This window comes from Malus sylvestris, chromosome 6, assembly GCF_916048215.2.
Source record: "Malus sylvestris chromosome 6, drMalSylv7.2, whole genome shotgun sequence".
NCBI lineage: Eukaryota > Viridiplantae > Streptophyta > Magnoliopsida > Rosales > Rosaceae > Malus > Malus sylvestris.
This window is the reverse complement of record NC_062265.1, coordinates 7,497,749-7,558,696: the sequence shown is the minus strand read 5'-3', so window position 1 is coordinate 7,558,696 and position 60,948 is coordinate 7,497,749. Positions and strand designations below refer to the sequence as shown.

General features: G+C 39.2%; 3 protein-coding genes across 4 annotated transcripts; 1 reads left to right on the top strand and 2 right to left on the bottom strand.

Annotated features, from left to right (window-relative positions):
* Positions 1-20,536: 20,536 nt before the first annotated feature.
* Positions 20,537-21,913, bottom strand: LOC126625421 (uncharacterized). The gene is made up of 3 exons (XM_050294520.1): positions 21,898-21,913; positions 20,620-21,059; positions 20,537-20,557 (listed from the first exon to the last, which is right to left on the bottom strand). The coding sequence occupies exons 1-3, from the start codon at positions 21,911-21,913 to the stop codon at positions 20,537-20,539; spliced, it is 477 nt and encodes a 158-aa protein (XP_050150477.1).
* Positions 21,914-23,037: 1,124 nt separating this feature from the next.
* On the bottom strand, positions 23,038-30,801 carry LOC126627520 (deSI-like protein At4g17486). Of its 2 annotated transcripts, none has more exons than XM_050297108.1 (4): positions 30,456-30,801; positions 28,761-29,048; positions 28,445-28,531; positions 23,038-23,382 (listed from the first exon to the last, which is right to left on the bottom strand). In XM_050297108.1, exons 1-4 carry the CDS (start codon positions 30,625-30,627, stop codon positions 23,249-23,251), a joined length of 681 nt encoding a protein of 226 aa, XP_050153065.1. In that variant the 5' UTR covers positions 30,628-30,801; the 3' UTR covers positions 23,038-23,248. The 2 variants fall into 2 exon arrangements, with proteins under 2 accessions (XP_050153065.1, XP_050153066.1); XM_050297109.1 differs by having other exon boundaries at positions 28,445-28,525; positions 30,456-30,800.
* A 21,243-nt stretch (positions 30,802-52,044) lies between these two features.
* LOC126625420 (uncharacterized) lies at positions 52,045-52,623 on the top strand. The gene has a single exon (XM_050294519.1). The coding sequence runs from the start codon at positions 52,045-52,047 to the stop codon at positions 52,621-52,623; it is 579 nt and encodes a 192-aa protein (XP_050150476.1).
* The last annotated feature ends 8,325 nt before the right edge of the window (positions 52,624-60,948 follow it).

Sequence of the window (60,948 nt, the reverse complement as noted above, 5' to 3'; positions counted from 1 at the left end):
GGCGCAAGATTGGTTCTACACCCTGCCGCCACAATCCATTCGGAATTTCTACGAACTTTCTTTGGTTTTCACCAAAGAATATTCATCCTATCGCTCGATCAAAAAGAAGTCTGACCATTTGTTCGACGTCAAGAATAACCCAAAGGAGTCGCTTCGCGACTATGTGAGGAGGTTCAAAGTAGAGAAGGCAAAAATAGTCGGATGCAACGACTCGATAGCTAGAGCAGCCTTCCAAAAAGGACTTTCAGCAGACCACCCGCTATTCGGAAAATTGATCATGAAAGAAGATCTAACTCTGGCAGACTCTTTTGCTTTAGCAGAGAAGCATGCACTTTGGGATGAGGCTCGCCAATGCACATTCAAGGACTTGAAGAAGTACCCGACATCACCTCCCTAGAACAGCGGAGGACTTATTCGCATGTTTGACGGTATCTAAAGTAGCAATAAGCTCTACCATCATGCGAGAAGAGCTGGGGGCCCGACTACCTGTATTCTACAGTTACCTGCAGTCATCATTATGACGCACTATTCTGCCGAATCCAAACCGGCGACGATAAAGACGTAGACCCTGGCAGATGCAAAGTTTTCTGACGAACGCAACAACTCGGCCAAACGATGCCCTGAAGGCAGTCGAGCACACTTTAGCTGCACATATTCCCTTAATAGAGATTTCTGGCATTCGCATGTCAACGACGCATCCAACTACAAAGGCTTGCGAGCAGCCGTGGTTCGTGGCAACCGACTACTTCACCAAATAGGTGGAAGCAGAGCCTATGACGACCACGATTCAGACGGACATAGAGCGCTTCATATGGAGGAACATCATTTACCGATTTGGCATCCCTTAATCCATCGTCACCAACAACGGCCTGCAATTCGTGGGCAAAGATTTGGCGAAGTTCTTAAAAAAATATGGCATCAAGCAGCATATGTCCATGCTGAGATATCCTCAAGGCAATAGGCAGGCCGAAACATCCAAAAAGATGGATCTCATCTGGGAAGGTCCGTACAAGCTCAGCAGAATAGGCGGTAAGAGTAATTATACCCCCGCTACCATGAAACGATAAAAAGATCGAAAAGTAGTGGAGCGCCTACAATCTGAAGAAGTACCATGTGTGACCTCCCACTACATCAAAGCCCGAAGACTTAAGAAGCTCGACGGGCACCACCTCACAAGTCGAGGACTATCCAGTTGTTATGCAGTTCCTACCTTACATCTAAGTTCTCGTTCGTTTCACTCGTTTTTCAATGAGGAATTCAGAAGTAATCACAACTTGGCTCGGCTGCATGCTTACAACAAGTGATCACTCCAGCACTTCAAAAGAAGACTGTGCTCTTCTTAGGGACCCATCGCAGGAATTGCGCCCCCCCCGAGGGACCAACCATGCTCTTCAGTGCTAGAGGGTAAACTAATTGCTCTCCAGTGCGAGAGGGTAAACCAATTCCCCGACACCCATATGGGTCAGCTCTCCAAGACGGGAGGATAAACTTTACACTCCGAATATCCAAACGTGGATGAGCCTGGCTGCCCTAGTATAACTAGATGCACGATGGCTTGCACCGGGATTCCTAGAAGTAGCCACAATGGTCTTTTTCAAGGCTTAGCTAACTGAAGGATTTTGGGTCTCTTGGCCTAATCCGTGGGGAACCGGGCCCTAGAGACGGAGAGGGCACATTACGCAGTACATCCGATGGACGGCTGCCCTGGAATCCTAAAGCTGCTATCGAGTGCACTAAGGTAGCCTACGGATTCCGGAAGACTGCCTACGGCTTGCCCTTCGAGCAGTAAAGCCGCGCTAGACTTATACAACCGCACATTCTTGTGAAAGGTTAAACAATCTAGCGCGCATATACGAAGTTTTATCCACTGCCGACATGCTACGTAGTCGATAAGCTTCACCTCTGCCAAGCGTGGAACAACCTACACCAAGTCCTAAAGTGTTGTGATACTTGCTACGCAACCTACGGAATTGAAGAAAGTCAAAGTTAACAGCCTAGTGGTTACGCGGACTTGTCTTCTTCTGTAAGTAAGGCATCCGGCTGCCAACCCTATGGCTAACAACTTTGCAAAGTTCTACACCAACACCTACGGCTGCATAGGCTACGCGAGCTTGTCTGCTTATAAAAAAGTAGCATGCCTGCCACTGGTCTATCAAGTCTAAAGGTTAGGGCATGAACAAAAGAGGTGAAGATGAAGAAAAACGAAGGAAAACATGTTTATAAACAACTAGCAAAGGCCGAAGGAGTTCAAGCAAAACAAGAGCTACAAGGAAAAACAAAGAAAATCCTAAAGGCTACCTAAAATACTACACTACAGCAGCTTGGACATCCCACGACTACTCGGTCGCCACACCTTCAACAACCGTAACACTCTTAGCAACGGCATCATCCGGCGCTTCACCCCCGGCTGCCCCAGTCTGGGCACTAACTTCTCCAACTACTTCACCAATGGAAGCCTTAAAAGTAAAAGCAAGCAAGTCTTTCGGAGAAATAGAGAAGGTCTTAAAACCTCAAGCCCATCATTCTCACCCTTCAGCTGCTCATTCTTCTTAAGCAGACTAACACAGACGCGCTGCAGCTCATCCACTCACTTCTTAGCATAAGCAGCGAAACGAAGCTCAGAAATTGCAAGCTTAAGATCTTGAATCTGAGGCAAATCAATCTCAACAGCAAAGGGAGCAGGCTTTGGCGCCACTTTAGCAGCAGAGTCCACCTTACCACTCTTCATAATAGCAAGTCTCTACAAAGGTGAACCGGACTTGGCTCCCAAAGAACGTCCTAGTACAGATTTCGGCACTGAGGGCATGATAAAACCTTTACGCTGAGCAATCTTATCCACAATTGTACTAGCCATTCTCAACATGGAAGACGCCACATGCTCAGATCTAGCAGCCTTATTTTTCTTCCCATTAGAAGAAGTCATGTCAATCACATACCTCTCGGTAGCAAGCGGACCCTCATGAGCAGCACAAGAAGTCTTCAGTTTTTTCTTAACTAGGCATCTCATGAGCAGGCAGGGAAGATCTCTTCTTTCCATCTTCATTCATAGTAAGCTCCACGACAGCGATCAGACGAGCCAATGCATCTGCCTTGATCCTCTTTACCTCATCTTTCTGGAGCAGCCCACCTTTTTTTCAGCAAAGAAGACTAAGCAGCCAACGACATTCATGGTACTCAGCAGGGGAGCTCAACCCAGCATTCCAGCAGGCAGAAGGCTTGCATGCCCAACATTCCAGCAGCCCATGAGACCCGCAATCTCCTTATTTCTCTCAATCGCCAGCCTGGCCCGAGTCAGGTCCAAGAGCCCAAAGGACATGAGCCATGCGGCTCGCCTAACACTGTGCCCTAGCGCCACAATCCTCGACCCCAGCTGCACAAGCTGCCCTTGGCTCAAGCCAAGCCAAGCTGCCCAAGCAGTGGTCCCTGCCACGACATCTCCTCAGCTCATGCCGAGCCAGCTCCTGGCCCCTGCCAGCCGACGTGCCGCACCACCCCGACGGCTACCCTGCAATAGCACTATCCAAGAATAAGGCAAGAAAAATTAAATTTTTCTTACATTGGTGCGGCACGAAGAAGACGAAGAAAGCAACGAAAGACGGTCCTTTGCACGGGCAAGATGTAGAAGATTGCTAGAGGAGGGGGAACAAATATCCTCTAAGCTATCTCTATCTTGTAGGGTAGAATAAATCGTTCTCCAAACTTGATTTAATAACCCACTTAAGGTGGACTTAAATAAGCTTTGAGAGAAATTTATTTCCCTTTCCTAGAAGGATCTAATTTCTTATTAAAGAGAGAATCTACATCAAAATAGGAAGCAGTCCTAAGTTTCTTAAAGCAAGAAAATCTCTACACCTGCCGCCCTTTTCTGCGAGCAGCCCAACAGGTGTGGGGGCATTTGTGGAGCCAAAAATATTCACAAGGCGACACGTGGGTTTTTTGGACAAAAAGGAAAAAAATACCCTTGCAATACAACGAGGTTCCTACGCGCAAGCAGCGGGCAACCCTCTTTCAACCAAGACAGAAGTGCCCAAAATAGGTAACAATTCAAAGTCCATCTCATCAAATCCTTTCTACAAGGTAATTCCCAAACACATTCCTTTTAAATTATGTTAATTGGCTAATTAATGGGTTTATTGCCTAATTAACCCATTAATTCTCAATTAAACCATCCATTATATCCAAATAACCACAAAATACAACCAATTCAACCCTAAAACATCACATGGCCGGCCATCCCCTTAAGCTTTCTACCTTCCCTATCTTTTCCCACTTTACTACCCCAATTAAGCTAGCTAATTGATTCTATAACCGTCCATTTATTCCCTTTATGTTTAATTAGCAAATTTATCATAATAAATTGGCTAATTAAACCTAAATTAAACCTAAAAACCCTAGCCACCTCCTATCCCTATAAATATACTCTCATTCTCACCAAAAAGCTAATTCCAACACTTTGGCAAAAATCCCAAAATTCTCTAAACACTCTTTCTCTCTAAATTCTAACTTTGGCATCGGAGGTTCTTCGGCCAAAGCCCCCCCCATTCATCGTGGGCGCGTGAGGCTCTTGGCCTTAACATAAGGTGTTAATTAATTTGTAGGTGCAAAATCGTCCAAGATCGAGGAGGAAGAAATTTGCATCCATATTATGTTTTTTTACCAATTTGTCTTCATTTTTTGTAATTTACGTTTTAAATCTTAACTATTGCATTGACTACCTCTAAAGTTCAACACCAAGAAAATTTCTTGTTTCTGTTTTTTTATTTTTTTTTCTAACATTAAAATACTCAATACTGAATTCTTCTCTAAGACCAAGCTAACTTATTGGTTTCAATTTTTTTTCTTCTTTTCAGTATTTCTTATCCATGGCATCCTGCATAGCCAATGCATCTCACAAAAATGCAGGAAACCAAATAAAATATGAAAAGGAAAAAAAAAAACTTACAAAGAACGAATTTTTATAATACATCCATTCCATGAAACTTAAAAAAAAAAAATGTTAGAATATGTTTCGAAAACAGGTTTGTAGTTAGCAACATTAAAAATAAAATAAAACATTCATCTTGAGTAAAAGACGAACTATATCTACAAACTGAAGTTTTCATGCAACATCAACACTATGGTTGTCACCCATTTGTTTTCACTTGATGCTTCACATTTTCATTGTGCATCTACAAACAATATGAGAAAATTAGAAGTCTGACTATAAAAAAAAATATTATTATAAGTAGTGAGTAGTATAACATAATTACCTTTAAATTAGACAATTTGTCCATAGCAACACTTTTTCTCTAATTGCTTGAAGAAGACTGTAAAGTAAGTATTAGGTCAAGTTCGAGTTAACAAATTGTGATCACATTTATGAAATAAGTAATTGTGATATTGTATCTTAATCCTATGCTTCAACTTTTTCAGTTTGAGAGAGGTATGATGCTTGTAGAACTGTTACAAAATTAAGTTTGATAAGGCTTATGTGATTGATTTCAAACTAATGCAATAGAATGTACTGCATTCTTAACTATAAAAAAAATATTATTATACCTTATCTAGAAACATTGTATGGTTACGATTAATATTCTTCTTGCACCAACATAATTGTCCAGTTAGAATATTCATGTGTTTTGTATAATTATGAATAATTAATTGGCAAACATATTACGAAGAAAGAAAATTGTCAAAGATAGATAGGCATGGTGAGTAGGATTATACCTAATTCGTTGAACTTTTTTGTAGGTTCGTATGATGTGAGGAGTAGTTGCAGTTTTCATTTTTGCTAAAGCATTTTTCATGCGCCTTCTATATGAAATGTTCAATGTTTCCTCCCAAAATTTCAATTTATAGAAAATTAAGAAGAAAGCTAAGGAATACATACTACTCGTGCTTCTTCTTCTTAAACTCTTTGAGAATTAGTTTGCTGAGATCAATAGTTTTCACCCCAATAGAGATGCCCCAACCAGGAGAAAAAATAGAAACACGTATGCTAGGTGGCTCATCTTTAGGTGGTGCCATCTTCACTTTTTATTGCATTTCTTGTGGAGTTTCTGTAAATAAACAAAATTAATAAACTTTTAACACAACCAAGAGAAACGTACAATGGTCTTTAAACCTTCTTGCAATGCATCACCATCGTCTCATACTTTGTTTGCATGGTGAAATGTAAAAACAAAAGTAGCTAATAAACATGTGAGAAAATGTTAAAGGCAAAGAGACAAAAGCAGATGTCATCTCATCTACTTAACAATTAAGCTTTTCTTATTGCTTGAGCTCAATGGAAATAGAAAGGATCCAATTATTCAAAGTCCAAATAACCTATTAACAAAAGGCACTTTAAAGCTTGTCTAGCATACATGCAATAATAGAACAATGATATATCCCATAACATATTCTGCAAGCAAGGAAGTGGAGTCCAAAATTGTATACATTTAGGTCACACATGAGTGTCATCATAAAAAATGAGACATAAAGACGAACGGATGTCAACTTACAACCAGAAAGACTGATTAGTGTTTGATTAAACATATGAGCATTGAGATTTTAGATTATTAACAACAGTACCTCACCCAAATATGGAGATGTAGAAACACCAAAATTCCATTCATTGCTAATGCAATACAAACAATATTGGTGTAGTTTAAGTGTTTAAAACAACAAAAAGACATCCACTTTCAAAACTTTCACAGTCTTCCAATAGACAAAAACAATATAAAACGCTACTAGACGCAAATTATTTGCAGAAATATAGACACAAAATAAATTAAATTAACTTGCTCCAACTACTTTGAAACCTCAAATGAAGGCACACATTGCTCACTATGTGGGTGGGACCCAATAAATTCAAATAAAAGTTAAATTGAGAAAATGTTATCCTCATAAGACCAAAACAATCAAATTTCTTTGCTACCCACTTGCCCAATTTTCCCAACAACCAAACACTAATCAAAGAAAATCCAAACATTGCTCTTTAAAAAAGAAGAATAATACAAAATAACCCACGTTTTTTTCCCTTTACTTTTGCTTCTCTTTTCATCATCGACCTCCTCTGCTTCTTCGCCTTTAAGTTTCTGTCTTGCTGTCTCATTCTACAAAACCCAAAATTTACTACAGTAAAAAGAAAACCCACCAAGAAAACATAGAAAATCTGAGAGATTATCACATAAAAAGAAAATGCTTACCAGATCATCCTTGAGTGAGTGCGTGTTTTGCCACAAGTGCAATCTTGAGAGAGCAAGAATGATGGAAGCTACTTAGGACACAGAAGGAAAGATAGAAAAAAAAAAACAGTGTGTAGATGATGGGACCAAATAAACAAATTGAAATTGGAAAAAAGTGGGGAAATGCTCACCGATTTTTGTAAATTATCACGTTTTTTTTTTTCGGATTGCCGGCTTAAGATGAAGAAATCATAAATATATGGAAAAGGGGTGGAGGAGGGATCTGTATGATAGATGTACAAAAAGTAAAAAAAAAAAGCAAGAAAATTCATTTAAGAATTCAACGAAATATGCAAAGTTCTCCGAAATAATAAGAATGTAAGAAGAAGGCAAAAGGAACTCATAAAGTTATAAAATAAAGAAGAAGATATAGCACAGAGGAATTTAAATAAGTTCCAATAAACCAAATATTAGAACTTAAATGCAATCACTTAAAAATACAATTGTATTTTGCAATCCAGTAAATAAGAGTGTTTGACCTACAAAAATGTACGGTGCCTCCAAGTGTTCGACCTAGAAAAAAAAATTAATTTTGTTTTAGTATTGCTGTAATATTACATAGTACACTAATCAAAGTACCATAGAACAAATCATGAACTACATCATTTGCTTTGTTGGGATCCTCCAAATTGAAAAGACCCTTTGCACAATTACAATGCTCATCACAATTACAATTAGTTGTTTGACAATACTAATTTGTTTTTCACATGGAAATATCTTTGACAATCACAATTACAATTACAATGCTCATATGTTTCTTTTAAAATCCTCACCAAAAACATCTTAGACAGTACTATTGCATTGTTTTGGCAGTGGTGAATGTAGCAGAGACAAAATTAAAACCAATTGTAATCAAATCAAAACCCCATCTAAACACTCGTGGTATTCTGATGTCCTTTCGCAGCAAATGAATTAGAGATGGACCAAATTAGTGACATAAATTGGTGAATAATGGATGAAGAATAATTAAATTAAGGTTGAGAAACCCTAAAAGCATGCATTTTGTTGAATGAAAAGTTGAAATCGAAAGCTAAATAGTAAGGAAAGTTGGGGTTAAGGATTTGCACAAAATGGAAAACTTACTTAAATATCGCGATCGGGAAGAGAGAAGGGAAGATGAGCAACGGCCAAGAGACTGGGCTCCTGAAGGTGGGTGTCCGAGATCGAAGGTGTGAAGAAGGAAGGGTTCCAAAACGCGTCCCAAAGTCTGGTTCCAAAAATTGGGCTCTTTTCGATTATTCATTTGTATATAGCACTGGTATGTGGGTAGTAATTGTTGAACCTTCAACTGAACTCAGATAGTGGGAATCATTAAATTGCTCTCTAGTTTCGATTGTGGGAATCTTCAAACCAATTGGTTTCGATGTGGGAAGTTGAAATATAACTGATAACTGAACTGGCAACTGTCTATTCTTTTTCACTTTCCTCCCACGTTTCAAATTCTGTAGTTAATGTTTTTACCTTTTTATCCCTCATTTGGTATTAAATCCTTGTTTTGTGCTATGTCATTAAGTAAGGGTCTTTTGGGCATTATCGAATGCTTCACCAAACTAGAGCACTCCCTTTATATATTACTAGCCTCTTACCACACGCATACGCGCGTGGCAATTGGCCTTTTTATATTTTTTTTATTTAAATAATTAATTTACATATTTAAAAAAAAATGAATTAATGATGTGAAACCACCCACTAACGTGGAATGTCTTGTTTGTGTTTTTTTTTTCTATAATTTTAAATATTAAATTCATTCAAAACAAAAATAAGGTTAAATACTTTAGCTTCTTTTGGTTCAATTGTAATTTATGAAATTCTTAAAGGACAATTTATGGTATTTTGAATGTTTCACCATTTTAAGGTGCTCACTTTATATATATATTATCAACTTCTTCAACTGGGGTTTTCTAAACCGTTATGTAATAAGAATAAAACTTGATGTAATATTTTACTTTGTTGTTCAATATTGATATCCTAGCTAGTCATATATCCTGCATCTGTTATATATTATATATATTTATATATAAAGCAAATAGGGCAATGAATAGTGCCGATTTGGTGTCACGGCTTCAACAAAAATATTAGGATAAAATTGCCCCTCAACCAAAACAATCCAAAGGCAGCCTAATATAATATATAAAAAATGCAGGGGTAAGTTGGTAATTTGGTCATCATAAAATATAATATAAATATAAGTGGGAAGATATAATATAAAAAAAAACATGAATATTGTGTTCAAAACATCTTAAAAGGCGGTTAGTGCCGGTGATAAATTAGTACAGTTTTGTTTTAATTAGTACCTTACAATAGGCTAGCAATAATGTGATTCAATCAGATGTTGTGAATAGTGATTTTTGTGTCACCAAGCTTCAACAAAAATATTTGGATAAAAATGTCCCCAAGATAAAAAAACTTCAAAGGCATCCTAAAATAATGTATCAAATAAGGCAAGGGTATTTTTGTCATTTTAACAGTGTTTCACAATAGGCTAGCAATGATATGATTCACAATAGGTTAGCAATAATGTGATTTAATTTCTCTATTTTTATACACGTTCAAAACATCTTAAATGACATGTAATGTTGATTATAATAAAGGTCTTTCACACGCGGATAATAATATGATTAAATAAGTTGTCAAATGATTGTTGTTTTTATAACAAATGATATTACCTACATTAAGGGGAAGAGGGGAGGGCTTAGCCTCACAATGGGCTAGTAATAATGTGGTTCAATCAGTTGTTTATTAAATATTATTGTCTCTATTTTTAAACACGTTCAAAACATCTTAAGAGGCATGTAATGCCGATTATAAAAAAGATCTTTCGTATGCGGATAATAATGTGATTAAATTAATTGTCAAATAATTGTTTTTTTTTTTACAAACGATATTATCTACACTAAGGAGGAGAGGGTGAGCTTAGCCTCATAATAGGCTAGCAATAATGTGATTCAATCAATTATTTATTAAATATTATTTTCTCTGTTCTTAATGTAAATTCTATAGAAATCGATTTTATTATGTTAATTCAGCTGGTTTAATTGGTTTATGAGGGGTTTCTTCTAGCATGATCTAAAATTATTCATTTGCTTCAAATATTTGACTTTCCTTTTGTCAATTTACGCATATAAATACATTTAAATCATGCATATCATGCCATGATTCAAAAAATATCTTATGCACGCGCGTTAGCACATGCATGAAGACTAGTATTTATAACGTTGTTATTGAGTTAATTTAAAAAGTTAGAACGTGATGATACATGTCAATGCATTTTCACCCAATTATAGTTATGACAATACCCTTTTTGGTGCCATATCCTATGTGTAACATACATTACTCAATTTAACAACTGTGCACGAAGAATTTAATAAAAACAAAAAATAACTATATACTTATACATTCGGTATAGTAGAACTGATGTAGGACGAGTCAAGGGTCTCAAAGAGATGGGGGATAGAACTTGAGAATAACTCAACCAGAGACAACAGAATACTCAGGCCACTATCGTGGATTCACTAGATATGACCAAGCCAAATGCTTGATTTTAGAAGGAGAATCAACTCACTTCAATTGCATAAGACTTTAGTACATGATATTTATAAAAAGAAATGCTATGTAGACTCTCTCAAAAGTGAGACTCTCCACAGACTCTCTGTCACCTCATGTTTTTAACACAATGTATTATAATGTTGGCAAAAAAATTAACGTTAAATTATGAGGTGATAGAGAGTTCATAAATGTAGAATTTTTCAGGTCAACGGGTCGAGGGCCCACCCCAACAACACCGATACTATCCCCACTTTACCACCTGCTTAATCCTGATATGTGAGATTTTATCACAAAAGACCTTGATATTAGTTAGAGTGGGGTAATCCTATATAAATTGCTTTTTCTCATTCCCTCTGTCTGATGTGGGACGGCTGGTTTCCAACACTCCCCTACACATGAGACCTCATTTTATGGGTCACACATGGAGATCCACTCATCGGCAATCACGTGGAGTCATGTCGGGGCTCAACCATCACCCGGGGCCAAACGGGAGACCCACCCAATCACGTGGCATCTTTAGCCTATGTGAAGCCATGTCGGGACTCACCCATCATGCAGGGCCAAAAGGGACCCATCTAATCACGTAGCAGTATGAGCCCGTCCCTTGGCTCTGATACCATGTAAAAATTTTCAGGTCAACGGGCCGAGGGTCCCCTCCAACAACACCGATACTGGCCCCACTTTACTACCTGCTCAATCCTCAGATGTGAGATTTTATCACAAAATGTCTCGGTATTAGTTAGAGTGGGGTAATCCTATATAAATTGCTTTTTCTCATTCTCTCTGTCCTATGTGGGACGGCTGGTTTTCAACAATAAAGAGTTCTACTTTTGAGAGAATTTCTTTAGCGTTTCTATTTATAGAAAGTACAAACAGAAAGAAAACCCAAGTCAAAGTTGGACTTTTACTTTTCCCCAAACTATTTAAAATGTTGTTAAATGACTAATTAATTATTTTGCATTGCTCTAAGAACTTAATTAACTATATCTGATGGTTCCAATGCGCATGAAACTCTTGGTAGATTCCAATGCATGCATGAGAGCCTTGGTTTCTGCATCAAGAACGAAGCGTATTAGTGGCAATCAAAAATGGCAACCCAGGGCGTTAAATCTAGAGTATGATTCTCTCCTCTCGTATTCTCATCCCCTTCCCTCCTCTCATCTCACACTTTGCTTTTTAGCTTATTATCTCTACAAATATTAACATGGTATAATTGTAACCGTTCAAATAAAAGGGGTGGGAAGGAGAGAGAAATTAGATGGGGTGACAATCGTTCTCCTTTAATCTGATCCTTCAATCTTCTGAGTCTCTGATAGTCTCTTTGGGTTGAGGATGCACAAAGTTTGCCTGTAAATTTGAATGGTGCCATCTGCCAAACTACCACATAATAAATGTATGCTTCAACGGGACTTTCTTGAATGCTTCAGAGTATTCGGTATGCTTAATATTTTAACCATTAGATTTTTGTTCAGTACAAAAATTAAGATCTAATGGTTAAACATTCGAAGTACCAGTACTCTAGAGCACTCAAGAATTTTTTTGTTGTAACCACTGTGCTCCTTTGTCGAAGCATCAGTAATGACGGTCAATTCTTTGCATCTCAAGAAACTTTGAGATAACATGCCTTATTTACTTGGTGCCCATACTGGAAAGAAGTATTGCAAGCTGCATTACACCTTTAATCACTCCATAACCAACTGTGTCTAGCTCAGGGATTGGATACAAGACCTTATAGTGAAAGGAAAGTTGTTGTTGGATAATAGATATACTGCTTAATGTATTCTCCAACATGTATTCAAGTCATATCCATCTGTTTTCCTACTTTGAGAGTCTCATTTGCATTTGGATCTGGTCAGCTTAATGGATATGCTTTCATTTAAAACCAATCAAGAACCAAACAAATGACTTAAGGGATCTGGACTCCCTTCATTCGAATATACAAGACTATGAACTGAAAGTCCTTGGTCACAAAGCAAGGAAAATAACTTAATGTGGACTTAACCCATCCACGACAATCCTTTGATAGCAAGAAGTTCGAGTAACTTGGGGCGCAAGTAATTGACTAAATGCAATCTTGTTCTACATCTACTATATTGAAATAGCAGTGGCACGCCTAGCACTTGGTTAGTTTTGATTGCGAGTCTCAAGGCTTACACTTAAGGCTCGACAAAGGCACCTTTCAAAACTACCTCTGTCCTCTTCTTGTAGCACATCAGCAAGCAAAAGCTCGACTACACCTCCAAAGTGCCAATCCCTTGGGGAGCTGTGCTGAGAGCCGAGGAGCCATCTCTAGAGAAATCTTCACCCGAACAATTATTGTATGACAATACATTACAGTTGACGCGGACAAGCTGGGGAACCGAATATCCAATTCAATCGAATTGGCTCTAAATGAAATTTCTTAAATGTTATTCTATTATTTGAATAGTTTTTATTTTGCTTTATCAACAATAGACCTCCTTAACAACAATAAAAATTTAATGTCCACTGGACTAAATAGTTAAACGTTAATTCGAACATAAAAAATGTTATTCTTACCATCTATTTATATCATCTCTCTAATAGAGATGAGACTCACATACTTTGGCAGGTCTCAGTGTCCTTCTCATCAATCTGTTGCATGGCCTCGGCGGCAACAAAACCTTGCTTTTCTGTATGATCTTATCCAAGTAATCCCTCCACTTTCAGCATTTCTCCAATCATGGTCGTGTACTCTATGGTATGCGCAATACTGAGATTGGTCTCCTTTCTTGGGGTTTTTCAGTAGAGGTGATCTCGCAGCAAGGGATAATTCTTGTTCACGTTGTAAATCTGGCGAATAGTAATGGAGAACTCCGTGTATGTCTTGTTTGACTAGGGTCTCACTGGTTGACTAGCATGATTAGCGCTTATCAGCTTCTTTATGGTTGACATTCCCCTTTTGATCTGCCCGTTGCGGAGTTGCTCTTGATCCTTCTTTAAGGGTTCTGGAGTCTTGGTGGCATTATTCTCGTCATCCCATAGAGCGCGGCACTCTGCAAGTTCAAATATTTCGGCTAGGGTTTGCCCATGCTTCATGACGATTTCGCCACAAGTGGTGGTTCATCAGCAGGCCATTCTTGAATGTGGCGGTAATGGTCTCGTCTCAATTTGGCTTCTTCTACCTTAAAGTGATGTTAAGTAACTCATTCGACTTCTTCTTCACGCTAAATAGCTGATCAGACAATCTATCCACCACTTTGTAGTATAAGTACTATTCTTTTGCAAAGACTAGCAATAGCTCACCAAATATGCATATGGAGCGCGGTGGTAGGGTGTGAAATCAATCATGTGTTGCTGCTTGCAACTTCATTGCAAACACCTTGCACATCAGTCTGTCATTCCTTTTGTGTGGGATCAGGACTCTTCGATTGTACTTAAGGTGGTGATCTCAGTCTGATCTCCCTTGAATATCATGAAAGCTGATGTGTTGTCCTACATAGTGGCAGTGTTTGTTCAGTTTCGTCATATAACAGGGTGGTATTCACATGTTCCACTTCTCTGCATAGGTTATCCTCGATGTTGCCCACTGGACGGAGATTGCGGAGACGTTCATCAACCTACCGAAGGATATCGTCGTCTCAAAAAGATGCATGCTCATCTGACTGGTTTATGATTCATCATGGGCAGCTTGGAAGTGGCAGTTGAACGAATTCGACGGGGGGCAGTTGTTCCGCTTGATGGTCATTTGGAAAATTAGTTAAGTTTGCTACTTAATCATTGTCTCGTGGTGGCACTTTGTGCATGGCCTGCTATTAGTATATGGAGGTGCTCTGTGGGACTTGAGCCTTAAGCGTATGCTGCCCTTGGAGACTATTCTGAAATGGACACTCCTAGAATGCTATAGGAAGGAGAAAACATTTCCTCCTGGTATGGGTCTGGGAGTTTCCACTGCCCTGGGAACCTAGTCTAGAATGGACACTCCTAGAATGCTATAAGAAGGAAAAGACACGTCCTCCTAGTATGGGTCAAGAGTTCCCACTGATCTGCAATCCTAACCTAGAATGAAAGTCAGTCCTAGGACCCAAGCGTGAGTCCATAGTTACGGCAAGCTAATTGCCCGTGGTAGTCTCTTTCCCAGCTTGCTGACGAACAACGAGATGATCAGCTAACTGGAGTTAACTGCTTTGGCTGATTTTAGGTAGTCCGCCGACTCGTCTAAGCAACATGGCAACCAAGGTAGTCTGCCTCTTAATCTTATCCGAAAGTTGGTCCATTTGTGAGTGGATTTCCTCTTGCTGGTTAGCTGGGCCTGGGAGTCTGGCAGTGTGGTGTGCTTGATCCTCGTGTCTTGTTGAGTCACGGGGCCAAGAATCGGTCGATCATCATGAGGTTTTTCCTTGCATGATCGGTCGATTAGTGAGCATTTGGTGGTCAGTCGTAACGAGCGAAGGGTGGCATGCTTTGGCTAGCGTTCCCTCGTGGACTAGGCCTTGAGCTTATGGGTCAGAAAGCCCTAGGGTTTCGTGCACCAGGGTTTGTGAAACCCTAACCGTATTTGGGGAAGTCGCTTCTTGGGAACAATGGAAATCGTGATAGCTTCGGTGGGCGGCATTATAAATCCCATAGGAGACGTGACCGTTGTAGTGGCGGCATCGGTGGCTCAGCCCCATTCTCCTCTCGTGCTGGCAGTGGCTTAGGTGTCGTCGTTCCTTGCAACGTGGCATGGAACTGTAAGTGCCACAGGTGGGGCTAGTGGAATATGTTCCAACCCAGCAATGTAAGGAACCAAATTTGGTATTGGCGCCGCCACAGTTCCGGTATTCCTGCTAGACAATCTTCGTGTTTCAACCATTTTTGCATTCATGAAGAAACTAGGGAATGAAGCTTATGTGTCTGAGGTTTTGCTTTAGCTCAACTGGATAAGTAATCGTGAGTGTTTTTCAAGAACTCTCAGTGTACGCACCAATTTGTGGGAGCAATATTATTTACCTTGTCGGCACACAGATGGAGGAATATTCCTCTAAGATTTCTAAAATATGCTATGAAGAGTCTTACCCTGTTAAGAGACTGATAGGCAAGCCCCATTGCATATCAGGGTAATCTGCATGGGTTGTGTGGCAATAGACTTGGACAGTTGGTGATGAATTACCCTAAGGGCTCGTTGATTGTGGGTTTCTATGGATTTTGTAGAGATATTTTTGTAAGCAGTATATGAATAAATAAGCTACTGCAACACAGCAAACCAACACAACCCTAGGATTACCAACTAATATCAGATTCATCATAACTAGAGAAATACCAGTTTATAATCTGCAAGACACTTACCTGGGGGCATCGCCATTAAAGAAACAACAGAAGAAGAAGTCTTCTACTTCCAACACACGAAAATCTCTCTTCTAAGTGAATAGGGTTTTAGATAATATTGAGAGAGTACATGAGGAAGTAGGGACTTCAACTATATATATCCATCCATATAGCTAGAGATTCACTCGGTCCAGCCTATTATCAGAAAGAGTGATAATCTCTATCTCTTAATAAGTTTTAGTCCTATCATGACTCTGTATACTAGTATATATTTGATAAGGATCAAAATAGAACAGCTGCAACGTATAAAACTCCACAATTCTTGTCATACTAAAGCTCTCGGACTCCTTGTGTTTCGCATAACTAGTATAACTAGTTAAACGCCACCCAAGTGGTCCAGTTGCAATCTCATTGTCATTCAAACAAGTTTTACATTCTCCCACTTGAATGTCAATGATATGCCTTAATATTACAAGAATCATGATGATCATCGAGTTCACAAAAGCTTGCAACTAATCCTTCTTAGTAACTTGTCATTTTTAAGAAAAATATAGGACCACAGAAAACAAGGCACGTACAGCTTGCACTTTGCACTCTGTGATCACGTACATATTTAACTTAAAAACACTATGTCACTCTTGAGAGTCATGATATCAAGAACTGACAATTCAGAATGTCAGTTCCCCATAAGAAACTGAAATAATTCCAGTACCAAAGTTGTTTGCAGAAACATGATCAGCCAATTACAGCAAATTATTAAAGATAACAAATTTGCAAGCTAACTAACAACTATCAATCAATAAAAAAAATAATTGAAACAAACTCAACACAGTTTAAGGAGTGCTTACTCCCACTCATTAACTGAATCAAAGACCTCTCTTACTCCCATGTTGTAAACATGTTTCTTGAAAAATCCCACTGGTAAAGCCTTTGTCATTGGATCAGTAACTATTAAACTTGTGTTGATGTACTCAATTTCGACAGTTCCTTTCTTCACTTCATCTCGTACTTTTAAGTATTTGATGTCCATCAATCTACTGGCATAAGACCTCTTGTTATTCTTCGAAAAGAAAACTGCAGCTTTGTTGTCACAATACAACTTGAGAGGCTTTTCAACATTGTCAACAATTTCCAATCCTTTCATCATGTTTTTAAGCCAAACAGCTTGTTGAGTTGCTGCATAGCACCCTACAAATTCAGCTTCCATAGTTGAAGATGCAATACCTTTCTGTTTTGCACTCTTCCACGATACTGCACCATTAGCCAACATAAAGATATATGCATTAGTTGACTTTCTGTCGTCTACGCACCCTTCCAAGTCCGAATCCGTAAACCCCACCAATTCCAGCTTGTTCCCATGACTGTAAGTTAACATAAAATCTCTTGTTCTTTTGAGATACCTCAGTACCTTTTTCGTTGCAACCCAATGACATGCACCAGGATTTGATTGAAACCTACCAAGCATGCTCAGTGCAAAAGCCAAATCCGGTCTTGTACATACCTGAGCATACATTAGACTACCTACAAGAGATGCATAGGGCTTGTCTTTCATTCCCTCCTTTTCTAATTCTTTTTTTGGACATTGATCACTGCTCAGTTTGTCTCCTTTGCCGATAGGCAATTGTCCATTCGAACATTTGTCCATATTGAATCTTTTAGCAATTCTATCGATATACTGTCTTTGAGAAAGACCAAGAGACTTCATAGCACGATCTCTTACTATTTCTATTCCCAAAACAAATCGAGCTTCCCCCAAGTCCTTCATGTCAAAGTTTTGTGTGAGAATACTCTTAGTTGCCTGTAGTAGAGACATATCGGAGCTAGCTAATAATACATCGTCTACATACAATACTAAGAATATGACCTTCGCACCAAGGACTTTCAGATAAATACACTCATCCAATTTGTTCTCTTGGAAACCAGAAGCTGCCATTACCTGATCAAATTTCCTATTCCATTGCCTCGAGGCTTGTTTTAAGCCGTATATAGACTTATTCAGTTTACAAACCATCGTTTCCTTCCCCCTTTCAACAAATCCAGGTGCTTATTGCATGTAAATATCTTCTTCAAGATCTCCATTTAGAAATGCCGTCTTGACGTCCATTTGATGAAGTTCTAAATCAAAATGTGCTGTGAGAGCGAGGATTATTCTCATGGAATCTTTTGTTGAGACTGGGGAAAATGTCTCATTATAATCAATGCCTTCCCTTTGTGTAAAGCCCTTTGCCACTAACCTTGCTTTGTGTTTGTCAATGTTGCCTTGTGAGTCTCGTTTTTTCTTGAACACCCATTTACAACCAATAATTTTTGTTGTTCCAGTTGGCTTTGGAACTAAGCTCCACACACGGTTTTTCTCCATGGAATCTAGTTCTTCATGCATGGCTTGCTTCCATAGTGTGGATCTTGAACTTGTTATGGCTTGATTGTAGGACAAGGGATCATCTTCATCACCTATAGTATGTTCTGCCTCATTTAGGTATACGAAATCAGGCAACAATGCTGGCTTACGTACTCGCTGTGATTTTCGAATAGTTGATTCGAAAACTGCAGTTGCTGGATCATTCATAAGGTATTCTTCAGTTAATTGTACTGGTGCATGTACTTCATGTTCCTGGACGTCTGCATGGGGTGCATACTCCTCATTTGTTGTATCATTTTCATGAACCGTATGTGAACTGTCATGAAAAGGGTGTGGCTGCAGGTCCATGGGAATGGTAAGAGTAGGTGCATGCGGATCAATAACGTCGTTATCAAGTGTAATTTCTTCGAATTCTGAGAATGTAGCTGCTGATATTCTGATGTCAGTTTCATCCTCATCTTCAAGAAATCTTGCATTATCAGTTTCCATAACCCTCGAGTGACTGTTAGGGCAATAGAACTTATACCCTTTAAACTTCTCAGAATACCCAATGAACTTGCAACTGGTGGTCCTTGGATCGAGTTTTTTCTCTGTTGGATTATAGAATCTGGCCTCAGCATTACAACCCCATACACGAAAGTGATGAAAGCTCGGTTTCCTTCCAGTCCAAGCTTCAAATGGAACCATGTCTACGGACTTGCTTGGTACACGGTTCAATATATAGTTTGCAGTTTTCAGTGCTTCACCCCAAAGAAACATTGGAAGCTTTGAATGTGCAAACATGGATCTGATCATGTCTTTCAGGGTTCGATTCCTTCGTTCAGCAACTCCATTCTGGTGTGGAGTCCCAGGAGTGGTATACTGGGCCACGATGCCATTTTGTTCAAGATAAGCTGCAAACGGTCCTTTGTTTTGTCCAGCCTCAGTGAACCTGCCAAAATACTCACCACCTCTATCGGATCTCACAATCTTAATGTGTTTTTCTAGTTGTTTTTCAACTTTCAAATGGAATATTTTAAAACAATGCAAGGCTTCAGATTTTTCAGAAATAAAAAATACATATGCAAATCGTGAAAAATCATCAATGAAAGTTATAAAATATGATTTTCCACATATGGTTTTAATTGGAAAGGGTCCGCAAATATCAGTGTGTATAATTTCTAGTAGAGATTGGCTACGGTTTGACCCTATTTTCCTAGTATTGGTGAGTTTTCCTTTAAAACAATCAACACACTCTTTAAAGTTGGTGAAATCAAGTTGTGGCAACAAGTTTTGTTTGGTAAGTATGATGATTCTTTCTTTAGAAATGTGCCCCAACCTTTTGTGCCAAAGCATGGAGGTTTTTTCATGATTGAGCACTTGTTTTGAACCAACACTTTGAACATTAAAACATTCAATCTCATAAGTACAACTCATTTGCCACATATCAACTTTAAGATACGCTTCACCAAGCAATTTATTCATGTCATTGGAATGAAAAAACTTTACACTTTGACTGTCACCCACAAATGTAAAGCCGGATTTAACTAACTTAGATGCAGAAATCAAATTCCTTCTCATGGAAGGTACATAGAGTACTAGACTTAAATTTAAAATAAAGCTAGAGGAAAGAACTAATTTGACACTTCCTATGGATTCGACAGCAACTTTGCTGCCATTCCCTACATAAACATTGTAGACTTCATTGTTTATCACCCTTGTTTTTGAGAAGCCCTGCAAAGAATTAGTTATGTGAATAGAGCAGCCTGTGTCAAACCACCAACTTTGAGGAGGAACGTAAACTAAATTAGACTCAACACACACAAAAATATTTATTTCATTACCTTTCTTAACAAGCCAATTCTTGAAGCCATTGCAGTTCTTTCTTAAGTGACCTGTTTCTTTGCAAAAATAACACTCTTTTTCTTTCTCAGGTTCAAAGTTAACAGGCTTTACTTTATGAGATCCTTTAGAGATGATGTTAGTATTTTTAAAAGTAGAAGAAATTTCTTTCTTCTTCTTCTTACCAGCAGCCACGGTTGAACTTTGAGTGAAGTCCCTTTTGCGTTTTTCTCCTTACACAAAATTCACATCTACTGATTTGTCACTCTTGAGCCGATATTCTTCTTGCGCACACATAGTGATCAGTTCATCGATGCCCCATTTGTCTTTCTGAGTGTTATAAGAAACCTTGAGCTGCCTATATTTTGGAGGCAATGAGTTCAAGGCCATATGAACTAAGAACTGGTCAGTCATGGGTACTTCGAGATCCTTTAATTTCTGAGCAAGATCAACCATCTTGAGGATGTGTTCTCTGACACTTCCCTCACCATCAAATTTCATAGAGGTAATTTGAGTGAGAAAAGTCCCAGTTTCAGCCTTGTCAGATTCTTTAAATTTTTCCCCAACTGCAGCCAAGAAGGCTTTTGCATTGTCTTGTTTCGGAACACCCCCTTTAACTGATGGAGCCATAGCCTTCCTCATAATCATCAGGGACATTCGGTTTGTTCTCTCCCACTTTTCAAACTTTGCCTTATGATCTGCAGCGCTCTCTGCAGTAATTGCTGCAGGTTTTTCCTCCCTTAATGCCAAATCGAGATCCATAAGGCCAAGAACCATTTCAACATCCTCCTTCCACTTCTTGTAGTTAGAACCGGTCAGAGTCTCAATATTGTTGAAATTGAGAGATGTCATATGAGGAGCTGCAAAACCAAATATTAATTTTATAGTTGTTAGTCATTAAGTGTCAGCAAACAAAAGAAAAGATTACATATAATCTCTTCTCAACACATAATCGTATAAGCATAGTATCATCTTTGGACAGAAACCATTTATACTAGATTTGCATAGCCAAAATATTGAACACAAGGGCAATTTACATAACTCCAACACTTTTGAGCAGATGAAGAAAGCAATCTTGTCAATTCAATATTTCACTATACATTGATTCATTTGTTTAACTTGAATAAATAAACACTTTTGAGCAGATTATTATTCACTTGATACAAATAAATCACATGTCCAATTACTTAGACAGCAAGCCAAAATCAACAAACTAAACACTTTTGAGCAGATTAGTTGTTGAAATTCTTTTTTTTTTTTTTTTTTTTATGATTCAAATCTCAAAATCAGTTCGACTTTTGACAAATAAGATATGAATCCAAAAGGTCTTCTTGATTGAGTTCCCAGTATTGTAACTATTCTTGAATGATGTTCTCTGCACAGAATAGCAAACACAACTGGGGGAATATATGGTAATAATTGATTATACATCATGATCATACGATTTAATTGTCAGTATGCAGCGGAAGCATTTAATGACACAAGGGCAAAACATATAGATCATTCATATCAAGAGTTAACCATATATTGAATAAGGAACCCTAGCCATGTTGGGTTGGCTCTGATACCACATGTAAGCAGTATATGAATAAATAAGCTACTGCAACACAACAAACCAACACAACCCTAGGATTACCAACTAATATCAGATTCATCATAACTAGAGAAATACCAGTTTATAATCTGCAAGACACTTACCTGGGGGCATCGCCATTGAAGAAACAACAGAAGAAGAAGTCTTCTACTTCCAACACACGAAAATCTCTCTTCTAAGTGAATAGGGTTTTAGATAATATTGAGAGAGTACATGAGGAAGCAGGGACTTCAACTATATATATCCATTCATATAGCTAGAGATTCACTCGGTCCAGCCTATTATCAGAAAGAGTGATAATCTCTATCTCTTAATAAGTTTTAGTCCTATCATGACTCTATATACTAGTATATATTTGATAAGGATCAAAATAGAACAGTTGCAACGTATAAAACTCCACAATTCTTGTCATACTAAAGCTCTCGGACTCCTTGTGTTTCGCATAACTAGTATAACTAGTTAAACGCCACCCAAGTGGTCCAGTTGCAATCTCTTTGTCTTTCAAACAAGTTTTACAATTTTATCAAAGTAGGTCTCATGGCAATAGACTTGGACAATTGTACACATGACGTTTTCCCATTCGTTAGGATATTTTATGTTCCCACATCTGCCTACTTATGATGGGTAGGGTGTGCCCTATGGGTCTAGTTTTGATCACAACATCCTCATACAATCACTTTAATGTCATGCTTAATTACAAGCCCCTGCTATTGGCTTGACTTTTGAATGATAGGTTGACATAGTGAAATGAACCCAAACCAGTTGAATTGTGCTCGAGCATGGCAAATGTAGGACAATGCCAGGGATTTCAACATGAATAAGATCCTCTCCGGATCTTAACCGTCCAGATACTAAGGATCAAATGATCCTGACCATCCAAAAGATCGGGCGGCCAGGAATCAACAAGAAGCAGCAACCCTTTTCAGCCACACTGCAGAATGAGGTCGACGTCTCTCGGATATGCCCGACTACTTCTCTGGCGAAGGCCGTCATCCAGTCGATGCCCATCGAGCCAAGTCGATGTCTGGCTGCTTCTCGAGAAACCGTACCAAATTGAGATCCATCGAGCTGCAAATCGATGCCCAAGCCTAGATTCACGTCAAGCAGATGGATCTCCGATAGCTGGGAAGAGGGGGAACGAAGCGACGACATAGTTTGCAGCGGTGTTCCAAGTGAATTTTTATAAATAAAAAATAGAGAAGCAACTATAAACAGTGCATATAATAACTCGACGCATGTTACAGTTCGGATATAAGTTGAATCATATTCATGCATTTATGAACGATACACCCAGCAGACAAATATCAAGCATCATCACTATACCAGGAACTATCATATAATATGGCTGAGACACGTTTGGTGATACATTTAGAATCATAGAGTACATACAAGTACAATCGGAGACATGAGGATAACATAAATAATACTGAGTGGAAGAAATTATAGCTCCCTTGATCACGTCGGAGGTTTTTCCTTCACGAAAGCTACATCACCACTTGGTACAGTCAGGAGATGATGATTTTGCCCCTCCTCACTTGCTCCTGTTCCAGATGATGCAATAGATTCTGATCCATCGTCGTCATCTTCGTCTGCAGAGACAGTAAAGGGAAAATAATTTATGCAAAAGACATCACACATGTAAAGTACCCCCAAGCATACACATCACACATCACACATCACACATCACACATCACACATCACACATCCTTGTCTACATACACACAAAATTCAAAATCTTTTCACCAAACAATTAAAGCTCTCATTGACATGAAGGACTAGAACTAATTCAAGTCGTAAACCTAGATTCTGAGTATAGGTGTACAGTTTGCACCTGTTGATGGCCACCTGCATGGTAGGATCCGATAAATACCATCAGACGTCCACAACAAATATCTTGACCAACTTGAGTTCTCGAATTTCCATGCTAGATCAATCTCTCAACCGAAAGCAATTAAGCCCAGAGGTTGAGTCCATCAATCAAAGTGTTTGATTATTCAACCTATTGTCTCTTTCCAGAAAACAGAAAAGAAAAATAATTCTATTTATTTTATTCCTTCAACTGAACTTCCAACATATTCGCAAAGGCAATCAAAGAGCAAAGAATCCATGGTCATAAGTCATGGTATGAAAAAAAAACATATTTGGTGCTATAACTAAACCGTCCTGTTTACGGAACAAAAAAAAAACAAAAAAACACATTTGTGCACCATGGGGTGGTGCACCATCCAAGGATTGAAACCACATTTTGTTTTATTTTGTAGGGAACACAAAAGCATATCGGTTGTATCGTATCAGCTTTCTCTCTCTTACTCTCTTAGACAAAAATCTGTGCACGCAAGCTTCCCTTTTGTTTCTCTCCTCAGGTTCCATCTGCCTTCTCCATCATATTACCAAGCTGGACTCAATTTGAGAACTGAATCTGCCCCCATTTCATTTGGTAAGCTTTAATACCAGTAACATATAGAGAAGGAAAACAGAACATGCGTTGAAACATTTTGTGTAATGAACTACACTCCATGTTGTGTGCTTTGCTTCAGCTGTTAATCCATCTTCTCTAGAACCTTATTGCATGGTAAAAGAAAACTGAATGATATGGTCAAAGCGGAATTTAGGTTGTTTGTATCCATTTTATCCTGTAATTATGTTCTCCAAAAGCTGAACTTGCAACTAAAGCTCTTTTAAAACAAATAGCAAGCCAATTTCCAGCCATCCAAATGATATTCAGCCGTGTTTAATAGGCTTTTGGGAGGAAAAAAAATTCCAAATCATTTTGAGGAAAAGTCAAAAGCATTTAGAGGAGAAGTCAATGGCATTTTATTTAATCAGAGTGTCTTAAAGAAATTATTTCAAGTGATTGTATTTAACTCCAAAAGATGCCCTTCTTAGATCCTACAACAACAAAAACAAAGCCTTTTCCCACTAAATGGGGTCGGCTATATGAATCCTAGAACGCCATTGCACTCAGTTCTGTGTCATGTCCTCCGTTAGATTTAAGTACTCTTAAGTCTTTTCTTAGAGTCTCTTCCAAAGTTTTCCTAGGTCTTCCTCTACCCCTTCGGCCCTGGACCTCTGTCCCATAGTCGCATCTTCTAACTGGAGCGTCAGTAGACCTTCTTTGCACATGTCCAAACCACCATAACCGATTTTCTCATCTTTTCTTCAATTTCGGCTACTCCTACTTTACTTCGGATATCCTCATTCCTAATCTTATCCTTTCCTGTGTGCCCACACATCCAACGAAGCATCCTCATCTCCGCTACACCCATTTTATGTAGGTGTTGATGCTTCACCGCCCAACTTTACGTGTCATTAAGCATCGCTGGCCTTATTGCCGTCCTATAAAATTTTCCCTTGAACTTCAGTGGCATACAGCGGTCACACAACACGCCGGATGCACTATTTCACCTCATCTATCCAGCTTGTATTCTATGGTTGAGGTCTCCATCTAATTCTCCGTTCTTTTGTAAGATAGATCCTAGATAGCGAAAGCGATCGCTCTTTAGTACTTCCTGATCTCCGATCCTCACCCCTAACTCATTTTGGCCTCCATTTGCACTGAACTTGCACTCCATATATTCTGTCTTTAATCGGCGTAGGCGAAGACCTTAAGATTCCAACACTTCTCTCCAAAGGTTACGCTTCGCATTTACCTCTTCCTGAGTTTTATCTATCAACACTATATCATCTGCGAAAAGCATACACCAAAGAATATCATCTTAAATATTTCCCATTAACTCATCCATTACCAATGCAAAAAGGTAAGAACTTAAGGATGAGCCTTGATGTAACCCAACAGTTATGGGGAAGCTTTCCGTTTGTCCTTCATGAGTTCTTACGGCAGTCTTTGCTCCATCATACATATCCTTTATAACTTGGATATATGCTACTCGTACTCCTTTCTTCTTTAAAATCCTCCAAAGAATGTCTCTTGGAACCTTATCATACGCTTTTTCCAAATCTATAAAGACCATGTGTAAATCTATTTTCATATCTCTATATCTTTTCATCAATTTTTGTAAGTGATAGCTTGCCTCCTTGGTTGAGCGCCCTGGCATGAACCCAAATTGGTTGTCCGAAACCCGTGTCTCTTGCCTCAATCTATGCTCAATGAGGCAATCTATGCTCAATGACTCTCCCGGAGCTTCATTGTATGACTCATTAGTTTAATACCCCTATAGTTCATGCAATTTTGTACGTCGCCCTTATTCTTGTAGATAGGCACCAAAGTGCTCTTTCGCCACTCATTTGGCATCTTCTTCGTTTTCAAAATCCTATCGAAAAGGTTTGTGAGCTATGCTATACCCATCTCTCCCAAGACTTTCCACGCTTCGATTGGTATATCATCTAGGCTCACTGCTTTTCTATGCTTCATCTTTTTCAAAGCTACAACCACTTCTTCCTTCCTGATTCGACGGTAAAAAAAGTAGTTTCTACTCTTCTGAGTTACTCAACTCCCCCAAAGTACTCTTTTCATATCCTTCATTGAAAAGATTATGAAAATAAACACTCCATCTGTCTTTGACCGCGTTCTCTTTGACTGCGTTCTCTGTAGTAAGAACTTTTCCATCCTCATCCTTGATGCACCTCACTTGGTTTAGGTCCCTTGTCTCCTTTTCCCTTGCTCTAGCTAGTTTATAGATATCCAACTCTCCTTCTTTGGTATCTAGTCACTTATACATATCGTCATAAGCAGCTAGCTTAGCTTCTCTCGCAACTTTCTTTGCCTCCTACTTCACTATTCTATACCTTTCACCATTTTCATCAGTCCTATCCATGTATAGGGCTTTACAACATTTTTTCTTAGCCTTCACCTTTATTTGTACCTCCTCATTCCACCACCAAGATTCCTTTTGATGTGGAGCAAAGCCCTTGGACTCTCCTAATACCTCTTTTGCTACTTTTTGGATACAACTAGCCATGGAATCCCACCTTTGGCTAGCTTCCCTCTCTCTATCCCACGCATTGGTGATTACTTTCTCTTTGAAAATGGCTTGTTTTTTTCTTTTAGATTCCATCATCTAGTCCTTAGGCACTTCCAGGTCTTGTTCGTTTTTCTCTCTTTTGATATGTACATCCATCACCAACAAGCGATGTTGATTAGCCAAGCTCTCTCCCGGTATAACTTTGCAATCCTTATAAGTTATACGATCCCCTTTCCTCATTAGAAGAAAATTTATTTGTATTTTTGCCGACCCACTCTTGTAGGTGATCACATGTTCTTCTCTCTTCTTAAAGAAGGTATTGGCTAAGAAGAAATCATATGCCATTGCAAAATCCAAGATGGCTTCGCCATCCTCGTTTCTCTCCCCAAAACCATGGCCACCATGAAAACCTCCATAGTTGCTTGTCTCCTTACCCACGTGTCCATTTAAATCTCCTCCTATAAATACCTTCTCCGTTTGAGCAATTCCTTGCTTAGATCCTATTTACAATAAATTATGTACTCTATATCACCACCCACCTATATTCCAAGAGCTCATTAACCCCACACTTAATATCTTTAACTTTCATAATTCTTAGACAAACTCTCATTGTAGTTTAGTCTTAATACATTTGAAAAATTAACAAGAAAATTGCAATAAGAGAGCAATCTACAGAGAAAGAAGTGCGAATTTATGATTTATTTTTGTTATCAATCATTTTTGTTCAAGGTTCAAGCATCATTCAACCAACCAGGACCACATGATGCACGGACACCAGAAATCAGATCTCAGATATGCTTAATCAATGTCCACAGTCCCTCAGACAAATCATGTTTGTCCATTTGTAAATTGTAATCAACTTAATATATTTCATTTGTTCAACCTCGGTTGGCAAAGCAAGTTCAAACACAGAATTAAAAAAACTCATTCACATCTGATCTCATATTTTAATCATCTCACTTGTTCTAATTGCATAAGACCACCAAAAAGGATCTGCATATGATCCCATTCAATGTATCAATATCTAGTCATTTCAAATACCTTCATCAAATCTTTTGTAGTGCATTTCCACCTAATTAGCTCATTCCCTTGGTACTTGCAAATCCCTCATCCATAACATAATCTTAGTGTTTGGGTGAAGAATAAATAGATGAGGGCAAGTTGTGGGTTTAGAGAGGAATTGGTGGGTTGCAAATTTAATGAGCAATACCAATACATGTTAGTGGATTAGTTGAGCACTTTTGGTATAGAGTTTGTTAAGTAAACTTCAAAGTTTAAAAGTTGATCAGATGGAAGCGTTATGCCCAACTCCCTTTATTGTTCATTTTATATATGCCTAACAAATCTTAAAAAATTTTGTAATGCTTATTGAATATTAGCCCACTTTAGTTAGATGTTTCATACTTTTACCCTCATTGGCCTTCTTTCGACCAAACAACTCTCCTTCTATGCACTCCAGCCCTCTCTCGTCTCACCCCAACTCCAACCGCATTGCACACAAATTAGATGTTCATGAGCCTTTTAGTAGTACAGAGAAATGAAACCTGCTTGGTTTATTTTTCCTTGTACTTATTTTATATATGTACACTCATACATCTTCAAGACATAGAAGATTGAGTCCCATACGAGGAAGTATAACTCTATTGCAGAAAAGGAAGTCAGAAAGAATATGCAAGATTGTGATGCAAAACTCTTTAAAGAACATTTTTTTTTTCCAATGGGAACATACCAGAATATGCTGGATGGTCAGGAAGATGTCTCACTGCTGAAATTTGAATGTTTTCTGGGAGAAGACAGTTGCAGAAAGAACCTGAAACTTAAAAGAAACCTCGACTCAAAAAAAATGAAAAGCTCATTAAACATTTGTGGACCCACCTATGGTATAGAATCCATGGGCACACAAAGCCAAGTTAATAGTATAATAACCCACACTACTGTCTTTTATAATCAGTAACGAGGATGTGTCATTCATTTATAAGGTCTAAAAAAATCTAATTCAAGGTAGCTTGTAGATCTTGTGAATATTGGAGTATCTTAACTCTCACCTACTTGGGCCAGCCGATTTACCCATCCAGGTATAGGTTTTCCAGTTAGCTGCATACAAACTTCATCAGTGAAATGGTTGCAATTCTTGGCAATTAAATGATAGGTATCTCCATGATACTTTCCAGAAAGATGCTCCATAAATGACCGAAATTCTGAGCGAGACATTTCAGTGCTTCCCAACAGGACTGACCTTCTGAAGATGAAGCCAGGACAACTTCTTGGTTCCACCTCAAAAACCCCACTGCTGGGATACTCATGGGCTCCAAAGCCATACTCCATGCCATGAACTGTAAACAAAAATAGTTAGAACTTTGTCATGCTTTTCAACTATAATTTCGTATAACAGCTGCCAATGGGATACTGCCAAACACCTCAAATACAAAAGAAAAACTAAGAGCAAAACAGAAACAATAATAAGTGAAGGATTCTACAAAACCAAGAAGTAATCTAATTTTCCAAGATTTCTATTTCAGCATTCTGATATTTAGGTAGTCGTGGTTCAAGAAGCATTGTACCTAAATTCAACAGATAATTGTTATATGTTCTGCAATGATTACTTGCAATAACCCCTTATGTAGTTTGATGCTTCACACAAATTGTGTGTTCCATATGATATCAGTTAGAATATTTTAAGTATTGTTTGGTCACACATGTATCATAGGATGCACTGTACTTAGCGTAATAGTGTCTTTATGTGAATGATTATTATTGACACCACCCCTCATTGAGTTAGACTTTTAGTTAGATATGAAATAGTAGTATGAACTCTATCTTTAATAGGGGTGATGAATTTGGACTGTATTAATATAGGTTTGGTCCCTTCTCTCACAACTACACATCCAATACAGAGCTTTCCCTATTGAATAGCTTGAACATACAGAAATGCAGAGAGGAGGAGACTATCCCTAAGGCTTTGTTCATAGTGACTATGAACATACAGTAATATGAACATACAGATTTGTCACCAGGTGAATTTTACACCTCAATCATGGCTGCTCCAGTTTATACTATGCTGTGATCTATGCTGTGATACAGACTTTTTGCCTATCTGCACATTTGATATTTACATTAGCTACAAACCCTTTATATAATTTGACACTTCCATTCGATGACCACCATTGCAGACCTACAATATTCTAGTAAGAAACTCATAACACTTACAATTCTCTCATTAAATAATCTTACTTTCTAATCATTTGATTTATGGAAGTTCTGCAACAGAATTGTACTATTCGAAAAAGTTCCATTTATACCTCAAAATACTAATCTTTACCTACACCTGCTTCTCCTTATGAATATAAACGCAGTTTTCATTTGAAACGAAAACAGTTTTCTTAGAGGGGCACATCGATGTTCACAGGGTTGTTTAGATTTCAATTTCATCAAATGATTATCTGAAATCTTCTGTAGAAACGTTCTCTAAAGAATAATTGTTTGCATCTTGTCAATAATAAATTAAGCAGCATGCTTTCGGACTCAAGCAATCTCTTCTAGTTACCATTTCCGTTACTCTTTTCTTACAAACACCAGCACAGTCTAACAACACAATACCCTGTAGAAATTTCTCAAAATTCATCACAATAAAACCAAAATTATCCACAATCAAACAGCAATAACTCCTAATAAGAACACAAAACACTCAAAATTCAAACTTGCATCGCTCGAAAACCCCAAAAAGCACAAAAATCGCATACCTTCTATGCCGGAGTGGAAGATCCCGAATCCAACCCAGTAAAGGTAGTTGTTCACAGGCGTGAGATCGTAGACATTGAGGTACAAAAGGGCGCGATTTTTTTCCCGATCAATGAGCTCCTTGTCTGCGCTGGAGGTCGAGCCCGGGCTTGAGCTCAAAGGAAACAACCGCATGGTATATTGAATCGCTCGCAAACCCTAATCGCCTCAATTGGGTTCTGAAGTTATCACAATCTGATCATCGCGCTCGCCGATCGAAACAAACCTCGGCGAAGTGAAGATGGCTACAAAGTTATTCCGCTGTTTGGATGCCGAGAAACGGGAGCAATTCAGTCTTTTTAGCAACTTCTAAAAGCTTAAAGCTTAATTTTGTATTGATGTGCTTTTTAAAAAAAAAAAAAAAAATTGTTATTATCGGGGCTATGAGAATAAATAGTTTTAAAATAAGGTTGTTGAGTGTTCGGTAAAAAAAAATTGTAAATGGTAAAAAAAAACATAATTGTAAAAGTTCTTTTAACAAAAAAAAAAAAAAAAAACCACATATAAGTGTTTGGTAAACTTTTATATAAATTGTTATAAATATGTCACTTAGTACTACGGTCTAATGATATTTCTCTTTACTTGTAAGTGATAGGTCTTAGGTTCGATTCTCGCCAAAGACAAATTTGAATCACATTATTGTTAACCTATTGTCAGGCACATTATCTTCTGCGCTTGCGTGAATCGCAAGGTGTGTATGAAGATTTGGGTGAATTGGATTAATATTATTGATTGTGTGCTAATTAAGAGGGTAAGGTTAGGGTAAGGTTAAAGTCTGGAAAGGATTATTAGGGTTTGGTTAACGAAGTTTGAGTTAGTCAAGGGATTAGACAATTTGGGGAAAATGGTTAATTGGAGTTCGTGTGAGTGGCATGTGCAGCTTGGGAGAGTTTTTAAGTCTCTACATCCTCCTCAAGTAGGCTGTGTAAGATGGTTTCGTGTTTTTCACTTGTTTTGTGGTGTTACGAGGAGTTGTTTCGTAGCTAATATGTTGATTGATTACTTGTGGCTTGATGATTGGGTGAATTTAGATTTATTTGATTGTGTTTGTATTTGTTTAATTTTCTGTTGCTAGGACGATTTGACTAACCTAGATTTAGAGCTTAGGATTATGACGTTTAGGGTTTTGGCATGCCTCGGCAATTATTGCATGACATCAATGTTGATCTGGGGTTGGTGTAATAACTGGTTGTGTTATTTTGTACGGAGACGTTTGAGCTCCCATTTGGTGATAGTCTGTTTCTCTAGGTGGGTTATGTTCACGCGTGCTAGTTTTGTATTTGCCTTGAGGTTGAGGCTAGATCTATAGCCATTAACTTGTGAGTTTTATAATTATTATTTTTGCGCTTCCTTGTTTGGATCACTTGATAATGATTATTTTCATTCTACTAGTGTGTTTTGATGGTTGGATTCCCCCAAGGTTTGGCTATTTATACATGCTTTGGTAATGCTTTTGGTCCTCACCTGCTTCCCTACCTTCTATTTTCTTACCTTCTACCTTCAACATGTCTAACTTTCACATGTCTAGCGTTAACTCTAGTGTGACCCGTAGGCATAGGATTTGTTCTAATTCCTATGTTACTAGTTGGGAGAACTCCTTCATGGTCCTTTAACTTGGGCAAGAATCAGTGATGGTGGAAAAGGCTAGGAGTACTTTCACCATGGAGAGATGAGTGACTAGGGTGAACATTAACTTGTGCTCTACAATTAATGTTGAGCATATGCAGTCTAGAGTTTTAATGGGGAAGATTTTTGGGCAGCCACTCGAGGTGAGATTGATTAAGTGGAAGCTAGGCCTGCTGTGGAGAAATGAAGTCAAGAATATTTTCTACCTTGATCACTTGGGTAGAATATGGTTCGCGGTGGAGTCTATGAATGAAGGAGGATTTGGAGTTTATTATGAGGAATAGACCCTGGTATGTTAAGGGTCAAATATTCCATTTGGAAAGGTGGACCACTGGCTTTAAGGATTCAGACATCATTACCAAGCTTGTTGTTTGGGCCAGGCTACCTAGGGTTTCAATCCAATATAAGGAGGATAATATAATAAAGGATATTACTTACTCGTTAAGGAACTTGTTGAGGGTGGATGAAGTGACTTTGGGTTTAAATGGCTTGTTTATCAAGGTTCTACTGGAAGTGGATCTGAGGTTTCCGTTGAAGCGTATGCTTATTGTTAACCAGGATGAGGATTGCCCCATTCTTGTGAGCTATGAAAAACTCTTTGAGGTTTGTTTTTATTATGGGAGAATGAGGTATGAAGGTCATGTCTGCCCCAAGGTATAGACTGATGATGGCTCTTTCATGATTGACAAGGTGTATGAAGATGAACCTTGAATGTTCCCTGAAGATACGGTGGTGGATGTGAATGTTAAAGCTAATCTGCAAAATGACGTGATGTTATGCTTCCCTTATGCTGCTCTGGTTGAAGAGGAATCCACTGAGATTGAGGATATGAGATAACGTGTGAAGAATAATGGTCCTGATGAAGATGGTTGGACCATTGTTACGCCAAAGTGGAGAAGGAAAGCTGAGAAGATATGGGTTTGAGAGAGTTCAAGGGATGACAGATCATATAAGAAGGTGGTTTCTAGCCTCAAGCCTAAGTAGGTGGTGTTTGGTATAAAGGAATATCTAGTGAGGACGTTTTCTGGCCACCGAGCACACAGCTCCCCGAGAGGTTGCCGCCGGTTGATATCGTATGTCGAGCTTCTACTTATTGGCGGGCTGTAAGAGAAGGACAGAGTTAATTCTGAAAGGTGCATTTGTGGGGCCTTAGGTGTAGGCCTTGAGGCTCACAATCAAAATTAACTTTAAGTACCCACATGTGGCACTGCCATCTTTAGCATGACAGATGTAAAACCGATGTTAAGTTTATTGTATATATATATATATGCCCAAGAGACCCAGTTAGTTATGAAAAGTGCCTTTGTGGGGCCTTAGGTGTAGGCCTTGAGGCTTCCCGTCAAAATTAACTGAATACTTGAACACATCTTGGTTGTTTCATTGTTGTAGAAGCATTACACCTGTTATACTTTTAATTACCCGAGCCCGCAGAGCAGAATGAATTCAAATAGGTGCCTTTGTCGAGCCTTAGGTATAGGCCTTAAGGCTTCCTATCAGAGTTAATTCTATACTCAAACGTTCTATGGGAATTATGATATAACAGAAGTAAGATTAGAGAATAAGCCAATTACTTGCACCCCAAGTAACTTCAGACTTCTTGTTATCACGGATTGTCGTGGATGGGTTAAGTCCACATAAAGTTCTTTTTATGCCTTGAGACCAAGGACTTTTAATTGATCAATCTTGTCTACCCGAATGGTTGGAACTTAGAAGTCTTTTAATTATAAACTGGCTAGCAATAACTTGGATGCAGATGGAAACATACATCATATTACTAGATATATGAATGAAAGACAAAAACAAAGGAGGTCGGGCAAGGTTTCACCTTGTCGGGCAAGGCTGATTGTCTTGCAACTTCCTCTCTTTGTGATTTACAAAGTGTTTGAATGCTAAAAGGGGAGATTGGAATGTGAGTTTATATGAGGAAATCTATACTACAGCAAGATTTAAACAAGGTAGCATAGCTTTTACAAAGGATTTCTGGTGAAGGTTGATCCCGAATGGGATAAACGGGGGGCTGATTACAACTTCGTGAAGGAAAATCTGGTTTGAGCAGAGTTTATGCTTGTATTTGGTTGTTTGATTGAGTGTCTTTATCCCTGATTTTTCTTCCTCCTTTTATAAACAATTTGGCTTAGCTGCCTGCAGTGTTGATTCTGCCTGAATGCATCTGAAGGGTAGTGACTCATCAACTATTTACTTGTACTGCCATTGTAAAGTACTTTTGGGCTAATTAGCTGGCTGGCCTACACCACTTGACCTCTAGGTAGGTGAGCTTGTGGTTTGAATGATCTGCACTTGGTTGGGAAACAAACCCCTTCTTTCTTTTGGGTTTCGGCTGGGCCTTGGACTTCTCCTTCTTTTGAACCTCCTTTTAGGCTTTCTTTTAGGCCCCCTTCAATTAATATTCAGGCTGGAATTCCAGGTGCCAATATTGATTAAATAGCCGCATGTCTGTATACCTACTCTCGGAACTCGTGTTTTCTAGACGGGATGAATGCGATCTTGCATCTCTTGGTCTTCTCATGACCTTTGAGCTATCCTCTAAGGTTCCTATAAATTCCGGCTTAAAACTTCTCATGTCCATCCAACAGATCATCTTCAACCTTCTCTTTTATCATCCTCGGACGTTTTTGCCTTCTCAGTTTTCTTCTAAAACTGGAAAATGGGTTCCTCCGGATTCAATTAGGGTTTCCTACAACTCTCATTTCGTAAGAATAAGGATTTTCATCAAATATCTACTATCTCCAACATCTTTGGTCAAACATCCCACTATCTCCAACACCTTTAGTCAGGCGGTCTTCTCTTGAGGGCTTGCCCTCCTGCTCGTTGCTTTGGTAAGTCGGGCTTCACCATCATATCTGGTGACGATCCTTGGTACGGGTCCTCTATCAAGCTCATCTTGGCAGCACAACCCAATCACCTGATCCTGACCAGGTTTTATCCATGAAGATACCAGAAAACTAGTCGAGACACCAACACAATGTAAGGAATGAAACATGGCACATTGAGACTTAATCCGATGTAATTTTTACCAATTCGTCAAAATGAATGAAGCATCATTTTAACCACTTTTATCTTTCTGTCTTCTTCAATGGTTGATGAATACACTGCATTCCAACACCCTAACACCTGTTTTATCTTCCATATTCTTCAATATAACAATCCCTAACATCCCATAATGTAGGGCAATACCGTTTTAAGAATTTAACATTGATGGGATGTTTCTGCCAATTTCCTTCGAGGTCAGCCAAGTAATATTCTCCCTTGTCTAATACGTGACTAACAATAAAAGGACCTTCCCATGTCGGGCTTCATTTCCCAAAGCTCCTAAGCTGAGTTCCTAGAGGAATGACTGTCTTCCATACTAAATCTCCTTCCTTGAAAGACTTCAGTTTTACCTTCTTGTTATAAGCTCAGGCAACAACTCTCTTCCCTTCCTGAATCTGGTTCAAGGCCTCAATTCGGACTACATCTAAATTTTCAATCCCCTGACACATAGCTTCTATGTACTCTTCACTATGTAACCCGAATTGATTTTGAATCCTAATAGAACTTACATTGATTTCCATGGGAAGAACCACATTTTGCCCGAATGTTAAAGCATAAGGAGTTGTCCCCGTTCCTGCCCTTTTAGAGGTTCAGTATGCCCATAAAGTATTCCCTAGCTTCTCATGCCACTTTTTCGGGCTATCTGTCACCATCATTTTGATAATGTTTATCAAAATCTTATTGCTGGTCTCTGCTTGACCATTTGACTGAGGGTAGTAAGGACTGGACTGGATCATCTTTATTTTGTATTTGTTTGCAAATTCTTCAACTTCCTTTGATATAAAAGATGGCCCACGATCCGTGACTATGGTTTCGGGCACACCAAACCTGTGCAGAATCTTGGTCTCAATAAATTTCTTAACTGCAGCTGAAGTTATGGTCTTTACAGCTGAGGCTTCTACCCATTTAGTAAAATAATCCATCGCCATAATTATGAAAGTATGCCCCTTGCTAGAAGATGGATAAATCTCCCCGATGAAGTCCATTTCCCATCCTCTAAAGGGCCAAGGTTTAACCACCGGATTTAAAGGTACTGAAGGCACATGTTGGAGGGGTCCATGCCTTTAACATTCCTCACAGCCTCGGGCATAAGACTTGTAATTTTTTTTTTACGTCGGGCCATAAATACCCATACCTCCTGATTAACCACCTCATTTTCGTTCCAACTTGATGTGCCCCACATATCCCTTCATGTACCTCGACCATTACTCTCATAGATTCCTCTTGGCCTAGACATTTCAGTAGTAGCCCATCAGGAGTTTTCCTTAGCATGTTCTCCTCCCATAAGACATACTTAGTTGCATGTTGCCTATTCATCTTGCTTGTGGGTGAATAAGGATCTTTCAAATGATGAATGATAAGTGATCGCCAGTCTTCCATCTCGGTTTCTAGGACCATTACATCTAGACTGAATCCCCTTTCTAGGATAGAAGGAAGATTTCTTTTTTGGATCTCGACATCTACTCCATACTTCTGTTCCTGGATTGGTACTCTCGAGGCTATTTGCACCATCTCGTTGGCCGCCAGATTAGATTCCCTGGGAACATGATTAACTGATACTTCAGGATCCCAATAGCTCAACAATTGCGTGGCCGCCAAGTAATACCCAGCCATGGTGATATGTCTGCACTTGTATTCTCTGTTTAGCTGGTTTATCACCAACTTTGAATCACCAAATACCTCTACCTCCATTGCCCACAACTCTATCGAGATTTCCAAGCCAATTATTAAGGCTTCATACTTCGCCTGATTGTTGGTATTCCTTTGGTAATCTAAAAGGAACGAGTAATAGTGGTGAACCCTTTGGGGATTTATGATGACAATCCCTGCTCCAGAAGCCTTCTGAGTGTAAGAACCATCAAAATAAAGCTTCCAAGGAGTAATCCAGAGACCAGTTACCCTTTTTATTTCTTGTTGGACCCATTCTTCTTTGCCTGAAATGCCTTTGCCTGGTGGGATCCAAACATTAATTACTTCTAAGATCCCTGGTACATTGACAATCTCATCTTGAGACTCTTGGTACTCTGCTAAGAAGTCAGTAATTGCTTGACCCTTGACCGCCCTTTGGTGTACATATTGAAAACTGAACTCTGATAATGCTTGAATCCACTTCCCAATCCTTCTTGTTAGCATTGGTTTTGACAACATATACTTTATCACATCTGTTTTGGCAATGATGTGCACGTGACAAGGTAACATGTAATGCTTCAACTTACTAGCAGTAAAATATAGAGCTAGACACAACTTTTCTATGGGGGAGTATCTTGTTTCTACCTTAGTCAGAATTCTACTGAGGTAGTATACTGCCTGCTCTTTTCCGCCTTCATTGTTTTGGGCTAGCTGACTCTCGATTGATTTCTCTGAAGCAGAGATATATAGTTTTAAGGGTTTTCCCATTTGAAGTGATACCAACACTGGCAGAGAAGTCAAATAAGGTTTAATGTTGTTAAAAGCCTTTTGGTGTAGTGGTCCCCATTCGAAACTTTCTTTATCCTTCAATCTCAACAAAGGAGTCAACGGCTGAATCTTGCCTGCTAAATTGGCAATGAATCTCCTTAAGAAATTAATTTTGCCTAGCAGTCTCTGAAGTTGCATCTTGTTGGTGGGCGGAAGTGACTCCATTATTGCCTGAGACTTGTTCTTGTCCACTTCTACACCTCTTTGATGAACCAGGAATCCCAAGAAGTTGCCCGCTTTTACTCCAAACGCACACTTCTTTGGATTCATCTTGAGTTTATGAATTCTCATCCTTGTCAATGCTTGCCTGAGGTCTATCAAATGTTGCTCTTCTGTTTTGGACTTCACCACGATGTCATCAATGTACACCTCCATGTTATGGCCAATCAAATCATGAAAAATAGCATTCATCGCCCTTTGGTAGGTTGCACCAGAATTCTTGAGTCCGAATGGCATGACTAGATATTCATATGCCCCCACATGACCGGGACACCTAAAAGCTATTTTATGTATATCTTCCTGGCCCATCTTTATCTGATTATATCCGGCATTTCCATCCATAAAAGATAAGACTTTATGTTTTGCTACCACATCTATGGACAGGTCAGCCATGGGCATAGGATATTCATCTTTTGGTGTGGCACCATTAATATTTCTGTAATCAACACAACATCGTACTGTTTTTGTTATGGCTTTTAAAATAGGTACAATATTGGCCAACCACTCTACATATTTGGCAGGTCTAATAAATCCAGCTTTCACTAGTCTTTAAATTTCTTCTTTGACCTTTTCTTCTATTTCTTTTGACATCCTTCGTGGTGCTTGCTTAACAGGTTTATATCCCTCCTTGATGGGCATTCTGTGTTCCACCAAGGTTGAATTTAAACCTGGCATCTCAATATAATGCCAAGTAAAACAATCTTTAAATTCTTGCAGAAGACAGACAATCTTTGCTCGATTAGTAGTTTCTAATAAGCCACTGATTTGTATAGGTCTTGGATCTTCCTTTGTTCCTAGATCAATAACTTCCAAAGGATCCTAAACTTCTGGTGGTGGCTTGTCAGGTTCTGCACACAAAAATTCGACTAACTCCGGGCTCTCAGGCAAGTCGTCTGGTTCATCCAAGTCATATATGCACTAGGCCATTCATATGGCCATCTCCAATTCTTTTTCGCAAAGTTCTTCCCTGCTTTCATCCTGGCCAGTGGAAGTTCCTAGCTGCCATTCGTGCTATTCTTTTCCTAAGAGCTCCCTTTCTTGTTTTCTTTCTCTCCCATATACCAATAGTCTTTTGATCAGGGACCTGACTGCCGTTACCTGTGACTGCCGTTACCTGATCCTTCCTATTTTGTTCTGTCATTGATGGTATTGAGGTGTTGGGACGATGCAGGGTCTATCCCATTCTTCTCTAATGAGGAACATTCCTTGTTTTAAGAGCTTTTGGGCCGTCACCTTGGTAGGGCGGCCGTTCTTATATGTTCCTGAACATTGCAAAATTCCTACATTGGGATCGTAGAAATTTGCTTCCGCTACATTGGCTATAGAAAGAAATGGTTGTGAGTCGGGCTTCACCATCTCCCAAAAACCTGGTCCCCCTGTTCCTGCCTCATGTTAAACAGCAACTTGTTGATGTAGAGTTGAGGGTATGGCAAGACTTTGGCGGATCCAGTCCCTTCCGAGTAATGCTCCACAGGTGGAAGTACAATCCACCACAAAGAATGCCAGCATGATTTGTTTGGATCCCAAGTCCACTTCTAAAGGTAATATCCCATGAGTTTTGGTAATAGCGCCCGAGAAGCTTGAAACCGTGAGGTCTGTGGGAATGAGATCTTCTACACCTCTTCCTATCTTCTTCATTTGTTTGGCGGGCAATACGTTAATAGTTGCTCCTCCATCAATCAAAACTCTTTTGAAGGGCACCCCTTCCAAATGAGCTGCAATATATATTGGCTTAAGATGGTTGGCTAGCAACATGTTTGGGCTGCTAAACACCATTTTATCAATATAGATTCTTAACGGACCATTCTAGAATGTCTTGGATGACTCAGCTTTTCCCAATTCTTCTTCTCCGGGTACTTCAACGCTGACATGGGCCATCATTGGTTCTGCTGTCAAATAGTCACCTTCCATAGTGGTGGGCTGATCAGGTTCAACACCAAACATGGTGGATAACACATAAGTCATGTTGATATGGAAGGTACTAGGCTCTGGAAAGTCTTCTTTCTTGCTCCCGATCTGTTCCATAAACTCATCTATCTAAGCCATCGCATCTTCTGGGAGTAATGGTTCGGGTGCCCTCTTCTATTGATTTATGCCCGAATCTGGTATCTGCTTGGGAACTTCACCAAAAAGATCCAATGATGTAGAATGGAGCTTCCTCTCAGGCGAAACAATCCCAAAACAAATAGGCTCTGTCCTTCATCTAGGAGTTGGCATCATTATCATATCTTCTTGAGTTCTCCTCAATATCCTATACTTCCTAGGGTGTAGGCTTTGTGGTACATGGTTTCCTTCACCCTCTGTTTTGCTATTAGCCCTCTGCACCTTTTTTTACTCCTCCAATTAAATTGACTACTTCTCCCAGACGATGTTTTTTCAAACTTCTGATTTTTGGAGGCTTCAAATGTCGCATGAGTCTTTAAAGAATTCATAGAGGCTCCCATTTGTTTGGTAGGTTGTCCATTTTTCCCGATCACATACCATTTTCGCCCGAGACAGGCAGAGTTATCCTTTTTGACAGGATTTGTTATCCTATCATTTCTTTTATCTTCTCTCCTTATATGACCATATTAAGCATGCATTATCTCCCTCTCTCTTATACCTTTAGCCTCATTGTCTTCTGCCTCCTCAGAAGCTTCATGATTTCAAAACACTCTGATAAAACTCTAGGTTGGGAATCCACTCTTAACCGCTGAAAAACACTTCGAGAAGTCTCTCTCCCTGCTGTTCGCCTAGCTTTCTCACATGCCTCTTTTCTTTCTCCTTCGTCTTTTCTCCTGATTATTTCATGATCAATGAGGACTCCTGCTGGTGGTACTTCAAGTTCACACTCGCATTGGCATCTACTGCACAGAACCATTCCTTTTATTATGGTTGCTTTCGAATGTTTGGGCAATTTGATCACCCCTTTTGTGGATTTGTCAGCTGGCCTTCTTTCTTCTGTCTCCTTTGTAACCTTCCATTTCCCCTTCTCAACCCATGCTAAATTAATCATATTAACTGGGGCTTCCAAAAAGGAATCTGCATGCTTGTTTAGCATTGTTTCGCCTTGCACCGGATATGGGCTAGGTGGATTGTTTGCTAAGATCTTCTCTTCATCTGGCTGGCTGGCCTCCAGTTTTCCTCTCTTTTCTCCCCCATCATCTTCCTTCCTAATTAGAGGTAAAGATATGGGAACACTTGGTTTCATAAATAGATTTGTTTTTCTTTTGAAGCTTAAGGAGACGTCTTCCAATCTTTGCAACATCTGCAACAAGGTGGTGTGCAAATCTTCAAGTAGCTTTGACATATTTGATCAAGAATCCCACCGGGCGTGCCAAAACTATGTTCGGTATAAAGGAATATCCAGTGAGGACGTTTCCTGGCCACCGAGCACACAGCTCCCCGAGAGGTTGGCGCCGGTTGATATCTTCTGTCAGGCTTCTACTTATTGGCGGGCTGTAAGAGAATGACAGAGTTAATTCTAAAAGGTTCCTTTGTGGGGCCTTAGGTGTAGGCCTTGAGGCTCACAATCAAAATTAACTTTAAGTACCCAGGCGTGCCACTGCCATCTTTAGCATGACAGATCTAAAACCGATGTTAAGTTTATTGTGTATATATATATATATGCCCAAGAGACCCAGTTAGTTATGAAAGGTGCCTTTGTAGGGCCTTAGGTGTAAGCCTTGAGGCTTCCCGTCAAAACTAACTAAATAATTGAACATATCTTGGTTGTTTCATTGTTGTAGAAGTATTACACCTGTTATACTTTTAATTGCTCGAGCCCGCAGAGCATAATGAATTCAAATAGGTGCCTTTGTCGGGCCTTAGGTATAGGCTTCAAGGCTTCCTATCAGAGTTAATTCTATACTCAAGCGTTCTATGGGAATTATGATATAACATAAGTACGATTAGAGAATAAGCCAATTGTTGGCGCCCCGAGTAACTTCGGACTTCTTGTTATCACGGATTGTCATGGATGGGTTAAGTCCACATAAAGTTCTTTTTATGCCTTGAGACCAAGGACTTTTAATTGATCAATCTTGTCTGCTCGAATGGTTGGAACTTAGAAGTCTTTTAATCATAAACTGGCTAGCAATAACTTGGATGCAGATGGAAACATACATCATATTACTAGATATATGAATGAAAGACAAAAACAAAGGAGGTCGGGCAAGGTTTCACCTTGTCGGGCAAGGCTGATCATCTTGCAACTTCCTCTATTTGTGATTTACAAAGTGTTCGAATGCTAAAAGGGGAGATTGGAAGGTGAGTTTATATGAGGAAATCGATACTATAGTAAGATTTAAACAAGGTATCAGAGCTTTTACAAAGGATTTCTGGTGAAGGTTGATCCCGAACGGGATGAAGACTGGGGGCTGACTACAGCTTCGTGAAGGCAAATCTGGTTTGAGCAGAGTTTGTGCTTGTATTTGTTTGTTTGATTGAGTGTTTTTATCTTTGATTTTTCTTCCTCCTTTTATAAACGATTTGGCTTGGCTGTCTGCAGTGTTGATTCTACCCAAATGCATCTGAAGGGCAGTGACTCATCAACTATTTACTTGTACTGTCATTGTAAAATACTTTTGGGTTGATTAGCTGACTGACCTACACCACTTGACCTCTAGGTAGGTAAGCAGGTGGTTTGAATGATCTGCACTTGGTCGGGAAACAAACCCTTTCTTTTTTTTCTAGGCTTCGGCTGGGCCTTGGACTTCTCCTTCTTTTGAACCTCCTTTTGGGCTAACCCAAAGTTCAAGTTTTATCCCAAACAGGTGGTTAGGGTTGATCTAGTTCAGGATTGGAGAAGGGCAGGGAAAGGTGTGGATCAGGTTCAGGGGGTAAGATCTTCTCATTCATGTCATCTTAGAGTCCTTACTAGTGTGGTTTTGAATGCAAACTTGAATTTAGTGGATGCTATTTTAATTGAATTTGCTAGAGGTATATCGTATGAAGTTATGGTTGCAGATGATACTTACTTTGCTTTGATTTGTGATGACCTTTGTGCTAACCCTGTGAATGGTTTGCATATTGACTTTTTTTATACTATGCATGAATTTACTTATAACCAGGATGTTGTGATGTCAAGTGTAAGAAGTGAAGAGGGTGATACTGGAGACAAGTTTGGGAGCCTGGTTGTAGCTTGTCATGCTGCCGAGGTTGCCTCTGTGAGTGCTAGACCAACTATAGTGATGTTGAGTCCAAGGAAACGAGTCCGTGAGAAGGATGTTGCAGAAGCGAGACCAAGTTCTTACCTTAACGAGCTGGATTAATGAAGTGCATAGTTTGGAACTGTAGGGGTATGGGTAGACCAGAGTTCAAGAGTAATTTAAGTTACTTATGTAGTTTGGGAAAGTTAGATTTATTTTGTGTTGTAGAAACTAAGATTTCCATGGCTAAGGCCTCTATTAGGTTTTTTGGGAAGTATTTTGATCATTTTTTTGGTTTTGACCCTGACGGCAGGGCTGGGGGCCTTTATATTTGCTAAAACTCTGGAACCATTAATCTTAATGTCATTGATGCTTAGTCTCATTTTATTCATGTGGCAATTAAAGATGTTAGAAGGAACATTGAGTACTTTGCTACTTTCGTGTATGTTTTCCCACAAAAAACACTTCAAATTAATATGTGGCAAGAGTTGCTGTGCTTGGACCCGAAAGGTAAGCCTTGGATGTTGTAGGGGATTTCAATAGCATTATTAATGTAAAGGCTTCTGGTGCATATTAACAACTTAATAAATTTTTTAAATGCGGGTCATCTAATTTCGTTAGGGGCTTCTGGTGCTCCTTTTACCTAGACAAATAAACACTCGGATAATACCTTAATTTTTTAAAGACTGGATAGAGTAGCTGCTAACTCGGAATGGCTACAGTTGCATGGTAACTATAACTTGCATAATTATCCCATTTTTGGGTCAGATTACAGACCTCTTTTGCTATTAATGGTACTCAATTAAGAGGGCCAAAAAATTCGTTTAAATTTGAGGCCATGTGGTTAGTGCACCCTGAGTTTAAATCGTTTGTACATGATGCTTGGAAGTGTGGTGATAACCTGACCCCTATGGATGCCTTTAGATGTTGTCTTGGGTTGCATAAGTTCCTTGCTAAGTCGTGGAATCGAACTACTTTTGGTGTTAACATCAAGGAAAAACAAATTGCTGGAAAAGATTGATAAGTTACAAAAGGAATTATTGTGACGACCCGTCCGGAATAAATATATATTTTCTCCTCGAGTATTTAAAGTGACGATAATGCCCTTGAGGCTTAATCATGTGGATGTACATATGCGTATTTAAATTATTTTTCTCGCTGACATAATTAAATTATACTCGTCGTCACGAGCCAGTGGACGCGAGATAAGGTTTAATTGGGTTCGTAACGCGAAAGTTACGAACGTTAGAATACAATTGGATCAAATAGGAAAATAAAACTTAGATCAATCGTGATCATTCCTTTTTTTTTTTAGCCTAATCAGGATTGGGTTGAAGTAGGTTTTGGGCTAATTGGGTTTTCCCTTTCTTTTTCCCTCTTATGGCTGCCTAATAGGGAGCCTTTGATATTTTCTTTCTGCCAACCCCATAACCTACACACACACACACACACACACACACACACACACACACACACACACACACACACACACACACGTGCAACCTTCTTCTCTCCTCTTCCTTCTCAAAATTTCCTTCCCGTCCGTACAACTGTGATCTCCAACTCATAAACATCATCTAAACACCACAGATTAAACCTTTAAGGACCTGGCTGCCTAATAGGGAGCCTTTGATATTTTCTTTTTGCCAACCCCATAACCTACACACACACACACACACACACACACACACACACACACACACACGTGCAACCTTCTTCTCTTCTCTTCCTTCTCAAAATTTCCTTCCCGTCCGTACAACTGTGATCTCTAACTCACAAACATCATCTAAACACCACAAATTAAACCTTTAAGGACCTCCATCGTGTTCCTCGTAAGCTCATGATCCCATTTATACCATTTGTTCGACGTAAGGACCCCGAGAACCCTGGATCTCTGAATTTTGGCGAGGAGTCCAATTTCCTTAAAAATGATCAAGGAACATTTACGTGGTTTTGAGGCTCAAAAAGGTATCCACGCAACTCCTCTAGTGTTTTAGACTAGTTTTGGTTAAGGTTGAATGTCGGAATAAGCTTGACTGTGGGTTTCCAGGTTTAGCTGGTTTTCCAAGGATATTTCCAACCAATTTTAGTTAGATTTTGGACTTTAAATAGGTAAGGTTGTGTTCTCCATGTTGAGAGCTTCAAATCCATATAAAATTCGTGAATTTTGGTTGAAAAATGAGGAAGAAATTAAGATTGAAAGTTTTTCCAGAAACCGGCGATGCAGCGATGGCTGGCGTCGGATCCCGGCGAAGCTTCGGAGAAGAAAAGAGAATATTCAGTCAACTTTGATAGAATATACTAACGACGTCAGGTATATACAATAGAATATTCTATTATTTAACGAAATATTCTCTAAAGGCGTTAAAGATTTCGTCCAACGTGCCAAGCGCGTGACCTCGTATAGTCAGCACGTGAAGGTGCGCGGGATATCAGAAATTTTTTCTAAAATATGGGGATGCTCATGGTGTTTAGTAGGCCACGATGGTATATTCAAACACCCCAACTGAGCAACGTATGAGAAGTTATTACATGGTTTTGATTATGTACTTTCGAATTAACGATAATTTAGTTGTTTCGCATATAGGTGAGACATTCCCGGAGGACGAGCGTAGCCAGGTGAGACTCGGGGGTTACGACCCTGCTACTTGCCAATGAGTGGGCTTTTGGTTTTCTATATATACGTATATATGCTTTACGTTTCCCATAAATTTATTTTAAATGGATTTACGATTTTAAATGCCATGTCAATTGCATTATGCTTTAGAGTATGCATTAGTATAGATATGCATATTGTTGCTTGATGCCGCGGACGCCCAGGTAAGATTCAGGTGAGTATATATTAATGATAGTGGATGCATTGTTTGTGATTATATGTAGATGCATTTAGAGCTCATTATCCTGCACCCCGGTGTTAGTGCTCTCATCCGTGGCCAGGGCACAATCATTCACGTGATGTTCACCTCCCGCACCGCATGCTCACCTTGGATCCAAGTTTGGTGCACAGCTCTGTCGTACAGACCACAATAGGTGGTTCTGACTTGTAGGTGACAGGCGATTTATTGCATAGCCTTCATGTGATCGTAACACTTGAGCGTACTTATTTACACCTAGCCCTGTCGTACAGACCATAATAGGTGGTTCCGACTCGTGTGCAGGCATATTTGATGAGCTATAGGTTCATTCGTACAGGTCACGTTAGGTGACTTCGGTTGGCATATCATTTATATTGATTTATTTCACTTGGCTTACTTATTTCATTGATGAGACACTTAACATGGCATATACTTGGTTTTCATTACTCTCAAGCATGATTTCTACATACGTATGTATTACTATTTTCTGGAAAACTATACGGGTTTTACCGTGAAGGGTTATTACTTTTGGAAAGAGAAATGGTTTTGAAAAGCTTTGTTTTTGCCCACTCATGTTTTATGTTTTGCGCCTTTCCAGGTTCTAGGTAGAAGTTCATGTTGGTGGCTTACGAGGATTCTATGGCAGTTCTGATAGACTTCAAATAATGTAGGAACCTTCTTTCTTTCATGTCCTATATAATTAATACTTAGCCTGCTGGACTGCACTTAGGTTACCTATGCTCTGATTATGTGTAGCTATACTCTAAACATCTCCACTCACACTTATTTACTTGTCTAGTGTGAACTAGCTAATTGGTTTTTAATTACTCACATTTTCATATCACTGTCACTTCCGCACTATGCTTATGGCTACGTCACCCTCACGTGACGGCTAACATGCCTCGATTCCGGTCGGGGTGTGTCAGTTTGGTATCGGAGCCTAGGTTTGGCAGTCCTACATATTTTGTGAGTATTTTAATCATTTTGATATTTTATGTCAGAACCATGCCACCTCATAGAGAGCTACATACTTCATATGAGTCTAATTTTCCCGATATTGCCCAACTTGGTGAAGCCATTACTAATGCCATTTAGTCCTCACTTCATCCTCCCTAGAGGACTCCCTTGGAGATTGTATATGACTTAAAGTTGAATAATTTCATTGGTAATAAGGGTGCGTTTGGTACGTGGGACGGGACGGGACGGAACGGGACGAGGCGTTCCGTCCCGCGTTTGGTGCGCCAAAAATGGGTGGAACGGGCTGTTCCACGGGACAGATTTTGGGTGTTTTTGCGTTCCACCTCCCCCCCTGGAACGGGTTTGTTCCACGTCTGTGGAACACAATGTTTAACCATTTTAAGACAAATATACCCCATGTCTTTTTCAAAAATTACACCTTCGTTCCGTCCCGTCCCGTCCCGTCCCGTCCCGTCCCGTCCCGTCCCGTTCCGTCCCGTCCCGTCCCGTCCCGTCTGCGTACCAAACGCACCCAGGGGCCCGAAGAAGCTGAGCGTTAGCTCAACCATGTTGAGACGACTACTTGGTTTTTGGGAGAGGAGGCTGCATCCTGGTGGAGGCAGGAATCTTTTCAGTTGTCACCGGAAGAAGCAGCAGATTAGGAGGTTTTTAAGCAGTTATTCCAGAAGAGATTTGTACCCCCAGAGTATTTGGATCGTAGGAGGCAAGAATTCTTGCATTTAAAGTAGGGGAAAATGTCAGCTAATGAGTATTACCGGAAGTTCACTGATTTTTCCCGTTATTGTCTAGAGATTGCTGAAAATCCTGCTGAAATGCTTTGACGATTTAAGTGGGGTACTCGAAAGAAGTGGCGTTCCATGGCAACTACTACTCCCTGTTCCACATATCAGGAGTTTTATGAGGTTCTACTTTAGGTTGAAGATTCTGAGAACGCTCCAAATGATAGCGAGGAGGAGGAAGAAAAAGATAATAACCAGAAGAAAAATAATAATAAAGATAAAGGCCAGTCATCGCAAGACGCAGAGTTTTAAAAGAAGTGGTACTAATTATGGTTCTTCTAGTGGGGGCTCGAGTTCCACTGCACCTCGGAGAGGCGGCCGGTTTTCAGAATGTTCCCGGTTCTAGAGACAAAGAGATTCTAACAGTTCAGGTGTTCCATTATGTCATAGGTGCAATAATCAGCATTTGAGGGAGTGTAGACGAGGTAGTAGTAGATGTTTCACTTATGGCCAGATGGGACATCGGGCTATCCAATGCCCGTAAAACCAGCAGAAGCCTCAGCCACCTGCCTCGCCACCTCCAGCTTTTATTCAGCAAGTCCCAGGGCTTAGTGGCTATACCCTTACGGGTTATGGTGGAGCATATCATTATCAGGGAGATATAGCTCCATATTCTAGAGGGTCGTATCAGTACCCACACGATCCATATCATCAGAGTGGTTACGTTAAGTACCTAGGAGGTTACACGCCATATCCACCATATCCACCATATCCTGGAGGGCAGTCCTAGAATGTTGAGGTTGCTTCTAGCAGTGCAGGATCATCGAGGCAAACTAACCAGCCTGGTCAGGGACGTGGTTTGAAGGGACATGGAAATCAAGCTAACAGAGGTCGTAGAGGCTGACAGCAGACGCAGGGTTGTGTCCATCATATCACTTTGTAGGATGTTCAGAACAATCCTGATCTTATTATGGGTACGTTGAATATTCTTGGCCATTTTGCTAGAGTATTAATTGATTATGTTGCCACACACTCTGTTATTTCTCATACGTTTGTTCAAACGATGCAACCCTACCCCACATCCCTTGGTTATGAATTAGAGTTATCGATGCTTAGAGGCAAGACATGTTATGTTAGCTGGGTATATCAAAGATGTCTTGTTCTGGTGGAGGACATCGTTATGCCAGCTAATCTTGTTTCATTACACCCAGCCCTATCATACAGACCACAATAGGTGGTTCCGACTCGTGTGCAGGCATATTTGATGAGCATATCATTTATATTGATTTATTTCACTTGGCTTACTTATTTCATTGCTGAGATACTTAACATGGCATATACTTGGTTTTCATTACTCTCGAGCATGATTTCTACATACGTATGTATTAAGGGAAACTATACGGGTTTTACAGTTAGGGGTTATTACTTTTGGAAAGAGAAATGGTTTTGAAAAGCTTTGTTTTTGCCCATTCATGTTTTCTGTTTTGTGCCCCTCCAGGTTCTAGGTAGAAGTTCGTATTGGTGGCTTATGAGGATTCTACGGTGGTTCTGAAAGACTTCAAATAATGTAGGAACTTTCTTTCTTTCATGTCCTGTATAATTAATACTTAGCCTGCTGGACTGCACTTAGGTTACCTATGCTCTGATTATGTGTAGCTATACTCTAAACATCTCTACTCGCACTTAATTACGTGTTTAGTGTGAATTAGTTAATTGGTTTTTAATTACTCACATTTTCATATCACTGTCACTTTCGCATTGCACTTATGACTACGTCACCCTCACGTGAAGGCCAATATGCCTCGATTCCGGTCGGAGTGTGTCAGTTCTCACGTGAGTTCCCATAAACAAAATTGTGAGGGTGTGGCCAGGGCTCAAATCGGACAATATCATGTTACGGCTGAGTCGAGCTCGGGATGTGACAATTATTGGGTGACCATAACTCCAAAAATATTTCAAGGGAATTGTTTGACAAGATCAATTTAGAATCGTAATTAAATGGCAAACTATCCTAGGTCCTCAAAGAAGAGGAGGTAATGTGGGCTTAGAAAGTGCGAGCAGATTGGCATAAGCTCGGGGATAAAAACACTAAATACTTTCAGTTGAATGCAATGGTGAGAAGGAAGCCGAATGAAATTAACAAGGTAAGGGATACAAATGACATTTGGTGGAGTAAAGGTGAGGGCCTTGAACAAGTTTTTGTGCAGGACTTCAAGCTGCAGTTTATATGTTTTGAGGCTCCGTCACCCCAGATGCTGGCCTTAGTTCCAAATTAAGCCGTGCATTTCTAATGAGCAAAATACCAATCTAACCTCTCCCTTCTTGGTGGCGGAAATTTGGGATGTTGTTAATAGTATTGGAGCTTTGAAAGCGCCATGTCCCGATGGTATTCATGCTAGCTTCTATCAAAATTGCTAGGAGATGGTGGATAACTCAATTTGTAATATGGTGAAGGATTTCTTTGTTAACAATTCTAGCCTTAGACTAATTAATCACACTAACATTGCCTTAATTCCTGAAGTTGATAATCCTGAGACAGTGAATAACTATGGACCTATCAACCTTTGCAATGTGAGTTACAAAATTATTCTCAAAATTATCATTACAAGGTTAAAGCCGCTCCTTAATTCTTGCATTTCGCCTAATCAAGGAGTTTTTGCGCCAGGTAGATCAATTCATGATAACATCTTAATTGCCCATGAATTGTTCTTAGGATTTAACAGGAAAAAAGGAAGAACAGGTGTTATGGCGCTGAAGCTAGACCTAGAGAAAGCTTATGATCTTCTGAATTGGGATTATATAAGGTACATGCTTTTAAACTTTGGTTTTAGTGTTAGGTGGATTAATTTAGTCATGGAATGCATCTCTTCCACATCGTTCTTGGTCAACATTAATGGTGACTCCCACTATTATTTTTCCCCAAGTAGGGGTATCAAACAGGGGGACCCTCTTTCTCCTTATATATTTATTTTATGTATGGAACTGCTCATTCGAAACCTTAATGAACTGGCTTGTATCCCTAAGTCTAATGTTGGAGTGCTAACTTTCCTATTTGGATATAAAGTTTCCAATTTATGTTCGTTGATGATTGCCTTCATTATGCTAAAGTTACCCCTAGAGGCGCAAGGATAGTTCTTGAAGCTCTAAATAACTTTGCAAATGCTTATGGTCTAAATATCAACTTTCATAAGTCCTTTCTGTATTTCTCTAGTAACTCTACAAGTCATACAAGAAATGAAATTGTCCATATTCTTCAAATTCAACATAAAACTACGATAGGGAAATATTTGGGGATCTATAATATAGTTTTCGGAAAGACCCTATGAATGGGAGTGAACTGCTAAGAAGGGTCAAGCAGAAATTAGCAGGATGGAAAGCAAACTCTTTCTCGAAGGCTGGAAGGCTCACCCTTGTTAACTCTAATCTTACAGGTATGCCCAATCATGTCATGTCTTGCTTTAAATGTTCCTACAAAATAAACAACATGTTGAATAAGGAAAGCAGGGATTTCTTCTGGGGTAAGGAGAGGAGATGCAACCGTGTGAGCTGGAAAGTCATATGTAAACCTAAAAGTGCGGGTAGTTAGGTGTTTGTAACCTTGATCGTTTTAATAATGCTTGCCTTGCGAAATTGGGGTGGAAAGTCCTTTCTGATGATAATAACTGGTGGGTGAATATTGTTCGAAGAAAGTATTTAAGAAATGATGAGTTCTTGAGCTCCAACCATCACTCGATGGCTTGGAAAGACATTTTGGGTGCTAGAGAGATGATTAAGAATGGTATGAGATGATCAGTGAGTGATGGTTGGAATATTTTATTCTGGACCCATAATTGAGTTTTTCCTCATCCCATTTACCATCTTATTCTGTAAAACCGTGGTAATCAAATCAATGGGATCTTAAAGTGGAAGATTTTATTGATAATCGTAGATGGGATAAAGAAAAGTTAACGCAACTTGTTGATAATTATATTCTCACTAAGATTTGTAGTATCCTTATTCCCTTACATCAGACTGAAGACAGGCTGATTTGGGGCCCTCTGCTAATGGTAAGTTTTAGATTAAGTCAACCACTTGGTTGCAAATGGATAACCAGGCCCTGTCGCACGTGCAAAATTTCATCAATATTCTCTGGAAGGGAACCATTCCTACTAAAGTCAAAATCTTCGGGTGGTGTCTTATCAAAGTTAAGCATCAAACTAGAACTCGTCTGAGTAGGTTTATGAATAATATAGATACGAGTTGTCCTTTTTGTAAAAACAATGGGGAGGATCAAAATCATATCTTTTTAAAGTGCAATTTTGCGAGGCAAGTGTGGAACTTGGCAAATGTGATTTGCTGAGATATGCTCCTACTAGTGACAATGTGGTGGACTGGTTGAATACTCTTCCTCATAAGGATGGGAGGGAGTTAAGTACCTTTGGTAAAGCCTTAATGATCTGCTGGTAAATCTGGAATGACAGAAATAGTATAATTTTCAGAAGTGAGAATCCTATCTGTAACTGTACTTTCATTAGGGCCATGGCGGTGGCAAATGAGTTCTTTAAGGAAAATGTGAGTGGTAGAGTTCGAGTTGAATCCATGAGTTCGAGCGATATTATTAAATGGCGTAAGCCACCTAACCTACCTGTAAAAATCAATTTTGATGGGTCTATTATTAATTCAGTTGCTACTGGAGGTTTTATGATCAGGAATGAGTTGGGGAACCCTCTAATTGTGGGAGCGTTAAACTTGGGGCAAAATACCATTAATGTGGTTGAGCCCTTAGCTCTTCGAGAAGCTATCTGTTGGGCGACGAGTAAGAATCTCTCCCATATTATCATTGAGAGCGACTCCAAGCTGATCATTGATTATGTTCAAGGGAAGTGCGAGATGCCTTGGAACTTGAGATCTATCCTTGAGGATGTCAAGTGGTGCGTCGGCGGTTTTCAGGAGGTTAAATGGTGTCATATCTTTAGGGAAACAAACTTTATGGATGATGCTTTAGCTTCTGTTGGTATTAAGTCTGCTAATCTTTGTATTTCGGATGCCTGCATTCCGTTCGAAGCTAAGCCTACTCTTTTATTTGATACTCTTGGAACTGGTTGTACTAGAGGTTAGCAAAAAAAAAAAAAAATATCAATGATAATAATGTAGGGGTAAATATTGTAATTTTGTAAAATATGTGGGTATATATACTTGTCATTTGAAAAATACATTAAATGGACACATATTACTATGCTTTGGAAAAAAAAACACTTTTTTTAGAAGCATGGTAGATTCTGCTTCTCTTTTTCTATGTTTTTCTACTGTCATTAACAACATTTTTTTTTAAAACACTTCTTTTTTATTTTTTGTTTTATCAAACACATTTGATGTTTCAAATTTTTTAATAAGCTGCATTTTTTAAAAGCACCACAATCTCAAACTAGCCCTTAGATATAAAATATTGTTGGGAAACAATCACCATTTATCAAATATTATTGAGAAATGATCACGATTTATAAAGCGTTAATTGAGAAAAAGTTGCTATTTTTAAAATGTTTATTGTGAAACAATTACTATTTCTAAAATATTAATTGAGAATCCTTAACCAAGCTAGAGTCGTAGTGACACACCCCGATCGAGATTGAGGCATGCTGGTCGTCACGTGAGGGTGACGTAGCCATGTGCACAGTGCAGAAGCAATAATGATAGCAGAGAATACGAATAAATGAAAACCAACTCATAAGAGTACTAGTTAAGATAAGTGCTGGAACATGTGTGAATACACAATCAGAGCGTAAGTAGCCTAAGTTCGGTCCAGAAAACCAGTACTAATCAAACGACACCCAAAGATGCCTTACATTTGTGATAGTCTGTCAGAACCTCCACTAATCCTCTTAAGCCACCAACGAACAAGCTTATCTAAAACTTACATTTGTTGGGGCTTCTGCTGATTATGAGTGCAATGTGCAGCCTTATGCCCCATATATCCACAAGTATAGCATGCACTGCTGCATCTCTTACACTCCCCAAAATGCCTATTATTACACCTGTGGCATAAAGGAGTACCTGAACCACTAAAGTCCCTATGCCGCTGAAATCTAGGGCCTTCAAAAAATCTATCAACTCTCATCTGCACATTAGAGCTCAAACCTCCACTAGAAGAGCTAGAACTGACACCACTTCTCTTAAAAGTCAGGGTCTTACGAGGTATCTGAGATAAATGACCTTTACCTTTATCATCTCGCATTTGGTTCCCGTTCTTTTCTTCTTCATCTTCACTTTCACTAGGCATGTTCTCTGAGTCTTTAATCCGTAGTAAAACCTTATAAAACTCCTGGTCAGTGGCACAAGGAGTCGATGTCGATATAGAACACCATTTCTTCTTAGTACCCAACCTGAAACGACTAAGCATCTCAACTGGATTAGCAGCAACCTTCAGATCATATCGAGACAAATTAGTGAACCTCTTGTAATACTCATTCGTTGTCATCTTTCCTTGTTTAAGATGTATAAACTCTTGTTTCTTGCGATCAATATACTCATGGGGAATGAACATTTTCTGAAACAACTGTTTAAACACTTCCCAATCAGTTGCTACCTCTGGTGACATCTGATAAGACTCTTGTCTCCACCAGGATGCAGGCTCCGAACCCAGAAACCAGGTAGTCGTCTCGACCCACCTATCAGGAGGAAGATTCCCCTGACTCTGCATCACAAGGAAAGTCTTCTAGACAGGATTAAGCCACTTCTCCGCTCTCTCATGTCCTTCATTACCCATGAAATGATTCAGCTTCAGGTTATACACAGTTTTAAGAGGTGTCATTTGAGGAGGATGGAGCAAAGACTGAATGACATTAGCTATAACTTCCCCTAACTGAGCAATATCAGGGAAACTAGGCTCAGCTGAGTGACGTGGCTCTCTACGAGGTGGCATAGTTCTGACAATAGACATCACAATGATTAGATTATTCAAAAGATATACAGGACTGCTAAACCTAGGCTCTGATACCAAACTGACACATCCCGACCGAGATTGAGGCATGCTGGCCGTCACGTGAGGGTGACGTAGCCATATGCATAATGCAGAAGTAATAATGATACCGTATACGAATAAATGAAAAAAAAAATCATAAGAGTACTAGTTAAGATAAGTGCTAGAACATGTGTGAATACACAATCATAACGTAAGTAGCCTAAGTAGCTTAAGTTCAATCCAGAAAATGAGTACTAATTAAACGACACCCAAAGATGCCCTACATTTGTGATAGTCTATCAGAACCTCCGCTAATCCTCTTGAGCCACCAAAGAACAAGCTTATCTAAAACCTGGAAGAGCGCAAAACAGAAAGTGTGAGTGGGTAAAAATAAAGCTTTTCAAACCTTTTCATTTATCAAATGCTCTAACCCTTCGCCGTAAAACATGTATAACTTTCCCATAAATGGAATATAAACATATATATATATATATATATATATATATATATATATAAACATATATATATATTCAAATCATGCTTCACATATCCATATTCATAAGTATGCCATGCCAAAATATAAAACAGAATAAGTAACTCAAGTGAAAATAAATTCATGGAAAAATAACATATTAGCCGGAACCCTTGCAGAAGTCTATACGGCTGAATTTATAGCTCATTAGTCAATCTAGCCAGAGTCCCTGCAAGTGACCTATACGGCACTACATTGCACACAAGTTGGAACCACTGTAAAGGTCTGTACAACAAGACTGGGTGTAATATAGTTATGCTCATTACTATGTTCTCATTATAGCTATGTGATAAATCGCTAGTCACCTACGAGTCGGAAACACCTATAATGGTCTGTACGACAAGACTGTGTACCTAAATTGGATCCGATGTGAGCATATGGTGGGGGAGGTGACATTATAAACAGGCATGTGCCATATCTCTGACTAAATCACAATCACCCGGGGTGCAGGTTTATGAGCTTTCAATCATGTCTCACATTATCAATATCTCATATAACAAAACATAACTCACTTGGTACTTACCTGAGCGTCCACAACACCAATTCATATTATGCATCATATAATAATTCATATGCTGAATATAAATGTATATGCATGGCATTTCAAAGCATACTTTTATTTAAACACATTTTCTGGAAAAATATCAAGTATATAATTATATACTGAAAACCAAAAGCCCACTCACTGGTATGTCGAAGGGTCATAGCCCCTTAGCCGCCCTTGATGGCGCTCGTCCTCGGGATAGGTCTCACCTATATGCGAAATATCTGAATAAACGTTATTTAAAGTACATAGACAAAACTAGTTAATAACTTCTCATATATTGCTCAAATGGGAAGTTTGAATATACCAATATGATTTACATAACTTCACGAACATCCCCATATTTTTAGAAAAAAATTTCGATCACCCACGCGCCGCCAAGTGCACTGCAACATGCTCGGCCATGCGCAGGGAATCCTAACGGAATCCCTAACCGCCGTTAGGAATATTCCGTTAAAACCTTAACAGACGTTGACGACGTTACCTTTGCCGTTAGAATATTCTGTCAAATTTGACGGAATATGCTCCTTCGTCTTCCTCAGCTCGCCGGAGTCCAGCGTTGGTGACCTCTGCGTTGTCGGTTTCTGGAAAATAATAAAACCTTCATTTCTCACTCAATTTTCCACTAAATTTCATAAAACTTAAACCAAATTGAAGATTAGGACGAATAAAACACAACCATACCTTTCAAAAGCCCTAAAACCAACAGAAATCGCCAGAAAATCCCTCGATAATCTAGCCAAACCTGCAACTCGTTGAAACTCAACTTCCCGACGTCCAAATCACTTCATTTTATTTATAATTATATTACTCTTGTTAGTAATTAATTTGATTTATGTTGAAGCTCGCAGCCTTGTTAAAGAAAATGTGATTATTGATATCCATGTGAACATGACATATACATATGCATTGCAAAGCAAGAAAGAGAGTTCAGTTGTGTTGAGTTGTGTAAAGTGCTTGAGTTGTGAGGATATTCAAGGGATGAAGAATGCCTTGAATCTAAAATGATAAATCGTGTATATGTCAAGCGTCAGGTACAGGGATTGAGTATACAAATTGGTTGATTATAAAATAATGAAATCTTGTATATGTCAGGTATCGGGGGAAGAGGTAGAATGTACAATTGGGCATTGGGGGAAGCAGGGCAGTCTCTGAGATTTCGGGGGACTTGTGTGAAATTCATAAAATGGGCCCTTCTTATAAGATTTTGTAAAAAAAAAAAAAGAACAATATTGATGCTAATAAGTAATACTAAAACAAACTTTAAAACTCACTAACTATCGGTTTCTAAATATTATTAAATGTTAAGAAAGCTACAAAGTAACCATATTACTAATAATCAACAATAAGTTCACTCTTAAGAAACCAAATAAACAAAACTTAAAAAAGTCTAGCACTGAAGTTTCACTTAAAGATGGTTCTTCGTGCATTCTTTGCTACAAAATTATCAATTAAACCTTCATAATCAATTTGGTCTAAAAAACCCTCTAATATGATAGGTAAAATCCTCTTGCTGACTAGTTTAATATGAACTCAATAATTAGCATAAGAATTTGGGCTTTCTTGGTTTTACACCGAAAAGTATATAGATGAAGAACATGCACTACTACAAAAGTGGCTTATTGTGTCGATGGTTGGTGTTGGTTTTATATAATATACTAGCGGATAAGGTATTTCTGACACCCTCTTTATATGGTGTCGGAATTACTGTCGGTTATAACTGACATAAACTGTCTATGTTGCTTATAACCGACATAGACAGTTATTGTCGCTTATAATCGACATAAACTATTAATATCGCTTATGTTTTCTTGTCAGTTTTTGGACCGCCAGTTATTGGTCATTTTGTAGTAGTGATGTACCAGATCAACAACTTCCTTGCAAATAGTCTCGAGGGCATCCATCACGGCTCAACTCTCTTGTCCCCTGCCGAGAAGCGCAAAGGTAGTCAGTGGCTTCAGAAGTTTGTCATAAGAACAAAGTTCAAGGATGCAAAAAGTATTTAACAAATAAAACACACATCTGATACAAGTTTTTATTCCTCAAATCATCTTATAATTCCTGCTTTGTGGTTTGGAAATAAGAAAAATCCGGCTTGATTGAGTGGATTTTCTTGTTTATTCAATTTGTAAGTATCAGAAGCAATAATATTTAAACAAATAAACAGAAAATTTCAAATCTCAATGATAATTAGCTACTAATCCCAATATTTTTTGCCTCATCAAATGAACAAGACTATTTGTCAGTCATTAGAGAGCGTTGTATATATCGCATGGCATGAAATTCAGTTGTTCAATATATTGGATATGACTGTAAATGACATGTGCTGTGCACATAGTATTAGATAGGATTGTAAATGTCATGTGTTGTGCACATGTGATTGCTAGCTTACTCTTTAAGTCATTGTATTAGAAGGGTTTAAAAGGATCTAATTTCTGGATGTATTTGTGATGTAGTGAAAAACATAATTGCAGAGAGAAATAAGAAATACTTTGAGATTCATAGCTTTTGTCTATAAACTTTTCATCTTCTTCACAAGATTTGTGAATTGTTTTCTGTTTCTTCAATGTGTTAAGATGGTATCAAGAGCAGGTTTTGCTCGCACGGTGCTCCTGGTTTCATTTTCTGTCGTTCCGATTGCTGCTAAGGTGATCTCTCTCTAAATCTCTAGTTAGTTGCTGAAGTTGGAATTTTTTTGGGGAATTTTGAAGGCCGATGCTATACAAGACTATTATGTGAAGAATTTGTTGATGAATTGCCTCAAGGCCGATGCCAAAGGTGTTAAATGTTTTCTCGTAACTGTGTTGTGAATTTGAAGGCCGATGCCGATTGTGTTGATGAATTAGTTAATTCTTGAAGTTCTTGATTTTCTTGATTAGCGAATTTGATAATTTCTAAAGAATATATCGATTGAAGTTGGGTTTTCTTGAAATTTATCATCTGGGTTTGTTTCTTGCCGACATAAGATTGTCAATATTGTGCATCTATTTCTCTTGTTGGGTATTCAAGATTGTTGTTGTGTATAATCATGTCGAATTCGGTGAAGATTGAAAGTTTGCTGGGTATGCTTACTATAAAGCTTACTGATGATAATTTCATAAAGTGGAATTTCTAGTTTACGTCTGTTTTACATGGATATGACTTGTTTGATCATTTCACTAGTGAATCGGTATGTCCTCCTAAATTTGTTCTTACTACTGAGATGGGTGTTACAATAGAGATTAGTGCTGCTTATAAGGCATGGATTAGAACTGATATGGCCTTGTTGAGTCTTTTACTTGCAACGTTAAGTGATGATGCTATAAAACATGTTGTTGGATGCAAAACTTCAAGAGAAGCCTGGACAGCTTTGCAAGATCGCTATCTATCTGTTTCTAGCGCAAGTGTAAATCACTTGAAGGCTGAGCTTCACACTTTACAGAAAGGTGGGGATACTATTGATAAGTATTTGTTATGGTTGAAAAGAATTAAGGATTAGTTGCAGGCTGTAGGGGAAAAGGTATCTGATAATGATCTTATCATTGTTGCTCTTAGTGGTTTACCTCCTGATTATGATACGATTTGTACTGTCATTTTAGCTAGAGATACTCCAATTACCTTGAAAGAGTTTCGAGCACAGTTGATTGGTACTGAGAAGACTATTGAGTCCCGGGTACATTCTTTGGTCCAGAGTATGGCTGCTATGTATGTCAATACAAATTCTTCCACTGGTACTTCTAACACTAGTGGATCCTCTTCATTTTCGAGCAACTCTGGTTCCTTTTCTCAAGGATCATCTAATTTTGGTGATGGCTCTAATGGCATTGGTTTTTCACATAATAATGGTGGTTATCCAAGTTATCAGTTTAATGGTACTAATGCTTTTTCATCCAGTGCTAATGGTAATAATGGAGGGCGATCTTATCATTCTAACATTTTTTGACCAAGGGGTAATGGTGGCTACAAACCTCGGTTCAATAATTCAAGGTATGGTACTCCTTGGCAATCTTGGTCTGGGAATACTTCTAACAGATATGAGCAGATTCCAGAGTGTCAGATTTGTTCTCGAAAGAGTTGTTACCTGTCTCTATAGACATGATACTGGAAATGGTCAGGGTGTTCAAAAGTGTCAGATTTGTGGCAAAAGGGGTCATATTGCACTTAATTGTAAACATAGAGCAAACTATGCTTATCAAGGAAATCAGCCACCTCTCTCTTTGACTGCTAACTATGCCTATCAAGGGTTTACTCCTCAGAATGAAGTATCCATGTATTCCTCTGTACCTCATTTTCAATCTCCAGTGTCATTTACTTCATTCCCTCTGAGCGTCCCTCAAGTTCCTTTTTCTCATTTGTCTGCTATGAATGCACAAAGTTCTATTTTTTTTTTCAAAGGCAAATCAGATATATTAAATTCGAAGAGAAAGGTTAGCATCATTGGCCTGGGTGTTAAACAAAAATTCTGGCCCAATACAATCCCAAACGAACTCCCTACCCTACTTAAAAACAAACTTGGCCACCGAGTGAGCAGCAATATTGCTCTCTCTAGGCGCGAAGACGAAAGACACAGCCTGCATCCTACGTGCTAGATTTTCAATGTCGCCAAGCAAACAACCAATCCTAAAGTCTTGAGTTAGCTCATTTCTAATCATGAGGACAATAGCCCTAGCGTCAGATTCAACAAAAACGTTAACAAAACCCTGAAACAGACAAAATTCCAAGGCCCCCCGAATTGCAGTCGCTTCCGCTGCCGCAGCAGAGTGAAATCTCATAGCACCCGTTCCACCAGCCCCCTGCAGCACCTCAGCAAAGTCCCGGGCCACCCAACCCAGCCCCGCCCTCTGCGAATCCTTGCACCACGCAACATCTGTGGTCACTTTAATCATCGCAAAACAAGGTTTCTTCCAACAAACCCGTCTCCTTTCCTCCCCCACGTCCCCATTATACGCCGGAGTCTGAGAGCCCTGGACCACCATTTCGTTCGCATTTCGGTATTCAGCAACATTTTGTTTCCAAACCTCAAGAATCTCAGTCGGCGGAAGGAAGCTTCCCCTGAAGATAGCATCATTCCGGTTCTTCCATAATCTCCACAGGCCAAAGACGAACTCTTGCAGAAGCTCGTTCTTGTCAGCTAGATCAGCAACCCGATTGCAAAAATTTACCCAGCTTTGTAGGAAGTCAGTTCCCTCTAGATCAAAGGAGTTGATCTGAAGTGGAGAGCAAAACCAGAAAAGATGGCTTGTTTCGCATCTGAAAAAAATATGATTCTCAGTTTCATCCACCATTCCAAACACCCCACAGATGTTGTCAACCCGCATATGCCGCCGTTTGAGGTTTCTCCGAACAGCCAGCGCGTGATTGCAGCATTTCCAAATAAAAAATCTCATCTTCCTGGGAACATCCAGGCTCCAAATCGCATTCCAAATCTTG

Excerpts from the sequence above, each read along its gene's own strand:
- LOC126625421 (XM_050294520.1), bottom strand. Across the intron at positions 20,558-20,619 it reads AGAAATTAAAGGATCTCGAA|GCAGCTCAAGGTTTCTTATA; the intron begins GTACCCATGACT and ends TCCAAAATATAG.
- LOC126627520 (XM_050297108.1), bottom strand. The coding sequence starts at position 30,627 with ATGCGGTTGTTTCCTTTGAGCTCAAGCCCGGGCTCGACCTCCAGCGCA. Across the intron at positions 28,532-28,760 it reads AAATCGGCTGGCCCAAGTAG|TTTCAGGTTCTTTCTGCAAC; the intron begins GTGAGAGTTAAG and ends GTTTCTTTTAAG. Across the intron at positions 23,383-28,444 it reads TGACCATCCAGCATATTCTG|ACGAAGATGACGACGATGGA; the intron begins GTATGTTCCCAT and ends CTGTCTCTGCAG.
- LOC126625420 (XM_050294519.1), top strand. The coding sequence starts at position 52,045 with ATGGCGGTGGCAAATGAGTTCTTTAAGGAAAATGTGAGTGGTAGAGTT.